At 50.5% G+C, this 72089-nt stretch overlaps 2 long non-coding RNA genes across 2 annotated transcripts; one reads left to right on the top strand and one right to left on the bottom strand.

Moving 5' to 3' along the window:
- Window positions 1–22571: 22571 nt before the first annotated feature.
- LOC147117594 (uncharacterized) lies at window positions 22572–25883 on the bottom strand. The gene is made up of 2 exons (XR_015078486.1): window positions 25673–25883; window positions 22572–22934 (listed from the first exon to the last, which is right to left on the bottom strand). It is a non-coding gene; the product is annotated as an uncharacterized LOC147117594 (long non-coding RNA).
- Window positions 25884–27439: 1556 nt separating this feature from the next.
- LOC147117593 (uncharacterized) lies at window positions 27440–48449 on the top strand. The gene is made up of 3 exons (XR_015078487.1): window positions 27440–27610; window positions 46759–46884; window positions 47083–48449. It is a non-coding gene; the product is annotated as an uncharacterized LOC147117593 (long non-coding RNA).
- The last annotated feature ends 23640 nt before the right edge of the window (window positions 48450–72089 follow it).

The following is a 72089-nucleotide window of genomic DNA, read 5'->3' as shown; positions in this document are numbered from 1 at the left end:
TGGGAGTGGGCTCAGCCATTATATGCAGGGGCTGGGAGTGGTCTCACGCCATTACATACAGAGGCTGGGAGTGGGCTCAGCCATTATATACAGGGGCTGGGAGTGGTCTCACGCCATTACATACAGGGGCTGGGAGTGGTCTCACGCCATTACATACAAGGGCTGGGAGTGGGCTCGTGCCATTACACACAGGGGCTGGGAGTGGGCTCAGCCATTACATACAAGGGCTGGGAGTGGGCTCAGCCATTACATACAAGGGCTCGGAGTGGGCTCGTGCCATTACATACAAGGGCTGGGAGTGGGCTCGTGCCATTACATACAGCGGCTGGGAGTGGGCTCGTTCCATTACATACAAGGGCTGGGAGTGGGCTCAGCCATTACATACAGGGGCTGGGAGTGGGCTCGTTCCATTACATACAGGGGCTGGGAGTGGGCTCAGCCATTACATACAGGGGCTGGGAGTGGGCTCAGCCATTACATACAAGGGCTGGGAGTGGGCTCAGCCATTACATACAAGTGCTGGGAGTGGGCTCATGCCATTACATACAAGGCCTGGGAGTGAGCACAGCCATTACATACAAGGGCTGGGAGTGGGCTCGTGCCATTACATACAGGGGCTGGGAGTGGGCTCAGCCATTACATACAGGGGCTGGGAGTGGGCACGTGCCATTACATACAAGGCCTGGGAGTGGGCACAGCCATTACATACAGGGGCTGGGAGTGGGCACATGCCATTACATACAGGGGCTGGGAGTGGGCTCGTGCCATTACATACAGGGGCTGGGAGTGGGATCGTGCCATTACATACAAGGGCTGGGAGTGGGCTCGTGTCATTACATGCAAGTGCTGGGTGTGGGCTCGTGCCATTACTTACAAGGGCTGGGAGTGGGCTCGTGCCATTACATACAAGGGCTGGGTGTGGGCTCACGCCATTACATACAAAGGCTGGGAGTGGGCTCGTGCCATTACATACAAGGGCTGGGAGTGGGATCGTGCCATTACATACATGGGCTGGGAGTGGGCTCGTGCCATTACATACAAGGGCTGGGAGTGGGCTCGTGCCATTACATACAAGGGCTGGGAGTGGGCTCGTGCCATTACATACAAGGGCTTGGAGTGAACTCGTGCCATTACATACAAGGGCTGGGAGTGGGCTCGTGCCATTACATACATGGGCTGGGAGTGGGCTCGTGTCATTACATACAAGGGCTGGGAGTGGACTCGTGTCGTTACATACAAGGGATGGGAGTGGGCTCGTGCCATTACATACATGGGCTGGGAGTGGGCTCGTGCCATTACATACAAGGGCTGGGAGTGGACTTATGTCACTACGTACAAGTGCTGGGTGTGGGCTCGTGCCATTACATACAGGGGCAGGGAGTGGACTCGTGCCATTACATACAAGGGCTGGGAGTGGGCTCAGCCATTACATACAAGGCCTGGGAGTGGGCACAGCCATTATATACAGGGGCTGGGAGTGGGCTCGTGCCATTACATACAAGGGCTGGGAGTGGGCTCGTGCCATTACATACAAGGCCTGGGAGTGGGCACAGCCATTACATACAGGGGCTGGGCGTGGGCACAGCCATTACATACAAGGCCTGGGAGTGGGCACAGCCATTACATACAGGGGCTGGGAGTGGGCTCGTGCCATTACATACAAGCGCTGGGAGTGGGCTCGTACCATTTCATACAAGGGCTGGGAGTGGGCTCACACCATTACATACAGGGGCTGGGCGTGGGCACAGCCATTACATACAAGGCCTGGGAGTGGGCACAGCCATTACATACAGGGGCTGGGAGTGGGCTCGTGCCATTACATACAAGAGCTGGGAGTGGGCTCAGCCATTACATACAAGGGCTGGGAGTGGGCTCGTGCCATTACATACAAGGGCTGGGAGTGGGCTCAGCCATTACATACAGGGGCTGGGAGTGGGCTCAGCCATTACATACAGGGGCTGGGAGTGGGCTCGTACCATTACATACAAGGGCTGGGAGTGGGCTCGTGCCATTACATACAAGGGCTGGGAGTGGGCTCGTGCCATTACATACAAGGGCTGGGACTGGGCTCGTGCCATTACATACTGGGAGTGGGCTCAGCCATTACATACAAGGGGCTGGGAGTGGGCTCGTGCCATTACATACAAGGGGCTGGGAGTGGGCTCGTGACATTACATACAAGGGCTGGGAGTGGGCTCAGCCATTACATAAAAAGGGCTGGGAGTGGGCTCAGTAATTACATACAAGGGCTGGGAGTGGGCTCGTGCCATTACATACAAGCGCTGGGAGTGGGCTCTTGCCATTACATACAAGAGCTGGGAGTGGGCTCAGCCATTGCATACAAGGGCTGGGAGTGGGCTCGTGCCATTACATACAAGGGCTGGGAGTGGGATCACGCCATTACATACAAGGGCTGGGAGTGGGCTCAGCCATTACATACAAGGGCTGGGAGTGGGCTCGTGCCATTACATACAAGGGCTGGGAGTGGGCTCGTGCCATTGCATACAAGGGCTGGGAGTGGGCTCGTGCCATTACATACAAGGGCTGGGAGTGGGATCACGCCATTACATACAAGGCCTGGGAGTGGGATCACGCCATTACATACAAGGGCTTGGAGTGGGATCACGCCATTACATACAGGGGCTGGGAGTGGGCTCGTGCCATTACATACAAGGGCTGGGAGTGGGATCACGCCATTACATACAAGGGCTGGGAGTGGGCTCGTGCCATTACATACAAGGGCTGGGAGTGGGATCACGCCATTACATACAAGGGCTGGGAGTGGGCTCGTGCCATTACATACAAGGGCTGGGAGTGAGATCACGCCATTACATACAAGGGCTGGGAGTGGGATCACGCCATTACATACAAGGGCTGGGAGTGGGATCACGCCATTACATACAAGGGCTGGGAGTGGGCTCTCACCATTACATACAGGGGCTGGGAGTGGGCTCGTGCCATTACATACAGGGGCTGGGAGTGGGCTCTCACCATTACATACAGGGGCTGGGAGTGGGCTCGTGCCATTACATACAGGGGCTGGGAGTGGGCTCGTGCCATTACATACAGGGGCTGGGAGTGGTCTCAGTAATTACATACAAGGGCTGGGAGTGGGCTCGTGCCATTACATACAGGGGCTGGGAGTGGGCTCGTACCATTACATACAGGGGCTGGGAGTGGTCTCAGTAATTACATACAAGGGCTGGGAGTGGGCTCGTGCCATTACATACAAGAGCTGGGAGTGGGCTCGTGCCATTACATACAAAGGCTGGGAGTGGGCTCAGCCATTACATACAGGGGCTGGGATTGGGCTCGTGCCATTACATACAAGGGCTGGGAGTGGGCTCACACCATTACATACAAGGGCTGGGAGTGGGCTCGTGCCATTACATACAGGGGCTGGGAGTGGGCTCGTGCCATTACATACAGGGGCTGGGAGTGGCCTCGTGCCATTACATACAGGGGCTGGGTGTGGGCTCAGCCATTACATACAAGGGCTGGGAGTGGCCTCGTGCCATTACATACAGGGGCTGGGAGTGGCCTCGTGCCATTACATACAAGGGCTGGGAGTGGGCTCGTGCCATTACATACAGGGGCTGGGAGTGGGCTCACACCATTACATACAAGGGCTGGGAGTGGCCTCGTGCCATTACATACAGGGGCTGGGAGTGGCCTCGTGCCATTACATACAAGGGCTGTGAGTGGGCTCACACCATTACATACATGGGCTGGGAGTGGGCTCGTGCCATTACATACAGGGGCTGGGAGTGGGCTCACACCATTACATACATGGGCTGGGAGTGGGCTCGTGCCATTACATACAAGGGCTGGGAGTGGGCTCGTGCCATTACATACAAGGGCTGGGAGTGGGCTCGTGCCATTACATACAAGGGCTGGGAGTGGGCTCGTGCCATTACATACAAGGGCTGGGAGTGGGCTCGTGCCATTACATACAGGGGCTGGGAGTGGGCTCAGCCATTACATACAAGGGCTGGGAGTGGGCTCATGCCATTATATACAAGGGCTGGGAGTGGGCTCAGCCATTACATACAAGGGCTGGGAGTGGGCTCAACCATTACATACAAGGGCTGGGAGTGGGCTCATGCCATTACATACAAGGGCTGGGAGTGGGCTCACACCTTTACATACAAGGGCTGGGAGTGGGCTCGTGCCATTACATACAAGGGCTGGGAGTGGGCTCGTGCCATTACATACAAGGGCTGGGAGTGGGCTCGTGCCATTACATACAGGGGCTGGGAGTGGGCTCAGTAATTACATACAAGGGCTGGGAGTGGGCTCGTGCCATTCCATACAAGGGCTGGAAGTGGGCTCGTGCCATTACATACAAGGGCTGGGAGTGGGCTCACACCATTACATACAGGGGCTGGGAGTGGACTCGTGCCATTACATACAGGGGCTGGGAGTGGGCTCATGCCATTACATACAGGGGCTGGGAGTGGGCTCGTGCCATTACATACAAGGGCTGGGAGTGGGCTCGTGCCATTACATACAAGGGCTGGGAGTGGACTCACCCCATTACATACAGGGGCTGGGAGTGGGCTCGTACCATTACATACAAGGGCTGGGAGTGGCCTCGTGCCATTACATACAGGGGCTGGGAGAGGGCTCAGCCATTACATACAAGGCCTGCGAGTGGGCTCGTGCCATTACACACAGGGGCTGGGAGTGGGCTAGTTCCATTACTTACAAGGGCTGGGAGTGGGCTCGTGCCATTACACACAGGGGCTGGGAGTGGGCTAGTTCCATTACATACAGGGGCTGGGAGTGGGCTCAGCCATTATATGCAGGGGCTGGGAGTGGTCTCACGCCATTACATACAGAGGCTGGGAGTGGGCTCAGCCATTATATACAGGGGCTGGGAGTGGTCTCACGCCATTACATACAGGGGCTGGGAGTGGTCTCACGCCATTACATACAAGGGCTGGGAGTGGGCTCGTGCCATTACACACAGGGGCTGGGAGTGGGCTCAGCCATTACATACAAGGGCTGGGAGTGGGCTCAGCCATTACATACAAGGGCTCGGAGTGGGCTCGTGCCATTACATACAAGGGCTGGGAGTGGGCTCGTGCCATTACATACAGCGGCTGGGAGTGGGCTCGTTCCATTACATACAAGGGCTGGGAGTGGGCTCAGCCATTACATACAGGGGCTGGGAGTGGGCTCGTTCCATTACATACAGGGGCTGGGAGTGGGCTCAGCCATTACATACAGGGGCTGGGAGTGGGCTCAGCCATTACATACAAGGGCTGGGAGTGGGCTCAGCCATTACATACAAGTGCTGGGAGTGGGCTCGTGCCATTACATACAAGGCCTGGGAGTGGGCTCGTGCCATTACATACAAGGGCTGGGAGTGGGCTCACACCATTACATACAAGGGCTGTGAGTGGGCTCGTGCCATTACATACAAGGGCTGGGAGTGGGCTCATGCCATTACATACAGGGGCTGGGAGTGGGCTCGTGCCATTAAATACAGGGGCTGGGAGTGGGCTCAGCCATTACTTACAGGGGCTGGGAGTGGGCTCAGCCATTACATACAGGGGCTGGGAGTGGGCACGTGCCATTACATACAGGGGCTGGGAGTGGGCTCATGCCATTACATACAGGGACTGGGAGTGGGCTCGTGCCATGACATACAGGGGTTGGGAGTGGGCTCAGCCATTACATACAGGGGCTGGGAGTGGGCTCGTGCCATTACATACAGGGGCTGGGAGTGGGCTCAGCCATTACATACAGGGGCTGGGAGTGGGATCGTGCCATTACATACAAGGGCTGGGAGTGGGCTCGTGCCATTACATACAAGGGCTGGGAGAGGGCTCGTGCCATTACATACAAGGGCTGGGTGTGGGCTCACGCCATTACATACAAGGGCTGGGAGTGGACTCGTGCCATTACATACAAGGGCTGGGAGTGGGCACGTGCCATTAAATACAAGGCCTGGGAGTGGGCTCAGCCATTACATACAGGGGCTGGGAGTGGACTCGTGCCATTACATACAAGGGCTGGGAGTGGGCTCGTGCCATTACATACAAGGCCTGGGACTGGGTTCAGCCATCACATACAAGGCCTGGGAGTGGGCACAGCCATTACATACAGGGGCTGGGAGTGGGCTCACACCATTAAATACAAGGGCTGGGAGTGGGCTCGTGCCATTACATACAAGGGCTGGGAGTGGGCTCGTAACATTACATACAGGGGCTGGGAGTGGGATCGTGCCATTACATACAAGGGCTGGGAGTGGGCTCACACCATTAAATACAAGGGCTGGGAGTGGGCTCGTGCCATTACATACAAGGGCTGGGAGTGGGCTCGTAACATTACATACAGGGGCTGGGAGTGGGCTCACACCATTACATACAAGGGCTGGGAGTGGGCTCACACCATTACATACAAGGGCTGGGAGTGGGCTCGTGCCATTACATACAAGGGCTGGGAGTGGGCTCGTACCATTACATACAGGGGCTGGGAGTGGGCTCGTGCCATTAAATTTAGGGGCTGGGAGTGGGCTCGTACCATTACATACAGGGGCTGGGAGTGGGCTCGTGCCATTACATACAAGGGCTGGGAGTGGGCTCGTACCTTTACATACAAGGGCTGGGAGTGGGCTCGTGCCATTACATACAAGGGCTGGGAGTGGGCTCGTACCATTACATACAGGGGCTGGGAGTGGGCTCGTACCATTACATACAGGGGCTGGGAGTGGGCTCACACCATTACATACAAGGGCTGGGAGTGGGCTCGTGCCATTACATACAAGGGCTGGGAGTGGGCTCGTACCATTACATACAAGGGCTGGGAGTGGGCTCAGCCATTACATACAAGGGCTGGGAGTGGGCACGTGCCATTACATACAAGGCCTGGGAGTGGGCACAGCCATTACATACAGGGGCTGGGAGTGGGCACGTGCCATTACATACAGGGGCTGGGAGTGGGCTCAGCCATTACATACACGGGTTGGGAGTGGGATCGTGCCATTACATACAAGGGCTGGGAGTGGGCTCGTGCCATTACATACAAGGGCTGGGAGAGGGCTCGTGCCATTACATACAAGGGCTGGGTGTGGGCTCACGCCATTACATACAAGGGCTGGGAGTGGACTCGTGCCATTACATAGAAGGGCTGGGAGTGGGCACGTGCCATTACATACAAGGCCTGGGAGTGGGCTCAGCCATTACATACAGGGGCTGGGAGTGGACTCGTGCCATTACATACAAGGGCTGGGAGTGGGCTCGTGCCATTACATACAAGGCCTGGGACTGGGTTCAGCCATCACATACAAGGCCTGGGAGTGGGCACAGCCATTACATACAGGGGCTGGGAGTGGGCTCACACCATTAAATACAAGGGCTGGGAGTGGGCTCATGCCATTACATACAAGGGCTGGGAGTGGGCTCGTACCATTACATACAGGGGCTGGGAGTGGGATCGTGCCATTACATACAGGGGCTGGGAGTGGGCTCACACCATTACATACAAGGGCTGGGAGTGGGCTCACACCATTACATACAAGGGCTGGGAGTGGGCTCGTGCCATTACATACAAGGGCTGGGAGTGGGCTCGTACCATTACATACAGGGGCTGGGAGTGGGCTCGTGCCATTAAATTTAGGGGCTGGGAGTGGGCTCGTACCATTACATACAGGGGCTGGGAGTGGGCTCGTGCCATTACATACAAGGGCTGGGAGTGGGCTCGTACCATTACATACAAGGGCTGGGAGTGGGCTCGTGCCATTACATACAAGGGCTGGGAGTGGGCTCGTACCATTACATACAGGGGCTGGGAGTGGGCTCGTACCATTACATACAGGGGCTGGGAGTGGGCTCACACCATTACATACAAGGGCTGGGAGTGGGCTCACACCATTACATACAAGGGCTGGGAGTGGGCTCGTGCCATTACATACAAGGGCTGGGAGTGGGCTCGTAACATTACATACAGGGGCTGGGAGTGGGCTCACACCATTACATACAAGGGCTGGGAGTGGGCTCACACCATTACATACAAGGGCTGGGAGTGGGCTCGTGCCATTACATACAAGGGCTGGGAGTGGGCTCGTACCATTACATACAGGGGCTGGGAGTGGGCTCGTGCCATTAAATTTAGGGGCTGGGAGTGGGCTCGTACCATTACATACAGGGGCTGGGAGTGGGCTCGTGCCATTACATACAAGGGCTGGGATTGGGCTCGTACCTTTACATACAAGGGCTGGGAGTGGGCTCGTGCCATTACATACAAGGGCTGGGAGTGGGCTCGTACCATTACATACAGGGGCTGGGAGTGGGCTCGTACCATTACATACAGGGGCTGGGAGTGGGCTCACACCATTACATACAAGGGCTGGGAGTGGGCTCGTGCCATTACATACAAGGGCTGGGAGTGGGCTCGTACCATTACATACAAGGGCTGGGAGTGGGCTCAGCCATTACATACAAGGGCTGGGAGTGGGCACGTGCCATTACATACAAGGCCTGGGAGTGGGCACAGCCATTACATACAGGGGCTGGGAGTGGGCACGTGCCATTACATACAGGGGCTGGGAGTGGGCTCAGCCATTACATACACGGGCTGGGAGTGGGATCGTGCCATTACATACAAGGGCTGGGAGTGGGCTCGTGCCATTACATACAAGGGCTGGGAGAGGGCTCGTGCCATTACATACAAGGGCTGGGTGTGGGCTCACGCCATTACATACAAGGGCTGGGAGTGGACTCGTGCCATTACATAGAAGGGCTGGGAGTGGGCACGTGCCATTACATACAAGGCCTGGGAGTGGGCTCAGCCATTACATACAGGGGCTGGGAGTGGACTCGTGCCATTACATACAAGGGCTGGGAGTGGGCTCGTCCCATTACATACAAGGCCTGGGACTGGGTTCAGCCATCACATACAAGGCCTGGGAGTGGGCACAGCCATTACATACAGGGGCTGGGAGTGGGCTCACACCATTAAATACAAGGGCTGGGAGTGGACTCATGCCATTACATACAAGGGCTGGGAGTGGGCTCGTACCATTACATACAGGGGCTGGGAGTGGGATCGTGCCATTACATACAGGGGCTGGGAGTGGGCTCACACCATTACATACAAGGGCTGGGAGTGGGCTCACACCATTACATACAAGGGCTGGGAGTGGTCTCGTGCCATTACATACAAGGGCTGGGAGTGGGCTCGTACCATTACATACAGGGGCTGGGAGTGGGCTCGTGCCATTAAATTTAGGGGCTGGGAGTGGGCTCGTACCATTACATACAGGGGCTGGGAGTGGGCTCGTGCCATTACATACAAGGGCTGGGAGTGGGCTCGTACCATTACATACAAGGGCTGGGAGTGGGCTCGTGCCATTACATACAAGGGCTGGGAGTGGGCTCGTACCATTACATACAGGGGCTGGGAGTGGGCTCGTACCATTACATACAGGGGCTGGGAGTGGGCTCACACCATTACATACAAGGGCTGGGAGTGGGCTCACACCATTACATACAAGGGCTGGGAGTGGGCTCGTGCCATTACATACAAGGGCTGGGAGTGGACTCGTACCATTACATACAAGGGCTGGGAGTGGGCTCAGCCATTACATACAAGGGCTGGGAGTGGGCACGTGCCATTACATACAAGGCCTGGGAGTGGGCACAGCCATTACATACAGGGGCTGGGAGTGGGCACGTGCCATTACATACAGGGGCTGGGAGTGGGCTCAGCCATTACATACAGGGGCTGGGAGTGGGCACGTGCCATTACATACAAGGCCTGGGAGTGAGCACAGCCATTACATACAAGGGCTGGGAGTGGGCTCGTGCCATTACATACAAGGGCTGGGAGTGGGCTCGTAACATTACATACAGGGGCTGGGAGTGGGATCGTGCCATTACATACAAGGGCTGGGAGTGGGCTCACACCATTAAATACAAGGGCTGGGAGTGGGCTCGTGCCATTACATACAAGGGCTGGGAGTGGGCTCGTAACATTACATACAGGGGCTGGGAGTGGACTCACACCATTACATACAAGGGCTGGGAGTGGGCTCACACCATTACATACAAGGGCTGGGAGTGGGCTCGTGCCATTACATACAAGGGCTGGGAGTGGGCTCGTACCATTACATACAGGGGCTGGGAGTGGGCTCGTGCCATTAAATTTAGGGGCTGGGAGTGGGCTCGTACCATTACATACAGGGGCTGGGAGTGGGCTCGTGCCATTACATACAAGGGCTGGGAGTGGGCTCGTACCTTTACATACAAGGGCTGGGAGTGGGCTCGTGCCATTACATACAAGGGCTGGGAGTGGGCTCGTACCATTACATACAGGGGCTGGGAGTGGGCTCGTACCATTACATACAGGGGCTGGGAGTGGGCTCACACCATTACATACAAGGGCTGGGAGTGGGCTCGTGCCATTACATACAAGGGCTGGGAGTGGGCTCGTACCATTACATACAAGGGCTGGGAGTGGGCTCAGCCATTACATACAAGGGCTGGGAGTGGGCACGTGCCATTACATACAAGGCCTGGGAGTGGGCACAGCCATTACATACAGGGGCTGGGAGTGGGCACGTGCCATTACATACAGGGGCTGGGAGTGGGCTCAGCCATTACATACACGGGCTGGGAGTGGGATCGTGCCATTACATACAAGGGCTGGGAGTGGGCTCGTGCCATTACATACAAGGGCTGGGAGAGGGCTCGTGCCATTACATACAAGGGCTGGGTGTGGGCTCACGCCATTACATACAAGGGCTGGGAGTGGACTCGTGCCATTACATAGAAGGGCTGGGAGTGGGCACGTGCCATTACATACAAGGCCTGGGAGTGGGCTCAGCCATTACATACAGGGGCTGGGAGTGGACTCGTGCCATTACATACAAGGGCTGGGAGTGGGCTCGTGCCATTACATACAAGGCCTGGGACTGGGTTCAGCCATCACATACAAGGCCTGGGAGTGGGCACAGCCATTACATACAGGGGCTGGGAGTGGGCTCACACCATTAAATACAAGGGCTGGGAGTGGGCTCATGCCATTACATACAAGGGCTGGGAGTGGGCTCGTACCATTACATACAGGGGCTGGGAGTGGGATCGTGCCATTACATACAGGGGCTGGGAGTGGGCTCACACCATTACATACAAGGGCTGGGAGTGGGCTCACACCATTACATACAAGGGCTGGGAGTGGGCTCGTGCCATTACATACAAGGGCTGGGAGTGGGCTCGTACCATTACATACAGGGGCTGGGAGTGGGCTCGTGCCATTAAATTTAGGGGCTGGGAGTGGGCTCGTACCATTACATACAGGGGCTGGGAGTGGGCTCGTGCCATTACATACAAGGGCTGGGAGTGGGCTCGTACCATTACATACAAGGGCTGGGAGTGGGCTCGTGCCATTACATACAAGGGCTGGGAGTGGGCTCGTACCATTACATACAGGGGCTGGGAGTGGGCTCGTACCATTACATACAGGGGCTGGGAGTGGGCTCACACCATTACATACAAGGGCTGGGAGTGGGCTCACACCATTACATACAAGGGCTGGGAGTGGGCTCGTGCCATTACATACAAGGGCTGGGAGTGGGCTCGTAACATTACATACAGGGGCTGGGAGTGGGCTCACACCATTACATACAAGGGCTGGGAGTGGGCTCACACCATTACATACAAGGGCTGGGAGTGGGCTCGTGCCATTACATACAAGGGCTGGGAGTGGGCTCGTACCATTACATACAGGGGCTGGGAGTGGGCTCGTGCCATTAAATTTAGGGGCTGGGAGTGGGCTCGTACCATTACATACAGGGGCTGGGAGTGGGCTCGTGCCATTACATACAAGGGCTGGGAGTGGGCTCGTACCTTTACATACAAGGGCTGGGAGTGGGCTCGAGCCATTACATACAAGGGCTGGGAGTGGGCTCGTACCATTACATACAGGGGCTGGGAGTGGGCTCGTACCATTACATACAGGGGCTGGGAGTGGGCTCACACCATTACATACAAGGGCTGGGAGTGGGCTCGTGCCATTACATACAAGGGCTGGGAGTGGGCTCGTACCATTACATACAAGGGCTGGGAGTGGGCTCAGCCATTACATACAAGGGCTGGGAGTGGGCACGTGCCATTACATACAAGGCCTGGGAGTGGGCACAGCCATTACATACAGGGGCTGGGAGTGGGCACGTGCCATTACATACAGGGGCTGGGAGTGGGCTCAGCCATTACATACACGGGCTGGGAGTGGGATCGTGCCATTACATACAAGGGCTGGGAGTGGGCTCGTGCCATTACATACAAGGGCTGGGAGAGGGCTCGTGCCATTACATACAAGGGCTGGGTGTGGGCTCACGCCATTACATACAAGGGCTGGGAGTGGACTCGTGCCATTACATAGAAGGGCTGGGAGTGGGCACGTGCCATTACATACAAGGCCTGGGAGTGGGCTCAGCCATTACATACAGGGGCTGGGAGTGGACTCGTGCCATTACATACAAGGGCTGGGAGTGGGCTCGTCCCATTACATACAAGGCCTGGGACTGGGTTCAGCCATCACATACAAGGCCTGGGAGTGGGCACAGCCATTACATACAGGGGCTGGGAGTGGGCTCACACCATTAAATACAAGGGCTGGGAGTGGGCTCATGCCATTACATACAAGGGCTGGGAGTGGGCTCGTACCATTACATACAGGGGCTGGGAGTGGGATCGTGCCATTACATACAGGGGCTGGGAGTGGGCTCACACCATTACATACAAGGGCTGGGAGTGGGCTCACACCATTACATACAAGGGCTGGGAGTGGGCTCGTGCCATTACATACAAGGGCTGGGAGTGGGCTCGTACCATTACATACAGGGGCTCGGAGTGGGCTCGTGCCATTAAATTTAGGGGCTGGGAGTGGGCTCGTACCATTACATACAGGGGCTGGGAGTGGGCTCGTGCCATTACATACAAGGGCTGGGAGTGGGCTCGTACCATTACATACAAGGGCTGGGAGTGGGCTCGTGCCATTACATACAAGGGCTGGGAGTGGGCTCGTACCATTACATACAGGGGCTGGGAGTGGGCTCGTACCATTACATACAGGGGCTGGGAGTGGGCTCACACCATTACATACAAGGGCTGGGAGTGGGCTCACACCATTACATACAAGGGCTGGGAGTGGGCTCGTGCCATTACATACAAGGGCTGGGAGTGGACTCGTACCATTACATACAAGGGCTGGGAGTGGGCTCAGCCATTACATACAAGGGCTGGGAGTGGGCACGTGCCATTACATACAAGGCCTGGGAGTGGGCACAGCCATTACATACAGGGGCTGGGAGTGGGCACGTGCCATTACATACAGGGGCTGGGAGTGGGCTCAGCCATTACATACAGGGGCTGGGAGTGGGCACGTGCCATTACATACAAGGCCTGGGAGTGAGCACAGCCATTACATACAAGGGCTGGGAGTGGGCTCGTGCCATTACATACAGGGGCTGGGAGTGGGCTCAGCCATTACATACAGGGGCTGGGAGTGGGCACGTGCCATTACATACAAGGCCTGGGAGTGGGCACAGCCATTACATACAGGGGCTGGGAGTGGGCACATGCCATTACATACAGGGGCTGGGAGTGGGCTCGTGCCATTACATATAGGGGCTGGGAGTGGGATCGTGCCATTACATACAAGGGCTGGGAGTGGGCTCGTGTCATTACATGCAAGTGCTGGGTGTGGGCTCGTGCCATTACATACAAGGGCTGGGAGTGGGCTCGTGCCATTACATACAAGGGCTGGGTGTGGGCTCACGCCATTACATACAAAGGCTGGGAGTGGGCTCGTGCCATTACATACAAGGGCTGGGAGTGGGATCGTGCCATTACATACATGGGCTGGGAGTGGGCTCGTGCCATTACATACAAGGGCTGGGAGTGGGCTCGTGCCATTACATACAAGGGCTGGGAGTGGGCTCGTGCCATTACATACAAGGGCTGGGAGTGAACTCGTGCCATTACATACAAGGGCTGGGAGTGGGCTCGTGCCATTACATACATGGGCTGGGAGTGGGCTCGTGTCATTACATACAAGGGCTGGGAGTGGACTCGTGTCGTTACATACAAGGGATGGGAGTGGGCTCGTGCCATTACATACATGGGCTGGGAGTGGGCTCGTGCCATTACATACAAGGGCTGGGAGTGGACTTATGTCACTACGTACAAGTGCTGGGTGTGGGCTCGTGCCATTACATACAGGGGCAGGGAGTGGACTCGTGCCATTACATACAAGGGCTGGGAGTGGGCTCAGCCATTACATACAAGGCCTGGGAGTGGGCACAGCCATTATATACAGGGGCTGGGAGTGGGCTCGTGCCATTACATACAAGGGCTGGGAGTGGGCTCGTGCCATTACATACAAGGCCTGGGAGTGGGCACAGCCATTACATACAGGGGCTGGGCGTGGGCACAGCCATTACATACAAGGCCTGGGAGTGGGCACAGCCATTACATACAGGGGCTGGGAGTGGGCTCGTGCCATTACATACAAGGGCTGGGAGTGGGCTCGTACCATTTCATACAAGGGCTGGGAGTGGGCTCACACCATTACATACAGGGGCTGGGCGTGGGCACAGCCATTACATACAAGGCCTGGGAGTGGGCACAGCCATTACATACAGGGGCTGGGAGTGGGCTCGTGCCATTACATACAAGAGCTGGGAGTGGGCTCAGCCATTACATACAAGGGCTGGGAGTGGGCTCGTGCCATTACATACAAGGGCTGGAAGTGGGCTCAGCCATTACATACAGGGGCTGGGAGTGGGCTCAGCCATTACATACAGGGGCTGGGAGTGGGCTCGTACCATTACATACAAGGGCTGGGAGTGGGCTCGTGCCATTACATACAAGGGCTGGGAGTGGGCTCGTGCCATTACATACAAGGGCTGGGACTGGGCTCGTGCCATTACATACAGGGGCTGGGAGTGGGCTCAGCCATTACATACAAGGGGCTGGGAGTGGGCTCGTGCCATTACATACAAGGGGCTGGGAGTGGGCTCGTGACATTACATACAAGGGCTGGGAGTGGGCTCAGCCATTACATAAAAAGGGCTGGGAGTGGGCTCAGTAATTACATACAAGGGCTGGGAGTGGGCGCGTGCCATTACATACAAGCGCTGGGAGTGGGCTCTTGCCATTACATACAAGAGCTGGGAGTGGGCTCAGCCATTGCATACAAGGGCTGGGAGTGGGCTCGTGCCATTACATACAAGGGCTGGGAGTGGGATCACGCCATTACATACAAGGGCTGGGAGTGGGCTCAGCCATTACATACAAGGGCTGGGAGTGGGCTCGTGCCATTACATACAAGGGCTGGGAGTGGGCTCGTGCCATTGCATACAAGGGCTGGGAGTGGGCTCGTGCCATTACATACAAGGGCTGGGAGTGGGATCACGCCATTACATACAAGGGCTGGGAGTGGGATCACGCCATTACATACAAGGGCTTGGAGTGGGATCACGCCATTACATACAGGGGCTGGGAGTGGGCTCGTGCCATTACATACAAGGGCTGGGAGTGGGATCACGCCATTACATACAAGGGCTGGGAGTGGGCTCGTGCCATTACATACAAGGGCTGGGAGTGGGATCACGCCATTACATACAAGGGCTGGGAGTGGGCTCGTGCCATTACATACAAGGGCTGGGAGTGAGATCACGCCATTACATACAAGGGCTGGGAGTGGGATCACGCCATTACATACAAGGGCTGGGAGTGGGATCACGCCATTACATACAAGGGCTGGGAGTGGGCTCTCACCATTACATACAGGGGCTGGGAGTGGGCTCGTGCCATTACATACAGGGGCTGGGAGTGGGCTCTCACCATTACATACAGGGGCTGGGAGTGGGCTCGTGCCATTACATACAGGGGCTGGGAGTGGGCTCGTGCCATTACATACAGGGGCTGGGAGTGGTCTCAGTAATTACATACAAGGGCTGGGAGTGGGCTCGTGCCATTACATACAGGGGCTGGGAGTGGGCTCGTACCATTACATACAGGGGCTGGGAGTGGTCTCAGTAATTACATACAAGGGCTGGGAGTGGGCTCGTGCCATTACATACAAGAGCTGGGAGTGGGCTCGTGCCATTACATACAAAGGCTGGGAGTGGGCTCAGCCATTACATACAGGGGCTGGGATTGGGCTCGTGCCATTACATACAAAGGCTGGGAGTGGGCTTATGCCATTACATACAGGGGCTGGGAGTGGGCTCGTGCCATTACATACAGGGGCTGGGAGTGGCCTCGTGCCATTACATACAGGGGCTGGGTGTGGGCTCAGCCATTACATACAAGGGCTGGGAGTGGCCTCGTGCCATTACATACAGGGGCTGGGAGTGGCCTCGTGCCATTACATACAAGGGCTGGGAGTGGGCTCGTGCCATTACATACAAGGGCTGGGACTGGGCTCGTGCCATTACATACAGGGGCTGGGAGTGGGCTCACACCATTACATACAAGGGCTGGGAGTGGGCTCACACCTTTACATACAAGGGCTGTGAGTGGGCTCACACCATTACATACATGGGCTGGGAGTGGGCTCGTGCCATTACATACAGGGGCTGGGAGTGGGCTCACACCATTACATACATGGGCTGGGAGTGGGCTCGTGCCATTACATACAGGGGCTGGGAGTGGGCTCGTGCCATTACATACAAGGGCTGGGACTGGGCTCGTGCCATTACATACAAGGGCTGGGACTGGGCTCGTGCCATTACATACAGGGGCTGGGAGTGGGCTCAGCCATTACATACAGGGGCTGGGAGTGGGCTCACGCCATTACATACAAGGGCTGGGAGTGGGCCCATGCCATTACATACAAGGCCTGGGAGTGAGCTCGTGCCATTACATACAGGGGCTGGGAGTGGGCTCGTGCCATTACATACAGGGGCTGGGAGTGGGCTCGTGCCATTACATACAAGGGCTGGGAGTGGGCTCGTGCCATTACATAGAAGGGCTGGGAGTGGGCTCGTGCCATTACATACAAGGGCTGGGACTGGTCTCGTGCCATTACATACAGGGGCTGGGAGTGGGCTCACACCATTACATACAAGGGCTGGGAGTGGGCCCATGCCATTACATACAAGGGCTGGGAGTGGGCTCAGCCATTACATACAAGGGCTGGGAGTGGGCTCGTGCCATTACATACAGGGGCTGGGAGTGGGCTCGTGCCATTACATACAAGAGCTGGGAGTGGGCTCGTGCCATTACATACAAGGGCTGGGAGTGGGCTCGTGCCACTACATACAGGGGCTGGGAATGGGCTCACACCATTACATACAAGGGCTGGGAGTGGGCTCGTGCCATTACATACAGGGGCTGGGAGTGGGCTCAGACATTACATACAGGGGCTGGGAGTGGGCTCACGCCATTACATACAAGGGCTGGGTGTGGGCTCGTGGCATTACATACAGGGACTGGGTGTGGGCTCGTGCCATTACATACAGGGGCTGGGAGTGGGCTCGTACCATTACATACAGGGGCTGGGAGTGGGCTCAGTAATTACATACAAGGGCTGGGAGTGGGCTCGTGCCATTACATACAAGGGCTGGGAGTGGGCTCAGCCATTACATACAGGGGCTGGGAGTGGGCTCGTGCCATTACATACAAAGGCTGGGAGTGGGCTCATGCCATTACATACAGGGGCTGGGAGTGGGCTCATGCCATTACATACAGGGGCTGGGAGTGGGCTCAGCCATTACATACAAGGGCTGGGAGTGGGCTCACACCATTACATAGAAGGGCTGGGAGTGGGCTCGTGCCATTACATACAAGGGCTGGGAGTGAGCTCTGCCATTACATACAAGGGCTGGGAGTGGGCTCGTCCCATTACATACAGGGGCTGGGAGTGGGCTCGTGCCATTACACACAGGGGCTGGGAGTGGGCTCAAGCCATTACATACAAGGGCTGGGAGTGGGCTCGTGCCATTACATACAGGGGCTGGGAGTGGGCTCGTGCCATTACATACAGGGGCTGGGAGTGGGCTCGTACCATTACATACAGGGGCTGGGAGTGGGCTCAGTAATTACATTCAAGGGCTGGGAGTGGGCTCAGTAATTACATACAAGGGCTGGGAGTGGGCTCGTGCCATTACATACAGGGGCTGGGAGTGGACTCAGTAATTACATTCAAGGGCTGGGAGTGGGCTCACTCCATTACATACAAGAGCTGGGAGTGGGCTCAGCCATTACATACAGGGCTGGGAGTGGGCTCGTGCCATTACATACAGGGGCTGGGTGTGGGCTCAGCCATTACATACAAGGGCTGGGAGTGGCCTTGTGCCATTACATACAGGGGCTGGGAGTGGGCTCATCCATTACATACAAGGGCTGGGAGTGGGCTCAGCCATTACATACAAGGGCTGGGAGTGGGCTCGTGCCATTACATACAGGGGCTGGGAGTGGGCTCGTGCCATTACACACAAGGGCTGGGAGTGGCCTCGTTCCATTATATACAAGGGCTGGGATTGGGCTCGTGCCATTGCATACAAGCGCTGGGAGTGGGCTCGTGCCATTACATACAAGGGCTGGGATTGGGCTCGTGCCATTACATACAAGGGCTGGGAGTGGGCTCGTGCCATTACATACAAGGGCTGGGAGTGGGCTCGTGCCATTACATACAAGGGCTGGGAGTGGGCTCGTGCCATTACATACAGGGGCTGGGAGTGGGCTCGTGCCATTACATACAAGGGCTGGGAGTGGTCTCATGGCATTACATACAAGGGCTGGGAGTGGGCTCGTGCCATTACATACAAGGGCTGGGAGTGGGCTCGTGCCATTACATACAAGGGCTGGGAGTGGGCTCGTGCCATTACATACAAGGGCTGGGAGTGGGCTCGTGCCATTACATACAAGGGCTGGGAGTGGGCTCGTGCCATTACATACAGGGGCTGGGAGTGGGCTCGTGCCATTACATACAAGGGCTGGGAGTGGTCTCATGCCATTACATACAAGGGCTGGGAGTGGGCTCGTGCCATTACATACAAGGGCTGGGAGTGGGCTCACGCCATTACATACAAGGGCTGGGAGTGGGCTTGTACCATTACATACAAGGGCTGGGAGTGAGTTCATGCCATTACATACAAGGGCTGGGAGTGGGCTCGTGCCATTACATACAGGGGCTGGGAGTGGGCTCGTGCCATTACATACGGGGGCTGGGAGTGGGCTCAGCCATTACATACAAGGGCTGGGAGTGGGCTCAGCCATTACATACAAGGGCTGGGAGTGGGCTCAGCCATTACATACAAGGGCTGGGAGTGGGCTCAGCCATTACATACAAGGGCTGGGAGTGGGGGATCTTTGACTTTTGAGTCAATGGAAATGAAAAATTAGAGAGATCTATAACAGGGAACTGAATCCATAATGCCCATTTTACACTATCACCCAAAGTCAAAATACCCACAGGAAGTCACGATCAAGTGCAGTCTTCAGGTGAAGCAAAATACAAGGCCGGGGGATAATGATCTGGAGTGCTCTGACGTAATTCAGCCCCCTTTTCATTGGCATACCTCTTGCTGTTTTAACCCAATATTTGATTTAATGTTATTATGTGTAGTTAGAAATATTTATCCCAGTTTGGGAGAAAGAGTAGAGTTGGCAGGAGTGCAGATGTTTGTCTGCAATGCAAGAACTGCGAGAAAAGAAACTGAGCTGCTACAGCAACACCAGTGACAGAACGGTGCCAGTACAGTGCAGCAAATTTACATAAGCAGTTTGTATTAGAATGACATAGAATATGCAGCACAGAAACAGCTCATTCGGCCCAACTAATCTCTGCTGGTGTTTATACTCCACACAAGTCTCCTCCTATTCCACCTACCTCATCTCAGCCGTTCAGGGAAAAACCTACTTGACCTCGTCCTCACTGATCTACCTGTTGCAGATGCATCTGTCCATGACAGTATTGGTACCTTCAATGTCCATCACCAAGAGTGGCTCGGTAGCACCATGAATAACCGAGCTGGCCGAGCCCTGAAGGACATAGCTGCCAGATTGGGCCTGCAACAGGTGGTGAGAGAACCAACATGAGGGGAAAAACTACTTGACCTCGTCCTCACCAATCTACCTGGTGCAGATGCATCTGTCCATGACAGCATTGGTAGCAGTGACCACCGTACAGTCATTGCAGAGATGAAGTCGTGTCTTCACACTGAGGACAGCGTCCATCGTGTTATGTGGCACTACCATTGTGCTAAATGGGATAGATTCAGAACAGATCTAGCAGCTCAAAACTGGGCATCCATGAGGTGCTGTGGGCCATCAGCAGCAGCAGAATTGTATTCCATCACAATCTGTAACCTCATGGCCCGGCATATCCCTCATTCTACCAATACCAACAAGCCAGGAGACCAACCTGGTTCAATGAGGAGTGCAGAAGAGCAAGTCAGGAGCAGCACCAGGCATAACTAAAAATGAGGTGCCAACCTGGGGAAGCTACAACACAGGACTATATGCATGCTAAACAGCAGAAGCAGCATGCTATAGACAGAGCTAAGTGATCCCACAATCTACAGATGTGATCAAAGCTCCGCAGTCCTGCCACATCCAGTCATGAATGGTGGTGAACAATTAAACAACTAACGGGAGAGGAGGCTCCTTGAATATCCCCATCCTCAACGAAGGCAGAGCCCAGCATGCGTGTGCAAAAGGCTGAAGCGTTTGCAACCATCTTCAGCCAGAAGTGCTGAGTGGATGATCCATATCAGCCTCCTCCTGAGGTCCCCACCATCACAGAAGCCAAACTTCAGCCAATCCAATTCACCCACAAGATATCAAGAAATGGCTGAGCGTACTAGATACAGCAAAGGCTTTGGGCCTCAGAACTAGATGCACCTCTAGCCAAGCTGTTCTAGTACAGCTACAAAACTGGCATCTACCCGACAATGTGAAAAACTGCCCAGGTGTGTCCTATCCACAGAAAGCAGGACAAATCCAATCCAGCAAATTACTGCCCCATCAGGCTACTCTCAATCATCACAAAGTTATGGAAGGTGTCGTCCACAGTGCTATCAAGCGGTACTTACTCACCAATAACCTGCTCACCGATGCTCATTTTGGGTTCCGCCAGGACCACTCGGCTCCAGATCTCATTACAGCCTTGGTCCAAATATGGACAAAAGAGCTGAATTCTAGAGGTGAGGCGAGAGTAACTACCTTTGACATCAAGGCAGCATTTGATCAAATGCATGATCAAGGAGCCCTAGTAAAATGGAAGTCAATGGGAATCGGGGGGAAAGGCTCCACTGGTTGCAATCATACCTAGCACAAAGGAAGATGATTGTGGTTGTTGGAGGTCAATCATCTCAGCCCCAGGACATCGCTGCAGGAGTTCCTCAGTGCAGTGCCCTAGGCCCAACCATCTTCAGCTGCTTCATCAATGATCTTCCTTCCAACATAAGGTCAGAATGGAGATGTTCGCTGATGATTGCACAGTGTTCAGTTCCATTTGCAACTCCTCAGATAATGAAGCAGTCCATGCCCGCATGCAGCAAGACCTGGACGACATTCAAGCTTGGGCTGATAAGTGGCAAGTAACATTCACACCACACAAGTGCCAGGCAATGACTATCTCCAACGAGAGTCTAACCATCTCCATTTGACATTCAAAGGCATTACCATCGCCAAATCCCCCACCATCAACATCCTGGGGATCACCATTGACCAGAAACTTAACTGGACCAGCCACATAAATACTGTGGCAATAAGAACAGGTCAAAGGCTGGGTATTCTGCAGCGAGTGTTTCACCTCCTGACTCCCCAAAGCCTTTCCACCATCCACAAGTCAGGAGTGTGATGGAATACTCTCCACTTGCCTGGATGAGTGCAGCTCCAACAACACTCAAGAAGCTCGACACCATCCAAAACAAAGCAGCCCGCTTGATTGGCACCCCATCCACCACCTTAAACATTCACTCTCTTCACCACCGGCACACCATGGCTGCAGTGTGTACCATCTACAAGATGCACTACAGCAACTCACCAAGGCTTCTTCAGCAGCACCTCCCAAACCCACGACCTCTACTACCTATTCCCTTTTTTCTCAGGTACTCACCTAGTTTCCTATTTGTCTCAACCATTTCCTGTGGTAGTGAGTTCCACATTCCAATCACTCTCTGAGAAAAGAAATTTCTCCTTATTTCCTATTGGATTTATTAGTAACTATCTTGTATGTATGGCCCCTAGTTTTGAATTCTCCCACGAGTGGAAACATTCTCTCCTGTCCAACCCATTCATAATTTAAAGACCTCTAACAGTAGGTCTCCTCTAAGTCTTCTCTCTTCTAAAGAAAAAAGCCCCAACCAGTTCAATCTTTCCCGATAGCTGTAATTTCTTAGTTCTGGTACCATCCGTGTAAATCTTTTTTGCACTATTTCCAATGTTTCTATGTCATTTTTATTGTATGGACACAGAACTGTGCACAGTACTTACTCTAAATGCAACCTGACCAGGGCCTTATACAATGTCGACAAAGGAATTTATTCAGGGTAAAGTTGACACAAAAAACATGACAACAGGAAATAAGATTTTGTAGACCAGACGTGCATGCAGACACAAGATTTTTAATATATTATAGATACATTGGTGTAGATTTTCATCTTCACCAGCTGGGCAGTAATCTGGTAGAGCAGATCATCCATCCTTTATAGAACCCGCTGGATTTTCATTCCATTGAAACTGACAAAGTTACAGCAGTGGGAGCAGCTCCGAGAAAATTCTGGGTCAGTGCGATTTAAAAATTTTGCTGATCTTGACCAATTTGTTACATTGCAACATTAAAAATAACACGCTTTATAGAAGCATACAGTGACTATAAGGATTCATTCTGTGCTCCTGCGCTTTCAAATGGGGAGTGGCATATACGGGAAGATAAAAATAAACTTGTACAGGATACTGAGTGTATATCTGCAAAACATAAATAGATCATTTGGATTAGGTGATTTCCAATGTAGAAGAATGGACAGAAGAAGCAGAAGAATCACCCTAATATTGACAATACTCTGTTTATAACACTATGGTTGTGCATTGCTTTTGTTTCAGATTTAAATGCAGGTCACTGCATCTTGACGCTGATTAGGAGTGACATTTCCATTTGTAATAGAATTGCTATCTCTGCAGCAATAAGTGATCAGACTATCCAATGATTCCTGCTTGAAAGTGTATAAAGTGTAAAGCACATTAGTGATTTTCATTATATTTGCTTTCACTTAGGTTTGTACTCTAATCTATATAAAAACTTATTTAAAGGATAATGTGAACATCTATGCAACCGGCATCATGTTGCACATTATTGCTTTTATTTTTGAATTAATTTATTCTTCCATTTTATTTTGAATTTATTCTTCTAACAATGAGGGTAAAAAAGAAACAATGCCTACAAATAGGAACATACGAACACAGGAACAGGAGTAGGCCATTCAGCCCCTTGAGCCTGTTCTTTCATTCAATGAGATCATGGCTGATCTGTGACCTAACTCCATATACCCGCCTTTGGTCCATATTCCTTAATACCTTTAGTTAACAAAAAGCTATCAATCTCAGATTTAAAATGAACAATTGATCTAGTATCAATTGCCGTTTGCGGAAGAGAGTTCCAAACTTCTACCACTCTTTGTGTGTAGAACTGTTTTCAATTTCACTCCTGAAAGGTCTGGCTCTAATTTTTAGACTATGCCCCCTAGTCCTAGACTCCCCAACCAGCAGAAATAGTTTCTCTCTATCTACCTTATCTGTTCCCCTAAATATCTTAAAAACTCCGATCAGACCACCCCTCAACCTTCTAAATTCTAGGGAATACAACCCTAGTTTGTGTAATCTCTCCTCGTAACTTAACCCTTGAAGTCCGGGTATCATTCTGGTAAACCTACACTGCACTCCCTCCAAGGCAATATATCCTTCCTAAGGTGTGGTGCCCAGAACTGCTCACAGTACTCCAGGTGTGGTCTAACCAGAGATTTGAATAGCTGCAGCATAACTTCCACCCTGTATTCTAATCCTCTAGATATAAAGGCCAGCATTCCATTAGCTTTTTTGATTATTTTCTGTACCTGTTCATGAGATTTTAATGATCTATGTACCTGGACCCCCAAGTCTCTTTGGACATTCACTGGTTTTAGCTTTTCACCATTTAGAAAGTACCCTGCTCTATCCTTTTTAGGTCCAAAGTGGATGACCTCACATTTGCCTACATTGAAATCCATTTGCCACAGTTTTGCCCATTCACGTAATCTATCGATATCCCTTTGTAATTTTATGCTTTCATCTACACTGCCTACAATGCTGCCTACCTTTGTGTCATTGGCAAATTTGGATATATGACATTCTACGCCATCATCTAAGTCATTAATAAATATTGTGAATAGTTGAGGCAGACCAGGATTCTGGCATCGGCCCTGAACATTGACATGTGACAGATCACCAATGTCAATACTTGATAGTAATATGGCTGCTTTTTTGGCACTATTTCGGATAGCTAAACTTTATTGTACTAATTACAGCAATGAATTTAAAAAACATGAAAGTGGAAATCAATATGATTCTGCTCATTTTGAATTATCCAGGGTCTATTTATAGTTTTTAGACTATTTTCTTTCTGCATCGCACCAGCTGTTTAATTTCCATTATGCCTCAAAGTGGAAATAAAGTGCACTTTTAGCTGATTAAACAACTCAATATATACTCAACATGTACTTAATTAAACATACTGGGGTAGAGGTTCAACTTTGGGCGCAAAATTGTGTCCGTTTTGAAGTGTTTTTTTCCCTCCAAGTTTACGCTCAAACTGATTTGCATATCGGTGAACGCAAAAGCAGCCATGAGCCAATGCAATCAGGCAACGTTTTAAAACATAATTTTTTAAAAGAAAAAAATTTTGCTATAAAAAATATTCCTCGATATATTTAAGAGTGGCATCTTGGTCCAGTTTGATTAGTATAGCCAAAAATGGGTTTATCACAAAAAAATAAGCATTTTAAATCACAGTATCAATCCACCACCTGTGAGTAACCTGATTTTAAATCACTGAAAATGACTTTTAAAAAATATACAAAATTATTTTCAGTTAGATTGGGGTACAGTAGTTAGTTTTTCAAAAAAAAAAATTCATTCAAAACCTTTCAAAACGTATATACATTTTAGTGTCCTTGAGCCTAAAGGTCCAGCTTAATTTTTGGAGCTTCCTCAAAGGCCTGCAAATGAGCACAATTAGCGGAAACTCCCACTGGTGATTAATTCAACCTGGGGCGTGGCAAGTTTTGCGAGAGGGACCTGCTTCTAGCGCGATGTTTTTAAAATTAGCGCAAAAGATCTTTTGCGCCAGTTATGCTGACATCGGTGAGCTGAAAAAACAGTGCGATCGAGTGGAAACTCTACCCCACTATATATTGTAACATTTTCTTAGAAATAAACTCATTTCAGAGAATCATCCAAACTATGAATGTTTGAAAAGTAGAAACAGTGGGGACAAAAATGAGTTTAGGTTCAAATCCTACTTTAAAGTCGTAACCCCAATAGCTGTGTCGCAATTTGACATGGGCGCAAATGCTCGATAATAAAATGTTTGATCAATGAGCTTAGCTACAGCAGTCACCATTCTTCATTTCAAGGTACAGTCTATACATATCGGGGGAAAAATTCGTGTTTACCAGCAAAGTTGCGGGTGTCACCGGAAATGGCCGCAATGCTAACCGAATCAAGTTGGTCTGGGGGGTATGGAGATAGGTGGCGAAGCGCTCACCTTCCGTGCAACACCATCCTGGTGGCGTTGCTAAAGGGATCTGGAACAAAGTTTCCGTCCAGGTCCGGTGTTGCAGCTTCCCAAAACCTCTGTGAGCAAAGCTGTGGAGCTCGCAAGGAATTGTGGATAATGAAGACATTTGAGATTTAAAGGGTGCTGCACACTGAAGCAATACAAAATAAAATGCAGTGAATCGATACATTTTTCAGCCCTTTCTGCCTTTTAAGAAATATTCAATATTTAAAAGAAGTTCCAATTGTGAATATTCAGCTGTTAAAGCTGAATTACCTTCCTAACCTCAACAAATAGGAAAACTGCCTCAGCACTAACACAAATGGCTCAGCAAGCCAAGGAAGGGGCAGCAAGGGTCTCAGATGCAGCACTCCAGCATTGTGCAGGGGGGCAACACTGCAAGAATGGCCCTCTACACACAGGGGCCAGGTGGCCCTCCAGAAAGAACAATGTGGGAGTACATCACTAAGGCCGTCACTGGCAGCAGTGTCGCCCCCACCACTTGGCTCCAGTGCCCAAAGAACATAAGAACATAAGAAATGGGAGCAGGAGTAGGCCATTTGGATCTTCGAGCCTGCTCCACCATTCAATAAGATCATGGCTGATCTTCTACCTCATCTCCACTTTCCTGAAATATCCCCATATCCCTTGATTCCATTAATATTCTAAAACCTATCGATCTCTGTCTTGAATATACTCAATGACTGACCCTCCTGTCAAGGTCAGTGAATGCATCTTCAAAAGCCGTCTCCTACCAACTGCACCACTAGCCTCACACACTGCTCAATGCAGAACCCTCAATCACTCACCTACCAACAATTTGCGCCAATGCCGAGGCACATCTTCCATTCCTAGCCTCACCTCACCCCCTTGAAGGAGACAGTGCTGGCCATTCTTGGCAGGAGCATGGTTGAGCCCTTGGCCAGCAATGGGGCTGAAAGGATACAAGATGCAGGTATCCTCATACGTTATCCTCCTTCTGGCATGCACCTCTTGCTTTCCCGACCTCCCCTCACCACAACTCCACCCTTGTGCCTTCCTCATTTCACACACCCAAGAAATTCAGCCTGCCCAGCCAGTGGGTGACCAAGAAGAGGCAGCCTGCCCAGCCAGTAGGACCGCAGATGGATGATTCCATCCCAGATATCCCAGTCACAAAGCGGCTGTCTGGGATGCATCCTTCTGTCTGATTCCTCCTCTTTGGCTTCCTCCTCTTCTGCGTCTTCCTCTTCCCTCTGCAACTGGATGCTGTAAATGTGAAATGACAGCATAAAATGCTGGAAACATTAAGTTGGTCAGGCAGCATGTCAACCTGAGATGTAAACTCTGTTTTTCTCTCCACAGATGTTGCGTGACCTGCTGAGTATTCGCAGCATGTTCTGTCTTCTCAAAGGCCTTCATTTACCAGCCGAGCCCTTGCAAGCATCCAGCAGCACTCCCTGCACACTTAAAAAACATTTCACATCTATTGCAGCAAGCCACCACTTCAATAACATAAAAAAATCAGTCCAAACCCTTAAATTCAAACCTTCCTGAATGATGTGTGTGTCCCTTTAAGAGCTGCAGGCATTGCCACTGTCAGTCCGCTTGCATGCCAGGTTAACCTGGCATGCTTAGGACCCAGTGCTAGGGTTGAAGTTCACTTTGGTGATGGCAAGTCGGCGTTGCACACCGATTTACGTCACCACGCCGCCATTTTTTTCCCAGGGCACTGCCAGTTACCGGCGGCACAAAGTGGGAGAGGAATATGGCGGCCTTTGTGGGAACCACCACCAGCTGATGAAAGAGCGGTGGCCGCCATTTTATTGCTATTTAATGGCGCTATGGAGTGGCGGTAAGTATATGAATTTCCAGCCATAAAGCTGCGAGTTTAATTACCGAGGCGGCTTGGAGTCGGATTGCGTGGTGGGCGGGTTCTGGAGCCGCTTCCGGCGGGATCAGCTGTGCATTTCTGATTTTAATTAAATTTCCTAATTGACTTCATTGGGGCGCGCTGGCCAGTCCAATGAGTGTGATCGGGTCGGCTAGCCGCCTCGGATGACGTCATCAATTCAGCTGCTTTTAATGCCCCCATTCAGCCTAAACCTTTCTCTTGTGGATTCTGATGGTCTGTGAATTTGTGACAACTACAATGAGTATTTCCAGAGGCAAGGCAGCTCCACACTTTAATGATGAGTCCCTCCATGTTCTTGTTGATGCTGTAAGAGGGCGCAGGGAGATTCTCTTCCCTCCGGATGGCCGGAGAAAGCCTCCTCAGCAGACCAAGGCAACCTGGCTGTGCATTGCTGAGGAGGTCAGCGCAAGGTCCGTGTGTTCACGCACATGGATCCAGTGCAGGAAACGGTTTAATGATCTTGTGCGATCATCAAAAGTGAGTATCCCATCACACTTACCTACAATCTGCTTCCCTTTTCTTCTCATCACCAGCACTCTGCGTTGTAAGCCTGCTCCTCCACATCCCACCTTACCCTTACTTCCCTTGCACCCTTACCTATCCATCTCTGTCTCTGTACTGAATCACTTCACCATCCTACCTATGCACCTCTTAGACTCGTGCTCACTGTTATACATTGACAACAACTAACAATGCACAGGGAGCTAGCTTCCTCTTGGCACCTCACTCCATCTTGGTCTCCCTCAAAGCTTGTATGGTAGGGATTCTTCACACTCACTCCATCACTGTGGTTGAAACTCCGCTTGTGTCCCTCCTAGCAATAAAAGATAGCCCACAATAAGAGGGAGAGAGCACTGACTGGAGGAGGTACACCAACCCTAGCAACCTTGACAAGTGCTGAGGCGGCTGCACACGAAATTGTCGGAGGTGGCGAGGATCTGGAAGTGGGCGATGGAGAGAGGGGCACACTAGACGAAGCTGGTGACAGAATAGAGTTTCATCCCTCATTGACATTTAATGATTGACTGCAATGGCACATGATGTTCATAGAGAATTGCTTTGTATCATCTGCACAAAAGGATGTGTCGGCTACATCAGTATCAGATGTCTAACTCATGCCTTTACTCTCCCACAGGACCATCGAGCGCCCCCCTCCCCACTGTCCAGGACGAAGAGCCAGACAACTCTTCAGAGGAACCTGAAGCCTCTGAGGGAGCAGCGTCACCAGGACTCAGCACACCCAGCACCAGCGCAGAAACGCTCACCTCGGGGGGCCCTCGCGAGTTAGAGTAGTGTTGTCACCTAGTCTATCACAGCTCACAAGTGAGCATCAGCAGACGGTGGAGACAGCGACAGCAGTGGAGAGTCCTCGGCGGAGGTCACAGCAATCTCCTAGCTCTGCTGAGCTGCATGCAGACACTGTGCCTCTGGGGCCATCCAGAAAAAGTGCAGTTCGGGAAATACAGGAACAAGTGCAGGGGTCTCTGGAAGGGTTTGCCTCCAGGGTAAGTGCGAGTGTGGAGAGAATGGAGGAGTCCATCTCTAACATCAGCACTGCCTTGGTGGAGGCAATGGCGCATGAACGCACCTCCATGGATAGGATGGCAACCTCCATGGAAAGGCTGGCTACCGCCATGGAGGAAATAAGTCGCCAGCGTCAGGAAAACATGGTGAGTGTTCAAAATAGATTGTCATCTCTGGAGGAGAGATGAGCAACTATTGAGCAGAGAGACCACAGCTTCATGGACGTCCTTGTGATGAGGACTGTCAATACAGATACTGTAAGAATTCGCAATAATTTACAGTTCTGAAGATCAATTATTTTTGATTAAAGAATCCCTGGGCGTTGTGCTTTTAAATTTCCAGGGATAAAAAAATGGCTGTCACCACATGGCCGAAGACAAAGGACAATGCTTTGTTTACAAAGCAATTTAATGCTATAAGCATTTGTTTGTATATCGAGTGGATACATCTAAACTGCAGAAGAGACTTTTGTACCTTGAATGGGAAACATTTAAGAACTGAATGGGTTTTTAAATCACCCAGCACTGGACAATAGGGCTGTTGCATTCTCTTTTGTTTCAGCCCAGGGAGCTCCGGAAGACACATTAACCCAGTCTAACCACTTTGAGTTAGCCAATCACAGCTTTCTCTTGTGTATTGGACCCTTTGGGCGGGGAATTTTGCACACAGCCCTTGCAGGGCAGAACGGCAGGACCTGACCAGGTATAAAGATAGCTGCTGAGAAGCTATCTCTCTCTCTTACTTCGCTGGACCACAGGTGAGCAGGGTGTTCTGACTCCTCAACAAGGCAACCTAGCAGGAGTTTGGGGTGGTGATTTGAGGGTAATTGCTAAGATTGTTTAAATAACATTGTAGTCATTTTATCCCTCGTTTTTCGCCGTCTGCAACCCCCCTCTTATATAATTTTAATGTAATTACTGTGTTCGTGTGGTATAGTTTATTCTTTGGATTGTAGTTTATTTAGGTAATAAAACTTGATTTTTCTCTCATCCAAACCACTTGTCCCATTTTAATATCATTAATTATAAGTTCCTCCACTCAGAACTGAAGGAGGGGTAGCGATTCAAAACCGCTGTTTTAAAATTGGTTTTATTGGAATTGGTCTGAGTGCAGGCAAAGGCTGCAAGACCAGGAAAATTACTTTAAACCAGTTTAAAGAAGCCCCCAACCCTTACAATACGGGTCCTCATGGCCCCCCTGGTGTGCAGCAAGGTGCTCTCCAGCCACTTGCCAGCACTGAGGGGCGGCTGACCCATGAGAGGGGTGTTGGTGGCAGGCGACAAGGAAGTGGGGGCTCTTCTCCAAGTGCTCACATGACCATGCCACTGCGGAGCCCTCGCTCAGAGACCCACTTTGCAGAGCCAACTGAGATGGCCGTTTCAGCCCCTGCCCAGCCATAGGAAGAGCACCTGCACAGACTGTTGAAGTGCCCTCCCAGGCTCCCAAACCCAGAGGACGCCCGCCAAAGGCATCTAAGCAGGCGCAGCATCCTAATCAGCAAGGTGCCTCTACATCTGCTGAAGCTACAGGGGTAGCACCACGCAGAAGCATACATAAGAGAAAGATTAAGCACATATAGTCACAAGGGGACTCATGTGGGTGTTTTGTCATTATTTTTCTGCCTGCACTTGCTTTGTGATCATTTTGTCATGTCATAAAGAAAAATGATGGCAAACATTTGATTGTGTGGCCTATGTGTTTGGGAAATGGCAAATGTACATTGAGGGCTCAGGGGGACTTGCATTTGTAATGCTGATGTTGAAAGTGGGTATACCAGAGAAGATGTATGATGTTGGAGGAATGTCACCTACAATTAGAGAGCCATATGGTAGCCACCTATGGTTGAGGAGTAAGCTTTTGCAAATGTGGCATGGCAGTGTGCATACCCTGCTTGACGGGCAGCAGTGAACTGGAGGGATGCTACATTGGTCACAACAAGGCAAGCAAGGCACACCTCCTCGTCCTCCTCCTCCTCTTGTTCTTCCTCTTCTCCTCGTCCTCCTCTTCCGAGGAAGATCTGCACTGCTGCTCCTCCGATTATGAGGGCCAGGATGAGAGGAATAAATGGTTCCCATCCCATTCCAATCGTGGACTTCAGGAAGTCCAAAGGCGGAAGTCACACCCTCATCCACATCAATGGGGCGGAGGTGGAAAGGGTGGCCAGCTTTAAGTTCCTCGGAGTCCACATCACGGAAGACCTCTCCTGGTCCCTCAACACCTCCTCTCTGGTGAAGAAGGCCCAGCAGCGCCTATATTTCTTGAGGAGGCTGAAGGGATGTAATCTGTCACCCCCGATCCTCTCTAACTTCTACCGCTGCACTATAGAGAGCATCCTGACAAACTGTATCACGGTATGGTACGGCAGCTGTAGCTCCCATGACCGGAAAGCCCTGCAGCGGGTAGTCAAAACTGCCCAACGGCACCTGGCTACCGACCATAGAACATATATATCAGAAACGCTGCCTACGGAGGGCACGGTCCATCATCAAAGACCCTACCCACCCCAGCCACAGTCTGTTCGCCCTCCTACCATCTGGAAGACGCTACAGATGCATTCGCACCCGTACGACCAGATTTAGGAACAGCTTCTTTCCCAGGGCTGTCATCCTACTGAACTCCACAAATAAACACTAAAGCCTGCACATCTGCCGATGCACTTTATTATGGTCATATTTATGCTAATATATATGTACAAATGTATGTTGAAATGTTTAAGTGTCCTAATCCAAATTGTACACTCTCGGGAGCCGCAAGCCTACATTTCGTTGTACTGCACTTGTGCACTAACAATGACAATAAAAGTTGATTTGATTTGATTTGATTTGCTATAGACTTCATTTGAAGCAAGAAGCTTGCAAGCGCACAGTCGAAGTGGCCTGAAATTATTCCATTCAGGTAACACTGTAGATGGGTGTCAGCTTGAACAGTCACAAGGTCAGTAGATGTGCAAAATCTTATCCCAAACCTCCAACAGCAAAGTTGTTGCATTTGAATGGCAGCCATGTTTCAGGAGCGCTTTTAAAGTGCTCCACCAATGACTACAAATCATGTCCTCCAGCAACTCATCTCCTTGAAGCTGGCCTGTTTCTGACAGGACAGGAAACAGGAGCCAGAAACACGAAAATGGGAAACCACTATAAAAATAGGATTAGCAAGGCAGTTAACAGGCTGTTAACTGCCTTAACTATCTGTCCCTCCGGTTCCAGTCAGGTAAGCTTGGGAGTGGCTGACCCAACACTCACGTGGGGGCAGGATGGAGGTGGGTTGGCAGTCTGAAGCCATTTTTCTGATTTTCGCTGCCAACCCGCCTCCAAACCCGCCGCTTCAGGGTGATTAAAATTGAGCTGTTTGGGGGAGATTTTCCCAGCCCTGGGGAGGCTGGACTGCCGGAAAAATGGCAGAATCTGGGAGCGGGTACCGATCCTGCCCCCAACCCGCCTCTGTGCCATCTTCCCAGGAGGCGGGTATCCAACCCGCGCTGAGTCCCGTCTCCTCGAGGCAGGAAGGGGATTAGTGCCAATTAACAGGTAGTTAACAGGCAGTTTTTTGGTTAATCCCTATTTTGAGCCCTAAAGTGTGGGCTTCCCGACGGCTCCAAAGCTCGCCAGGATCAGCGAGGCAAGCCGTGGGTCTGCGGAAGTCGGAGGGGCCTAAAGTGAGTGAGTGCAAGTGAGTGATGAGTACAAGTGTGGAGAGGTATGTGTGTGAGGTGAGTGAAAAGTGTTTTAATAAGATTACTTACCTTTGCTTCTTCCTCCAGGCTTCATCCCTTTAGGCTGCGGAGCTGCCTCATCTCCACGGCAGTGATGACAGAATGGCTGCTGCATTCTCCGATGCAACAGCCATCTGATTTCTGCTCAGGAAAGAGGTTTGGTGAATCTGGAGTACAAGGACTCACCAAAGAACAGAGATTGTCAGTGTTTGACAGCTTCTCAAAGGTGTCAAATGATGACAATTCATCTGTCAAACATTTTTGATAGATGAAACATCATACGCTGATGTTCTCTGTCACCGGCTTTCCCTTAATTGGCCTGCTAAGCCCGCTGGGTGGGCTCAACAAGGTCAATCAAGGGAAAATAGCGTGTGTTGGCCGGACGTCGATGGAGGGGGGACTAATACCCGACAAGCAGCAGTCCCGCCTCCATCACGTCCCCATTGGCAAAATCACCCCCTATGTGTCTGTCTTTCGTGTGCCTTCACCTACTCTAGCGCACCCCCAGTGGCTGCAGCATGGCTGGTGGAAGGCTGCTGACTTTCAGTGAGGGAGACTACAGATGGCCTTGCATGATGACCTCGAGCAGCTGTGGATGTAGATGGCCTGGCTGTAGACTGTACTATCTTGGCATTGACGGCAGCTGATAGGCAACGGCAAGGGCAATGACAGAATGGCAGTGGTGGGAGTAGGAATGCTGTCATCCTGAGAGAGGACAGCAGTTTCCTGCTCCACAGATGCACTGCCACTCCCCGGGGTGGCACCTCAGCATCCTGCTGCGACACCCTGCAAGCCCCTTTTGAGACTAGTAAACCCAGCGACGATGGCAGCAGTCTGAGCTTCCACTGCAGCAGGGAGACATTGGGTCGCTTCCGCCTGTGCTGCAATGGAAGCCGCGACATCGCCCATCCTGTGCAGCAGAACTCATGTGCGAACTTGCCCTCCAGGGAGCCGGCACCGAGTTACCCTTTCTCCCTGGCCTGGTTAGAGCCCACTCGTGCCTGGTGACTCATCATGTGTAGCTCCCACTAAACTCCGCGCAGTGCCATTTTCTGAGCTGGTGTCTGCGAATGTCAAATGCAGTGCCGGTGACTCTTCTTCTTCAGTTTGCTCAGCATGAGGGACAGGCTGGCCTGATGGCAGTTCTTGCGTCAAGTAGAAAGGCACAAGGGTCAGGTTGTGGTGAGGGGAGGGGCAAAAGCAAGATATCCATGCATACGCCATCAGCAGCTTGTGAGAAGAGATTGTGGGATGAGGGGGAAGTGGGATGTGAGAAGAAGGATTAGGTATGACCATACTGTCATCATCAGCAATGCCTTCAACTTCTCTGCTGGCCATGGGCTCCGTCACTGCCCCTCCAATAACATTGATTCCTCGAGGTCGGTCAAGTTTTCTACTGCGGCTTGGCGGCCTCCCATCTGCCGTTGCTCTCTCCTGTTATGAGCCACATTTGCCTGCAAGAGGAAGGGAAGTGTGTCAGTGAGTGTGGTGCAGTGTGTTTGGGTGATGTGCCTGCCATGGTTGAATAGCTGTCAGTGTGTGCAAGGTGTGAGATGTGGGTGTGGGTGTTGCAGCAGTGGTGAGGTTGTGAGGGTGAAGTGAAGCCATAATTGTGAGGTCTGAGTGATGATAGCTAGAGATTGTTGGTAGGTGAATGATGGGGATGTAGTGCGTTGGGCAGTGTGTGAGGCTTGTGGTGCAGATGATGAGATATGGTATTTGCTGAAGCCTTCACTCACCTTGATCTTCCGTGTGAGGTCATTAAACTTTTTTCGGCTCTGAATCCAGGTCCTTCGGGCCACACTGGTAGCCGCGATGGAGTCAGCAATCTCCTCCCACAACCTTCTGAAATGGACTTGAAAGACCTCTTGCCTCCTTGCTGGTACAGGATAGCCTGCCTTCGTTGCACCACCAAGACCAAGGCCTCCAGTGCAGTATCTGAAAACCTTCTTGCTTGCTCCCTTGATTGCTGGGCCATGGCTTGCTCCACAATGACAATGAGGTGCTTCTGCAACAAAGCACCTCCCCTTTAAGTAGTGCAGAGAGCCTAAGCCAAACTTTATGGGCTATTGGGCCCCTTCCCCCCTCCCCCCCATCCCGTTCAGCACTAAGCCAAACAGCAGCGCGTTTAGCACCAAGATCAGCGCTGCAATCATTATAATGAGCAGGTTGCACCAATTCTGCGTGCTGCCTGCACCACTTAGAACGGACGCAGGCAAATAGTGCTGGCCCGTGACACCAGCCATTTTCGAGCCATATCCAATTTCTAGGCCACAGAGATTGTACAGTATGGATTCACCAGGATGATACCAAAGATGCAATCTAAAGTTATGAGGAGAGACTTGACTCACTGGGGTCATTTCCACTGTAGCAGATAAGGCTGAGGTTTTAAAAATTATAAAGCGTTTTAATAGGACGAATAGGGAGAGGCTATTTCCTCTGATTGAGGAATCTATGATGAGAGATTATCAATTTTAAATTGTTACCAAGAGAGTGAGGAGAGTAAAGGAGAAATTTATTTATGCAGAAAGTTGTTAGAGCATGTTAAGCTTTAAACAGGAAATGGTTGAGGCAGAGACCATTGCCACTTTTAAGGAAGAGTAGTTAAACTTTTGAAGCACCGGAAGATACAGGGCCATGGGGAGAGCATGGACAGTGGGATTAGTTTTAGATTGCTCCAGCAAAGAGCTGGTACAGAAATTATGGGCAGAATGGCCTCCTGTGCTTTAAGTTTTTGTGGCTCTATTTGCTGCATGTGCCATCTTGCTTTCTCTATCGCAATTTTCGAACCTGTTTTTTGCATAGACCTCTCCCAAGTTTTTCACCTGGCTAATATTTGCACGTCGGTTGGTCCTTTTTATGTCTTGTCATCACCTCGCTGATGATCTTTTATATTGTTTGATATCTCTGTGGCACCTTGCAGGTCATTCAACCCATTAACTCCCTAGGGGCCTAGGGGCCCAATGCAAACATAGACCACCCCCGCCCCCAGTAAAACTCCAATTGGCAGTATGTAACTAGTGGGGGGAGAAATTCACCAGCGCCCCATTTGGGGCGCTAACAATTTCAAACTTTTGAAAAATTCACCGTTTGCACTTCAAGAAGGAAGTGGAGTGCTAAATCAAGTGCTCCACTTCCTCCTTGGAGCGCAAGCGGCAGCAGGCGGGGCGGAGACTTCAGCAGCGGGCTTAAAGGGAAGGGCCATCGCTGCAGGCTCTGTAATACAAAAAGTACCTACTTGGACCACCAAGGCAGCCGCGATCCCGTGTGATCAGCCCGGCACTCAAGCAGAGTGCAAGGCTGATCGATTGCGGGCAGAAACACGAGAAAAAAGCTGAAACAAGAAAGGTGAGCGCCTAGAAATTTGGTATAGCCGCGTTTGGGGCGCGACAGCCGGGCGGTCGCAAAACTTTGCGCCCGGCGCAACTTAGCGCCACCTTCGCTGATATTCAGTTGCATCACCCCAAGAGGTTGCTGCAGCGCTAATGCAGGCGATGCACGAGTATCATAAGGCGCTAAGCCGGCGATCCGGGGCGCTACCACCGAGGGCGGGTGCAGCGCAGGTGCGGCGAGTTATTGATTGAAGGCAGACAGTCAGGCGCCGGTCAGCACTTAAAGGGGGAGGGTGGAATTGTTTGGCTGCCACGCCCTGCACACTACAGCCCTGAGGGAAGGCCTGAACAGTGCTAATTCAACTGCTCCATGTCCAGAATGGAAAAGCCAAGGGAGAGAGCGCAGCGTTTCGGCGAGGGTGACCTGAGGGTGCTGGTTGGCGCAGTTGAGCGCAGGCACCATGTTCTCTTCCCTGAAGGTGGCAGAAGGCCGCTGCCCTCCGAATATCGGAAAGCCTGGAGGGAGGTGGCAAGCAGGGTCACCTCCAACAGCGTGGTTGCCAGGTCTCCCCTCCAATGCCGTAAAAAATTCAACGACCTCACTCGGGTTGTCAGGGTGAGTACCCTTTCCAGTATCCTCCTCATCCCCGCATGTGCTCCTCAGTTGATGGCCAAAGGGACATGAAAGTCCTACTGCCCAGCCCTCATCCAGCAGCTATGGGACTGTCATGAAAAGCACTTGCATATTCAGGAGTTTATACACTGTCAGGGCTATTCCACCATGGGAGGCTGTGCAGGCAAGATGAGGGCTTCACACTGTCAGGGCTATTCCACCATGGGAGGCTGTGCAGGCAAGATCAGGGCTTCACACTGTCAGGGCTATTCCACCATGGGAGGCTGTGCAGGCAAGATCAGGGCTTCACACTATACTTAGAGGCCGTCCTCTCTCTTGCAGGGCAAGCTGGCACACAACCGGAGACAGCAGCGCCAGACCGGGGGAGGCCGTCCTGACATTAAGCAGCTCAGCGACCTCGAGCTGCGAGTGGAGCAGATCATGGCAGGCTGGCTGATTGGCCCCGTCGCGACTGAAGATGCCGACCCTGTTCTGGGCACCAATGGTAAGGTCCTCACCTTTTTGACCTCTCTCTTTCCACCTGCGCCTCATGCCAGCATCCTTTGCCACTATCGAACCAATGCAGTGCATAGCAGCACTCATGCCTCCCTTGCTGCCGTCCTGTCCTCACTCTAAAGCAACTCTTGTGCCTCCCTGCTTTCAGATGGTGACTCGCCAGGTGAGGAGGCGGCCCCTTAAGCTGGCACTGTGTCAGACTCAGACCTAGAGGAGGAGCAAGAGGAAGCTGCCCCATCAGGGACACCCTCGGCTGAGGCAGCCCATGGCCATGCTGGGGACACGTCTTCCCTGGAGGGGAGCAGGGGGGAAGTGTCGGAGGAGAGTGATGCTCCGGGGACCAGCGGGCTGCAGCAACGCGGGAGGGGTGGGGAAGCTCGGCGGCCTTCTCCCCGGAGGGAGAGTGTGGCCTCCAGTCCTGCTACAGTGAGCGCAGAGGAGGTGCTGCTCCTTGTGGAAATGGGCGCCCAGGCTGAGCGCAGGCACACTGAGCTCATGGCTGCAGTGGCAAGGATGCCGGACTCCATAGATTCTCTGGCAAGGAGTGTTCAGGAATTCGGGGCAGCACAGGCCAGGAGTCTGCAAGAATTCAGTGCAGCACAGGCCAGGAGTCTGCAGGACTTCGTGGCAGTACAGGCGGCCTCCAGCCAAGTGCTCAGTCGTGCCATGCATTCACTGGCTGATGTCATCCAGACACAGACCAGGGCCACATGGGCACTAACTGCTGCCACCCTCGCTGGCTCGGCCAGGCATCGCCGGGGCACTCGCCGCGCCGCAGCAGCCCAGCAGTCTGTGCTTCAGCAGATTGCTGTGCATGCTGCAGTGCTGGCTCATGCGAGTGCCAGTGAATCAGCCGACCAGGGAGTGCCTGTGCTCTGTCAGGTTGGCACTCCTCCACTGCAGCTGCCACTACCCGTAGGACAGACTGCTGCCGCCCAAGCTGAGTTGAAGCAGTCCGCAGCCGGGCCCTCCAGGCCCAGAGCTGGCCCAGGCCGACCCCCAAGGGCATCTGCTGTCTCACCAACTAACCCTCAGCAGCCTTCCCCCAGCCTTGCTGCAGCCACTGGGGTCCCATTGAGGAGGAGCTGCAGGGCGGGTAGGGGCCATGCCCGGAAGCGAGACGGATCACGCTTGTTTTTTATAAACAGGCCGAGACTGTTATATTTCTTTTTTATAAGCAGGCCGAGACTGGCGTTTTTGTTTTTTATATGAAGGCCGAGACTGGCGTTTTTGTTTTTTATATGAAGGCCGAGACTGGTGTATTTGTTTTTTATATAAAGGCTGAGACTGGTGTGTTTTTGTTTGGGGGGTTTCTCTGAATTAGTTTGTCATGCAGGAAGGGCACAGAGTTATAAGAGTAAACATTTTTCTTTAATCGCACTGTCCATGTTTGCTTTTGGAAGTATTGGTTGCCTTGATCGGCTGAGGACTTGCGGAGCGGCTACATTAATCTTCCTTCATTGGCACAAGCCATTCCCTGAGAGGGGGCCTGGAACCGAGTTGCAATAAGCCGCAGACGGACGGCCCTTGCACTTTCTGCCTCCCTCCCATCCGGGTCCTCCTCCTCCTCCTCCTCCTCCTCCTCTGGTGGTCCTCCAATGTCTGCTGGCAGTGGCTGAGTCCTGCGGATAGCCAGGTTGTGCAGCATGCAGCACACGACAACAAAATGGGAGACTCGCTCAGGCGAGTACTGTAGGGCTCCCCTGGAACGATCCAGACAGCGGAACCGTTGCTTGAGCACGCCGATTGTGTGCTCAATGATGTTCCTGGTTGTTTGAAGGCTGTCATTGTATCGCTGTTCTGCAGGAGTGCTGGGCGCACGGAGCGGGGTCATCAGCCAGGTGCACAAAGGATAGCCTTTGTCCCCGAGAAGCCATCCTCGTGGGTGAGGCTGGGCCTGGAAAAGGTCTGCCACAGAAGTCTGGTGCAGGATGAAGGCATCGTGGCTGCTGCCTGGAAAGCGGGCATTGACAGCTAGTATGAGCTGCCTGTGGTCACACACCAACTGCACGTTGAGCGAATGGTAGCCCTTCTGGTTGCGGTAATCCTCGGCATTCTCCAGAGGTGCCCGCAAAGCCACATGCGTACAGTCAATGGCACCCTGCACCATGGGGAAGTCTGCTAATGCTGCAAATCCCATTGCACGCTCTTGCTGCTTGTCGAGGGTCATGGGGAAGGAGATGAACTGACGTCTCCTTCTGAAAAGGGCATTGGTCACCTGGCGGATGCAGCAATGTACCGCGAACTGGGAGATGTTGGAAATGTCCCCAGTAGCAGATTGGAAGGAGCCGGTGGCATAGAAGTTGAGAGCCACCGTCACCTTCACTGCCACCGACAGAGATGTCCTGCTCCTCAGCTGTGGCTGCAGATCTCTCTGAAGCAGGTGGCAGATCTCTGTGACCACCTCCCTTCTGAATCGCAGCCTCCGAACACACTGCTCCTCAGACATGTTCAGATATGAGAACTGCTGGCGGTATACCCTGGGTGGGTAAGGCCTCCTGTGCCGATGCCTGTTGGCCCTTCTCCGTCTGGCCATGACTGGCAGTCTCTCACGGCGTCTCTGAGCCCTCTGAATGCAATGCAGTAAGCCAACGTTTGCACCCATTGCAGCCCCCATTAGATGTATCGAATTAATGCTATGGCACTGAAAGTTAATTACAAGTGCAAAGCTCTGGCCTGAAGCCAGAAGTACCTGAGCGAGTGTTGATTCAAACCAGAAAGCTCTCTCCCTTTGTCTCTCTCCAAATATCAGTGTCTCACAAAGAAGGAGTGGAGCAAAATGGCTGACATTTATACTGCAGGAGGAGTCCCCTTTAATTAGCGCCCCCCGCGCCCCGCAGCGACTGGGAACCGTTCCCCTTTACCAGTCGCTGGGGGCGCCAGACGCACAATAGGCCGGCGCCACTGAATTTCCGGTTCGGGGCGCACAAAGGGCGTTGCAACATGAAATGACGTCAGGATCTGCGTGCGCAGCTGAGCGCGCGCAAAGGTTTTGCGCCGCCGCTAAATCGTTACTGAATTTCGCGAGAGGCGCAGATCGCGCCGCGCCCGGTCGCTAGCCGCTTAGCGCCCCACTTCTCGCCCTCTTAAGGCGCTAGCGGCTGGCACAACCAACTGAATTTCTAGGCCGAGGTTTTTTTTTACTTACCTCGGCCACCTCGCCTTTAATCATCCCCCCCGAAGCGGCCAGCCGCCCAATGCACATCTCCTGCAGCTGTCGTTATTTTTGACCGGCACTGCTGCAGGGGGTGGAAGTCAATTTCGGGTCCGGGGTGCTACCGGGGCGATGCGCATGCCGATGACATCAGAATCTCCGGGCAAAGGAGATCGGGGCGCAAAGCAGTAGCACTGCCGCAAAACTCCCGCCGAGTATGGCGGGAGTCGATGTCAGCGCTGCACCTGGTCGCAAAGCCATTTGCGCTAATGGGAGGGGCAAAAGCACCCAATTTCATCTCCGAGGTGTCTCCCAGGGACCTATACTGCAGCCTCTGTTTTACACTATATTTATAAATGACTTAGATGAAGGAAGAGAGAGCCGTATATCCAAGTTTGCTGACAACACCAAGTTAGTTGGCACAGTAAATAGTGTAGATGGGAGCAGAAAGTTGCAAAGAGACATTGATGAATTCAGTGAGTGAGCAAAATTGTGGCAGATGGAGTTCAACATGAGGTCATCCACTAAGAAAGATAGATCAGAGTATTTTCTAAATGGCGAGAAGCTAGGAATTGTGGAGGAGCAGAGATTTAGGGGTCCAAGCACAGAAATCACTAAAAGCTAGTGAACATGTACAAAAAATGATTTAAAAGGCTCATGGAATGATAACCCTTATCTCAAGGGGGCTGGAAGACAAAGGGGTGGAAGTTACGTTATATAGAGCTCTTGTTAGACTCCATTTAGAGCATTAGGTTCAGTTCCAGGCCACATATCTCAGGAAGGACATATTGGTCTTGGAAGGGGTGCAGTGCAGATTCACCAGAATGATACCAGGGCTAAAAGAGTTATGAGGACAGATTGCATAGACTAGGCTTGTATCCCCTGGAGTATCCAAGATTAAGGAGTGATCTAATTGAGGTGTTTAAGATGATTAAAGGAGTTGATAGGGTAGATACAGAGAAACTATTTCGTCTTGGATCCAGAACAAGGGGGTGTCAGCTTAAAATTAGAATTAGGCCATTCAGGAGTGATGCCTTTCACGACCATCAGACATCTCAAAGCACTTTACAGCCAATGAAGTACAACAACAACTTGCATTTATATAGTGCCTTTAACGTAGTAAAACGTCCCAAGGCGCTGCACAGGAATATTTTAAGACAAAATATTTGACACCGAGCCACATAAGGATAAATTAGGGAAGGTGACCAAAAGCTTGGTCAAACAGGTAGGCTTTAAGGAGTGCCTTAAAGGAGGAAAGAGAGGTAGCGAGGAGGAGATGTTTAGGCGGGAATTCCAGAGCTTAGGGCCTAGGCAACAGAAGGCACGGCCACCAATGGTTGAGCAATTATAATCAGGGATGCTCAAGAGGGCAGAATTAGAGTAACGCAGATATCTCAGGGGGGGTTGTGGGGCCGAAGGACATTACAGAGACAGGAAGGGGCGAGGCCATGGAGGGATTTGAAAACAAGTACTTTTGAAGTGTAGTCACTGTTGTAATGTAGGAAAAGCAGCAGCCAGTTTGTGCACAGCAAGCTCCCACAAACAGCAATGTGATAATGACTAGATAATCTGTTTTAGTGATATTGATTGAGGGATAAATATTGGCCAGAACACCAGTGATAACTCCCCTGCTCGTCTTCGAAATAGTGCCATGGGATCTTTTACGTCCACCTGAGAGAGCAGATGGGGCCTCCGTTTAATGTCTCATCCAAAAGACAGCACCTCTGACAGTACAGCACTCCCTCAGTACTGCGCTAGAGTGTCAGCCTAGGTTCTTTTGTGCTCAAGTCTCTGAAGTGGGACTTGAACCCACAACCTTCTGACTCAGAGGCAAAGCTGTTACCAACTGAGCCATTGGCTGACACTCCTAAAGCACTTCTTCACACAAAGGATACGAGAAATCTGGAACTCTCCAGATTGCTGTGCAGTTCCAGGATTTGGTATTTTTCTTCCCGATTTCTAGCATTTGTAGTTTTTTCTTTTTCTTTGTACTATTGAAATGTAAGTTGTCGAGAGCCCCTAGAAACCTCCAGTGCCACATAAGAAAGTGAAGTATAATACACACAGTATTGAACAAAGGACATTTAGCCTTATTACCGCTACTGGCTATTGTTATACTATTTAATATCCATCCAAACAAAATAAGCTGTATGAATGAAATATAAGAGGTACATACTATACCATGGGCAAGCGAAGTACTTCACCCCCAGCCCAGAAAAATATCTTTAGTTTCTGATGTAACAGAATTCAGGTTCAAGTTCACTGCAAGACTTGAGCACACAATCTAGGTCTGACACTTCAGTGCAGTACTGAGGTGAGCGGCGCTGTCGGATTTTAGGTCAGATGAGATGAGAGGGCCCATCTGCATGTTTAGGTGGATGTAAATGATCCAATGGCAATATTTAAAGATAACCATGGAGTTCTCCCTATGTCTTGGCCAAGATTCATCCCTCAACCAATAACAATAAAACAGATTAATGGGCATTTATCTCATTTGCTGTTTGTGGGACCTTGCTGTGTACAAATTGGCCGCCACATTTGTCTACATTTCAACAATACTGCACCTCAAAAAAACAATTCATTGGCTGTGAGCTACTTTAGAATGCCCTGAGGATGTGAAAGACACTGAATAAATGCTAATTCTTTCTTTCCTTTCTAAAGTGGTCCAAAGAAACAAGATATGTAAAATTATAAGTTCATTTGAGTAATAAATATGCATATGGTATATTTTTTCCTTACATTCAAATCACCATGAGAAAATGATACTGCAGTAATGCCACTTACGAGACATTACTGGACCAGCCTGCCTAGGTTTAAGTCCAGAAACAAAAGCAATACAGCCAAAACTGTATTTTTCTGACAAATCCATTTCTATTAAGTTATGTCCATAAAATATACATTTCACCTGAAGAAGACAATGGTCCAGATCTCCAGGACCTATGTTGCCCATCTTATGGCTTGGAAAGACATTGAAGGTCACTCATTCACTGTACTTAAGTCTGAGTCTGAGGCTGAACTAACCTCTCAGGCTGGGCCATCTTCCACTGCTCCCAGATTCAGGATGATTGTGGAGGTGATACACAGGCAAACGGTAGTCAGTTAGTCAGGTCCTATTGGTGTGACAGGGATTTCCACTAACTGCTCAGGAAGTAATTAATTTAATTTTCTGGTAATCCCTGTTTCAGCTTTACATTATGGATTTCAAAATGATTCTTTGTATGGCTGAGACCCAATATTGGGGGAGATTTCCTATGTGCACTATGCGTACCAACATTGGCATCCCTTTTTTAATGAACAGGTTTACAATTTTGTTACAGAAAACAAACAGAGGAAAGCTTTCCCCCATAGTTGGAATTTTGGGTATGTACAAAAGATATGCAGGTCAACAATTCCCTCATAAACCCTCCAGAATATAACAGGGTTTATATAGTCAGTATGGATGAAAGATCCAAATTAGTTAGTGGTGAACCTGAGGAATTCTCTACCACAGAAGGCTGTGGAGGCCAAGTCACTGAATATATTTAAGGAGCTAGATAGATTTCTAGACACAAAAGGCATCAAGGGGTATGGGGAGAGAGCGGGAATATGGTATTGAGATAGAGGATCAGCCATGATCATATTGAATGGTGGAGCAGGCTCGAAGGGCCTGCTCCTGCTCCTAGTTTTCTATGTTTCTATGTTTCTAAGTTCTTGTAGTAAATGATGCACACTCAGCTCAATTCCTGTTTCATGGACCATACATGTTAGAAAGCTTCTTCCAGTTTTTCAACGGACACATAACAGAACATGCATTCTCTCACAGAGCCACTGGAAAATGAAAATCAGGAGAGATGTATAACAGAGGGCTGATTCGATATCGCCCTCTTTACACTATCACCCAAAGTCAAAATTACACCCATTGAGTGTTAAGTTAGAAAAAAGTGAAAAAATACCACATTTTTGTCTAAGATTTAGCTTGATATTAATTTCTTTAATCTTGTTATGGTTTTTAAGGTCTTTTAAGGAATTGAAATGCTCATAACAGGCTAAATTTTACACAAAACTTGGAAGGTAGGACAACCCACAGTAAGAACTGGTTGAAAGCCTTAGATTACCTTACATAGCTGGTCTACTCTATTCTCTTGCGACAGGAGGTATATGAATTTCACTGGCTTGTGGCTAAGATCAAAATGCGGAGTTGGTTTTTGGAACAACTGCTTTAGATCTATAATAGGCAGGGTAGGGAATGCTAATGCACACAATCTGCTGTAGTTTCTCCTGTTGACAAGATAAAATTGGCTTAATAAATCTAATACTTGATAACTCATGCCTGCATTACACCCTTAAGGTAAATCTGATGCACTACTCAATTCAGATTCTTGGACTCCTTGTCAGGAGGAGGGTGGAGAATTGTATTGCTTGTACTTTCAAATACATTTTCCAATAGAGGACTGCAGCTTCTATGTGAAAATAGTTGGACTCAGGTAATGGCACTTGAATCAATATTCAGGAACTTTATACAGTTTATTAAAGAGAACATTTGTTTCACTGAATTGTCATACAATCCTAAATGTGACAGACGTGATAACTATATATTTGTCAGTAACTGTCACTCGTTGCTATTCTGTTTTAGAACTGCTTGTCAGAGGTGCCAGGAGCAGATGCTTTGTGGACAGCGTGAGCTGAAATTCATTTTTCTACACAAAATATCTGTTTGCCTCCAGTCAGCAACTCTAAATCTTAAACAGAGCAATAAGTGACGATTAAGAGACTCCAGTGACTCTCCTGATATCTTTCTTTAAAAGATTTTGGATTCTGGTGAATTCATTAGGCTACTGTTTACCTTTAGATTATGAAGTTAACTAGAGATGAAGTCAGTCATAAATGTGTAAAGCCTTCCTTCAGGGAATGAAACAAAAGGCTAAATAAGATATCTTCCTATTTTATCTGAGATGTTAATATTTAATATAGTTCTCACCAGGACATTGAGTACTGAAAGATGCCAGTGGGTTTGATGTTATAACCTTAGGAGAATAATGTAAGAAGGAAACTCAGGGAATTGATGTCTGGCTTATCAAAGATTCTTGGGAAAATATGTCAGTGAGAAATCGTATTTATGTTACTGAAGAAGATGGAGTTCTGGGCTCGACTGTTGTAACTTCCACCTCTAAAATTAAGGCTGAGTGAATGGGTCTTTTTAGGTAGGCTTTTTAATTTGACTATTAAGGGTCTACTCAGCTTGAGAAGGGTTTCAAGTCATTGTACTGTGTATGGCACTAAAACAGAGTGCTGAGCCTGAGGACCAAAGTCCATAGTGCTATTAAAGTCCCAATCATAATATTAAGATTCTGATTAGATGTAGGAGGGAGACAACAGGGCAGTAGAAGATGCATTCGATTGAGAAGTTGCCCCATTGCAGGCATACATATGCCAATATGGACTCCTGGGAGGGGTGAAATTCGATTAGGCCTGAAAATGGGCACGGGGAGCGCGAAGCGCGATCTGCCCGCGCCTGTTCGAAGTGGTGCAGGCAACATGCAAAGTTCATGCTGCCTGCTCATTTACATGATTGGAGCGCTGAGCTCAGCACAAAACGCACTGCTAGTTGGCTTAGCGCTCAATAGGGGGGCCAATATCAGGTGCAGTCTACTGGCCAATAACATTTTCCCTACGCTCTTTGCACTACTTAAAGGGGAGGTGCTTTGTTGCAGAAGCAACTCATTGTCATTCTGGATACAGCCATGGCTCAACAAAGAAGAAAGAGGGCAAGGGGGTTCTCAGATGCAGCACTGGAGGCCTTAGTCCTGGGGGTGGACAGAATAAGACAGGTCCTCTACCCAAAGGGAGGCAGGAGGCCTTCCAGGCAGCGCACCAGAAGGCAGTGGCAGGAAAAGCTGTCAGTGCCATGTGTGTTGTCCCCAGGACCTGGATCCAGTGCCGCAAGAAGTATAATGACTTCACACGAAAGGTTAAGGTGAGTGAATGCATCTTCAAATGCCATATCACACCAACTGCACCACGAGCATCACACACTGCTCAATGCACCACACCCCCATCACTCACCTACCAACAATCTCTAGCAATCACCACCCCGACCTCACAATCATAGCTTCACTTCACGCTCATTCACTTACCACTGCTGCAAGCCTCATACTCAATCTCACACCTTGCACATACTGCCAGCTGTTCAACCATGACAGGCACATCACCCAAACACATTGCACCATACTCACTGACACACTTCCCTTTCTCTTGCAGGCATTGGTGGCTCATAGCCGCCGGGAGCAGCAGCAGACAGGCGGAGGGGAAGCCCATCTGCAGAATCTTACTGCTTTGGAGGAGACTGTGCTGGTGTTAATTGGCGGGGCCATCACTGATACCAAGGTGAGCAGTGAGGTTTAAAGCATTGATGATGACGGTATGCTCATAACTAATCCTTCTTCTCACATCCCACTTCCCCTTCATCCCACAATCTCTTCTAACTTACAAGCTGTTGATGGTGTAATCATGCACACCTTGCTTCCCCCCCTCCCCCCCCCCCCCCCCCATCACAACCTGACCCTTGTGCCTTTCACTTTTCAGATACCCAAGAACTGCCAGCAGCCCAGCCTGTCCCTAATGTTGTAGATGAGGAGAGCGAAGGAGAAGAAGAGGCGCCATCACTTGATCTGAAATTCCCAGGCACCAGTTCAGAAAATGGCACTGCGTCAACTTTAGAGGGTTGCATAGAGGCGGGATCTGCACGTGGTGAGTCCCCGGGCACGAGTGGGCTGCAGCCAGGCCAGGGGGAAAGGGTAGCTCGGGGCCCAGATCCCCGAAGGTCCAGTTCGCACAAGAGTTCTGCTGCACAGAGCGCAGATGAAGAAGGGTGATGGGTATGCACACAGAAATACTTGATGTTATAAATCTCATCATTCATCAAGAAACTACTCATGAAATAACGCTGGATGGCCAGCTGGTGGTGCCGCCCAAGGAGTATAAATACTCAGGCGTTGGCCCCAGCTTTCCAGGGACATTTTGTAAGACGAGGAACTAGTGAACTGCAACTAGACCTCCATGTTCTGAAACAAGTTGATTAAAGCCTTGCTTTATACTCAAACCAAGTGCGTAGTGAGTTTTATTACATCAATTTAATCAACTTGATATCGACTCCACGCTTTGGGTGATTTGGGAACAGCCAGCTACGACTCTAACCGTAGAATGGAACTCAGACAAGTAATCGATCCATCATGGAGAAACTACTCAGAGCCACCCGTCTCGACCTGGACCCGAATTCACTTATAGCTGCTAAGGTATGGAAACACTGGTATCGTACCTTTAGCAACTTCCTTGAGGAGTGTGGTGAGAATGTGCCTAACAAGTTACGAATGCTTGCTAATTATGTATCCCCTCATGTGTTTGATTATATCGAAGACTGTGTAGACTATGACGCCGCTATCCAAATACTAGAGCAGCTATATGTCAAGTCCCCAAATGAAATTTTTGCTCGGCATCTACTGGCCACAACTTGACAACAACTCGGGGAATCACTTGACAAATTCCTTCAGAAACTTCGCAGGCTCAGCAAGGATTGTAATCTTAAAGCTGTTACAGCTGAGCAGTACCAGGAGGAGTTAATTTGTGATTCCTTTATTATTGGGATTGCATCTCCCTTCATACGTCAGCATCTGTTGGAGAATAAAACCCTCAAGTTACAGGCTGCCTATGACCAGGCATGTTCTCTGGAGGTTAGTATGCAGGTGCAGCAAGTGATTAAGAAGGCCAATGGAATGTTGGCTTTCATTGCTAGGGGGATAGAATATAAAAATAGGGAGGTATTGCTTCAGTTGTACAAGGTATTGGTGAGACCGCACCTGGAATACTGCATACAGTTTTGGTGTCCATACTTAAGAAAGGACATACTTGCTCTCGAGTCAGTACAAAGAAGGTTCACTCGGTTAATCCCGGGGATGAGGGGATGGACATATGAGGAGAGGTTGAGTAGATTGGGACTCTACTCATTGGAGTTCAGAAGAATGAGAGGCGATCTTATTGAAACATATAAGATTGTGAAGGGGTTGGATCGGGTGGATGCGGGGAGGATGTTCCCGATGATGGGTGAAACTAGAACTAGGGGGCATAGTCTTAGAATAAGGGGCTGCTCTTTCAAAACTGAGATGAGGAGGAACTACTTCACTCAGAGGGTGGTAGGTCCATGGAATATGCTGCCCCAAAAAGCTGTAGAAGCTACATCATTACATAAATTTAAAACAGAAATAGACAGTTTCCTAGAAGTAAAGGGAATAAAGGGTTACGGGGAGCGGGCAGGAATTTGGACATGAGACTAGGTTCGGATCGGTCATGGCCCTGTGGGTAGCGGAGCGGGCCTAGGGGCCGTGTAGCCTGATCCTGCTCCTATTTTGTGTGTCTAATTCTGTTAGATTCAGGAGATGGTTCTGTGATAGTAGATTGGCGGTTAAGATCAGATCAGCCATCATCTTATTGAATGGCGGAGCAGGCTCGAGGGGCCGATTGGCCTACTCCTGCTCCTATTTCTTATGTTCTTATGTTCTTAGCAAAGAGGATTGCAGGCACCTATCTTTCACCATGTGCACGGGCGGCTGCTATCACTTTTAGTGACTCTTTCGATAGGCCTCGGGCGGAAGCCCTCACGGATGATGACACCAACTCGGCTGATGACAACCCTACCCTAGAAACCTACACTGATGACGACCCCGCCCTAGCGGCATCTTGGCAACCTGGAAGGAAGTGTTTCTTCTGTGGAGGTGCGTTCCATTATAGGAAATTTTGTCCTGCTCGTAACGCAACCTGCAATCATTGCAGCAAGAAAGGTCACTTTTCTAAGGTATGCCAGTCAAGAGCCGCTGTTAGTAAGAAAGGCCACGTTTCTAAGGTATACCAGTCGAGAGCTCCTGTTAGTTTTGCAGCTACTATCTATAAAACTGCTCCTCCCCCAAGAGCCACTACTAAGGTTACAGCTGTCAAGGGTAAAACTGCCCCTCCTCCCATCACAGCTGCTTTGCCCCAAAGTCTGTCCCATGCAGCCACAAAGGTTTCGGTAAATGGACACATTTTGTGTGCACTAATCGACTCAGGCAGCTCTGACAGCTTCATTAGTGAGCGGGCTGTCAGTAAGTTAAAACTGCGTATTTACCCCTCGGACAGGGAAATTGCAATGGCTCTGATGATGCTGACCACCAATTCTTCCGGCTTTTGTGTCTTGTCGACCTTATTCTCAATGGCCGCACTTATTTCTCCACCTGGCTCGGGGTGCTCAAGAACCTATGCAGTGATGTGCTCCTGGGACAGGATTTCCAGAAACAACACAAGACTCACTTTTGAGTTTGGAGAGTCAAAGCCGGAGCTTACTATTTCCAAAGTACTGTTTTGTGCGCTTTCGGCCGCTTCGCTCGACGAGCCCTCCTTGTTTGCCAATCTTTCCCTGCCGATGTAAGCCCATAGTCACTAAATCACAACGTTTCAGCCAAGATGATTGATCCTTTATCGAGACAGAAATCTCTCACCTTCTAGCTGACGGTATCATTGAGCCATGTTCATCTTCCTGGCGGGCTCAAGTCATCATTGTTAAAAATCCTCTGAAGCAACACAAGAAATGTCTTTGCATCAATTACTTGCAAACTATTAACCAGTATACCGACCTGGATGCCTACCCACTAACACGCATCAATGACATGGTCAATAACCTTGCCAACTACAAGGTATTTTCAACTTTTGATTTAAAGAGCGCATATCATCAAGTGCCGTTAAAGGACTCTGACAAGAAGTATACGGCCTTTGAGGCCAATGGTCGGCTTTACCAGTTTTGTCGCCTTCCATTTGGGGTCACCAATGGGGTGGCCATCTTTCAATGGGCAATGGATAGCCAAGTCAAACAGGAGAACTTAACGGACACTTTTCCATATCTGGATAATATCACTATTGCTGGTCATAACCAGAGGGAGCATGATGCCAACCTCCAGAAAGTTTTTGACGTTCTCCGTCGTCGCAACTTAACCTTAAATGAGTCCAAATCTGTGAAATCAGTACCATCAGTCAACATACTTGGCAACTGGGTGGGCAACGGTGTCATCAAACCGGATCCGGAGCGACTTCGTCCGCTTCAGGAGCTCCCTCCCCCTACGAATCTCGGCTCTCTTCGTCGGGCACTCGGCATGTTCACCTATTATGTGAAATGGATACCCCACTTCTCCGACAAGATCCAGCCCCTGCTTCACGCAAAGTCATTTCCATTAGAGGCAACGGCTATTTCAGCTTTCATCCACCTCAAGCGACAACTGGAAAAAGCCACGCTTCATTCCATTGATGAAAATCTTCCTTTCGTGGTCGAGTGCGATGCATCGGATGTGGCGATCTCTGCTACCTTGAATCAAGGTGGTCGACCCGTTGCATTTCTGTCCAGAACTTTGCAGGGTAGCGAGTTCCATTATCCTCCTGTCGAGAAGGAGGCTACGGCCATCATCGAAGCGGTACGTAAATGGAGTCATTTTCTCGCTCGTCGCCATTTCACACTTATATCTGATTAGCGCTCCATGGCCTTTATGCTGGATAACCGGAAACACACTAAGATCAAGAATAACAAAATACAACTCTGGAGGATGGAATTGGCCGCCTTTGGATACACCATACATTATTGACCTGGCAAAGAGAATGTGGCCCCGGATACCCTCACGCAGGCATTCTGCTCTTCTATGTCCACTTTGACTCTGGCGGATCTTCATACTAACTTATGCCATCCTGGCGTTACCCGTATGTTGCACTTTGTGCGATCTAAAAATCTCCCATTTTCTACGGAAGATGTGAAAAGAACGTGCTCCTCCTGTAGAATTTGACGGAATTAAAACCGCAATTCTTCCGTCCATCGGATGGCTCGCTCATACACGCTATGCAGCCTATGCAGCGACTCAGCATTGACTTTAAAGGGCCATTGCCTTCCTCAACGCGAAACACCTACTTAGTGACTATGGTGGACGAATATTCACGCTTTCCCTTTGCTTTCCCCTGTCCCAATATGCTTACTTCCACAGTGATCAAATGCCTTGATCAAGTCTTTTCCCTTTGCGGTACGGCCAATTTCATCCACTCTGATCTGGGTCCCTCCTTCATGTCAAGCGAACTCAAAAGTTATCTCTCCCAACGGGGAATCGCCACAAGTAAAACGACACCGTACCATCCCAACGGTAACGGACAGGTTGAAAGATACAACGCTATCATTTGGAACGCTGTTCGTCTTACGCTGAGGTCACGCAACCTACCAGACCAGCAGTGGGAAACTATGCTCCCTGATGTGTTGCATTCCATCAGGTCTCTCCTTTCTACGTCTACCAATGTCACACCTCACGAGCAATTCTTCAGCTTCCAGCGTCGCTCCACCCATGGGACGTCTCTACCATCATGGTTGGCAGCTCCCGGCCCCGTGCTGCTCCGAAGATTCGTCCGATCATCGAAAAACGATCCTCTCATCGACGAGGTAGAACTCACGGACGCCAACCCCACGTACGCGCACATGCGGTACCCTGATGACCGGGAGTCCACCGTTTCGCTCCGGGACATGGCTCCCTGTCCAGCTGGTTCCACGGACCCAACCGATAGAGGGACCCACGGGGATGATGCCGACACTCTGCGCTCCCCCGAAGATGACGCCCTACCTGGGGCATCGAGAGATCTGCCAGCTGCCCCACTGGATCCACTCAGGGAGCCGAGCGCTCCCCGTGGGATGGCCACCCAAGGCCAGGACACCGGTCAATCCCCGGCTATCCAACAGGATGAATCCAGTTCTGCGCCTGTGGGGACCCGCACCCGGAGTCACGATCTCCCCAGCCTTCCTCGGGTCGATCAGAGCAACACGGGCCCTGTCGATCCACCGGCATGGATCAAGCGGCCCAGGGAACAAGACACAGTCCGGGGAGACGTGCCTTCTGGCCATAAACAAAAATCTAAAAGACTGCAGCTATTCATGGTCCGCCTAATCCACTAAGAGGAAGTCATCGGACTTCCAAATCTTTTAGGCAGGAAGAATGTTAGAAATCTCATCGTTCATCAAGAAACTACTCGTGAAATAATGCTGGATGGCCAGCTGGTGGCGCTGTCCAAGGAGTATAAATACTCGGGCGTCGGCCCCAGCTTTACAGGGACATTTTGTAAGACAAGGAACTAGTGAAGTGCAACTAGACCTCCATGTTCTGAAACAAGTTGATTAAAGCCTTGCTTTATGCACAAACCAAGTGCGTAGTGAGTTTTATTATGTCACTTGGTGCAATGGCAAGCCTGCCAGAGAGTTTCTTGTCAGTGTCAAGGAGCACGGAGGAGTCCCGTTCCAACATTGCATGGGGCTTTGCGCGGAGCTTGGAGCCCATGATTTCCAGGAGAGAACTGATGGGCAACTCCATTAGAGCACTTGTGTGATGCTGGGTGCGATGGGTGATGTTGCAGTTTCCATTGCAGCACAAGTGGAAGCGACCCAACATGAGTGCTGCAGTGGAAGCTCAGATTGCTCTCCTGCAGGCTCAGTTTGCTGCCACAAAAGCTCAGACTGATGCCATCATGGCTGGGTTTACAGGTGTGGAAAGGGGCTTGGAGGGTCTTACAGCAGTCCAGCAATTTATGGTGCAACAGATGGCTAGGAATGCTGTGCCATTGCCTGAGGGGAGTGGCAGTGGCTCTATGGAGCAAAAACCTGCAGTTCTCCCTCAGGATGACATTATTCCTACTCCCAGAACTGCCAACTCCACCAGTGCCCTTGCTATTGCCTGTCAGCCAGCCAGCCCAGACTGCTGTCGCCCATGCCAAGGTGGTGCAGTCTACAGCTGGGCCTTCTAGGGCCAGAGCTGCTTGAGGTTGTCCTGCAAGGCCATCTGCAGTCTCCCCCATGGAAATTCAGCAGCCTTCCACCAGCCACGCTGCAGCCACTGGGGGACCACTGCGTAGGAGCACTGGAGTAGGTAAAGGAACACGAAAGACAGACACTAAGGGAAAGCACAATGGTGATTAGTTGATGTTGTTGTGTAGTTTGGCATTGATTCATTTATAAATGATGTTTGGAATGTTTGTTTCGTGGTGGCTCTCGTTTCAGCTTTGTGCCCAAGAGGACGCGGTGATGTTCCGTGATAGAGGGATGGTAAGGTGGCGAAGCGGTGAGCAACGGGGATCTGGGGTTTCATTCAGGGGAACCAGATTCTGATAAGGCAATCACGGACAACCCATCCGGAACTGAGATCTGCTGCCTGCCTCCTTCCTTCCTCCTTCTCCTCCCTTCCTCCTCTTCTTCCTCCTCCTCCTCCTCCTCCTTCTCCCTTCCTCCTCCTCCTCCTCCCTTCCTCCTCCTCCTCCTCCCTTCCTCCTCCTCCTCCTCCCTTCCTCCTCCTCCTCCTCCTCCTCCTCCTGAGGTGGTCGCGGAACCCATGGTGGCGAGGGCTGCACCCTCATGATGGCCTAGTTATGGAGGATGCAGCAGACCACCACAAAATGAGACACCCGCTCTGGCGTATACTGGAGGGCTCCTCCCGAGCAGTCAAGGCTGCCGCACCAATACAATAGCAAAATACTGCAGATGTTGGACATCTGAAACAACACAAAATGCTGGAAACGCTCAGTAGGTCAGGCAGTATCGTGGAGAGAGAAACAGAGTTAACGTTTCAGGTCGATGACCTTTCGTCAGAACTGGAGAAATCTCCAAACAGTTGCACAAACGTACACAGAGCCAGCAGAAATCAAAAAGCAAGTCACCTGCAAGTTGTTGCTGATCCCTTTAAATAGCGCTGTTGGGGGCTCCCTCGTGCAACTGAACACGTTCAGCTGTTAGAGTTTTGGAGAGGGCGTTGAATGGAGCGGCAATATCCAAAATGGCAGGTCATGCATCAAATCAGCGTTGCACACTGATTGACGTCACGACCTGCCTCATTACCATTTTTCTAGCGAGCGCAGGCAACGGCTGTATTGTCGACCTGCCCAAAATGGCAGCCGCCACGGGACAAACCAGAAGTTGGCTGAAGCGAGGTGACCACCATTTTCTGACAAAACTGGCCTTAACAGCAGGCGTTAAGGTGCAGAATTTCAAGGCCCTGATGTTTAAGTTGGAGCTTCTAAACGTTTTTTTGTAAGTACTGGGAAATAAACCTGAGCTGCTGGCATGGGAATGGAGGGTCCCCTCAAGTAACTGCATTTGATGTAATTCAATTAAGTTATTCAATGGGTAGAGATGTTGCAATTCTCCTATGTTGGTTTGCGTCTGTTTTACTTGCACCATCCAGGACAAAGTAGCCCGTTTGATTGGCACCAATTCCACCACCTTAAACATTCACTCCCTCCACCACAGGTGTACCATGGCTGCAGTGTGTACCATCTACAAGATGCACTGCAGCAATTCGCCAAGGCTTCTTCGGCAGCACCTCCCAAAACCACAACCACTTCCACCTAGAAGGACAAGGGCAGAGGGCGCATGGGAACACCACCACCTCCAAGTTCCCCTCCAAGTCACACACCATCCTGATTTAGAAGTATATCGCCGATCCTTCATCATCGCTGGGTCAAAATCCTGGAAATCCCTACCTAACAGCACTGTGGGAGTACATTCACCACACAGTCTGCAGCGGTTCAAGGTGGTGGCTTACCACCACCTTCTCAAGGGCAACTAGGAATGGGCAATAAATGCTGGCCTTGCCAGCGACGTCCAGATCCCATAGTTGAATTTTAAAAAAACCTGCAAATTGGATGACTCATGAGAATTTTTCTCCAAAGAAAGTGGCTTTACGACCCAACTATAAGCTGGTTCCTCACTCCTTTTGTTCATTATTAGATAAGTTATCGGAGCTGAGATGCAGCTTATTGAGGCTCCAACTTAATGTTTCATTGATTGGCAGAATGGAACTTTACAACCACAATTCCTTTAATGGAAATGCTGATCAGAAGTCAGGCTCTATCCTGCAGGAAGGAAGAAAAACAATTATAGGGGGTGTCAATCCAAGTTGTCTCTTCTGCACTTTTAGATGATTAACAGTAGACCAGCTTTGACAAAGGTCTGAGATCAGGAGGCTAATTTTAACTATTTCCACCGGCAGTACTTTCCTATTTCTGCTTCTGATGCACCGCCATATAGAAACATAGATAAATAGGAGCAGGAGTAGGTAATTCAGCCCTTCGAGCCTGCTCCGCCATTCAATATGATCATGGCTGATCCTCCATCTTAATACCATATTCCCGCACTCTCCCCATACTCCTTGATGCCTTTTGTGTCTAGAAATCTATCTATCGCCTTCTTAAATATATTCAGTGACTTGGCCTCCACAGCCTTCTGTGGTAGAGAATTCCATCGGTTCACCACCCTTTGGGTGAAGAAATTTCTCCTCATCTCAGTCCTACCCCGTATCCTGAGACTGTGACCCCTCGTTCTTGACCCCCCAGCCAGGGGAAACACCCTCCCTGCATCCAGTCTATTTAGCCTTGTCAGAATTGTATACATTTCAATGAGATCCCCTCTCATTCTTCTAAACTCTAGTGAACACAGGCCTAGTTGACCCAATCTTTCCTCATATGACAGTCCTGCCATCCCAGGAGTCAGTCTGGTGAACCTTCGCTGCACTCCCTCTATGGCAAGTATATCCTTTCTTAGGTCAGGAGACCAAAACTGCACACAGTACTCCAGGTGTGGTCTCACCAAGGCCCTGTATAACTGTAGTTTGTTTGGGCCCTTCACAAGGACAGCTCAGCCATCCGCTATTTCGGGCAGGAGCCTCATTACAATATTCAACTCAGGATTGTATGATAAGCATTGGACCCTGAAGCAATTTTAAAGTACCATTGGGCAAAGTATGTGCTGTAGACCAGCTTAACCAGTGGGACTGCTGCAGGCCGCTCAGAAAAATGGCCAAGGTAAATTTTTTTAAAGATTAAAAGGGTTGACGGTGGATAGGCAATGGCAAACATTCAAAGACCGCATGGATGAACTACAGAATTTGTTCATCCCAGTTTGGCATAAAAATAAAACAAAAAAGGTGACTCAACCGTGGCTAACAAGGGAAATTAGGAATAGCATAAGATCCAAGGAGAGGACATATAAATTGGCCAGAAAAAGCAGTAAACCTGAGGATTGGGAGCAGTTTAGGATTCAGCAAAGGAACACAAAGGGATTAATTAAGAAGGGAAAAATAGAATATATGAGAGTAAACTTGTAGGGAACATAAAAACTGACTAAAAGATTTTATAGATATGTGAAGAGAAAAAGATTGGTGAAGTCAAGCGTAGGTCCCTTGCAGTCAGAATCAGGGGAATTTATAATGGGGAACAAAGAAATGGCAGACCAATTAAATACATATTTTGGTTGTGTCTTCACAAAGGAGGACACAAATAACCTCCCAGAGATGTCGGGGAACATAGGGTCTGATGAAAGGGAGGAACTGAAAGATATCAGTATTTGTAGGGAAATGGTGTTAGGGAAATTGATGGGATTGAAGGTCGATAAATCCCCAGGGCCTGATAATCTACATCCTAGGGTACTTAAGGAAGTGGCCCTAGAAATAGTAGATGCATTGCTGATCATCTTCCAACATTCGATGGAATCTGGAACAGTACCCATGGATTGGCGGGTAGCTGTTACTCCACTATTCAAAAAAGGTGGTAGAGAGAAAATGGGGAATTACAGACCGGTAAGCCTGACATTGGTAGTGGGGAAAATGCTAGAGTCCATTATAAAAGATGTAATAGCAGAGCACTTGGAAAACAGTGACAGGATCGGACAAAGTCAACATGGATTTACAAAAGGTAAATCGTGCTTGACTAATCTACTGGAATTTTTTGAGGATGTTACTGGTAAAATAGATAAGGGAGAACCAATGGATGTGGTGTATTTGGACTTTCAGAAGGCTTTCGATAAGGTCCCACATAAGAGATTAGCGTGTAAAGTTAGGCACATGGGATTGGGGGCAAGGTATTGACTTGGATAGAGAACTGGTTGACAGACAGAAAGCAGAGTTGGAATAAACGGGTCTTTTTCCGAGTGGCAGGCAGTGACTAGTGGGGTACCGCAGGGATCGGTCCTTGGACCCCAGCTATTCACAATATATATTAATGATCTAGACAAGGGAACTAGATGTAATATCTCCAAGTTTGCAGACGACACAAAGCTGGGTGGGCGTGTGTGCTGTGAGGAGGATGCCGAGAAACTCCAGGATGATTTGGACAGGTTGGGTGATTATGCAGAAGCATGGCAGATGCAATATAACATGGATAAATGTGAGGTTATCCACTTTGGTGGCAAAAACAGGAAGGAAGATTATTATCTGAATGGCAATAGATTGGTAGAAGGGGAAGTGCAACGAGACTTGGGTGTCCTTGTGCACCAGTCGCTGAAGGTAAGCATGCAGGTGCAGCAGGCGGTTAAGAAGGCAAATGGTATGTTGGCCTCCGTAGTGAGAGGGTTTGAGTACAGGAACAAAGATGTCTTGCTGCAGTTGTACAGGGCCTTGGTGAGACCACATCTTGAGTATTGTGTGCAGTTTTGGTCGCCTTACCTGAGGAAGGACATTCTTGCCATGGAAGGAGTTCAGCGAAGATTCACCAGGCTGATACCTGGGATGGCAGGAATGACGTATGAGGAAAGATTGGGTCGATTGGGCTTGTACTCGCTGGAGTTTAGAAGAATGAGAGGGGATCTCATTGAAACTTATAAAATTCTGGCAGGACTGGACAGACTAGATGCAGGAAGGATGTTCCCGATGGTCGGGGAGTCCAGAACCAGGGGTAACAGTCTAAAGATAAGGGGTAAGCCATTTAGGACTGAGATGAGGAGGAATTTCTTCACCCAGAGAGTGGTAAACCTGTGGAATTCTCTACCACAGAAGGCAGTAGAGGCCAATTCATTAAATATATTCAAGAAGGAGTTGGATATATTTCTTAAGGCTAAAGGGATCAAGGGGTATGGGGAGAACGCAGGGACAGGGTACTGAATTTGGATGATCAGCCATGATCGCATTGAATGGCGGAGCAGGCTCGAGGAGCCGAATGGCCTACTCCTGCTCCTATCTTCTATGTTTCTATTTTTGTTAGTCCAGGAGGTGCATAAATGCACCACCTAGCCAACAAAAATCCTCTAATTCACTGCCAGTCTCTCCGAAGCATCCTCCCCCCACCGCCGGACCCCCGCCCCCGCACCCCCACAATTGTCTCCCCACTTTTAATCTTTAACTTCTGGCTCAGCTCTGCATAGGGGCAGGTGGATTTCCCATCCCCGATAAGTGAGCTGGCTGTGAGCCCTCATGAGGCTAATGAGGCCCAACTAAAATGGCTTATGCCCCTCGTTGAGGACGTCAGCCAATCGTTCCACCCACTGCCCTGATGTCTGCCGATCCGAATAATCTGCCCCCAGATATCTAGCTGGTCCTTCCGGTGTACAAATGTGCATCAGGAGACTCAATGGGGGTGAAATTCCACAGAGATTCTCCCAATCGTGCACCGTAACTGTTTACACCGTTTATCCGTGGTTTCCACAGCTCTCACCGAAGTTATGGCCAATGAACAGTAGAACCCTGAGGAAATTCACCATTGGAAGGAAAACATCCGAGGAGAAAAGAAGAGCCATGGGATTGCAAACAATCGGTCATCATCTGACTGATGCTTTCTTTGTTATAAGGTTTTCAATGGCTCCTAATTTGTGGTCACCAGTAACATAGAAACATAGAAGATAGGAGCAGGAGTAGGCCATTCAGCCCTTCGAGCCTGCTCCGCCATTCAACGAGATCATGGCTGATCATCCAAACCCTAGCACCCGGTCCCTACACCGACAGCCATCCCACCCAAGCCCTATCCCCGTAACCCCGCGTATTTAATCCCCCCTAACACTAAGGGCCAATTTTTATCATGGCCAATCAACCTATCCCGCACATCTTTGGACTGTGGGAGGAAACCGGAGCACCCGGAGGAAACCCACGCAAACACGGGGAGAATGTGCAAACTCCACACAGTCAGTCACCCGAGGCCGGATTTGAACCCGGGTCCCTGGCGCTGTGAGGCAACAGTGCTAACCACTATGCCACCGTGCTGCAGTAAAGCAAAGGCGCTTGCCGCTGGCCCCGAAGAAAGCTGGCCAGAGAGATCTTGCGACCTCTTTGGCAAGAAGTTTGTCTTTTTCAATTGATTTCAGCGCCCTGTAAAGGGAATTCCTAGTGCGATGCCTCAATGACGTCAACAAGCTGTCGAAGCAGCCAATCACATTGCAGAATTCTCACAGACAGCAAACCAGGAAATGAGGAGCTGCTTTCACCCGGACTTTTTAAAAATGTTACAGAAAGCGAAATAAAGACTGGGGATAAGGTAGAAGCTGAAATATCATGAACATGTAGGAACGGAGGTTCCTGTCAAAAAGACTGAGTTCGACTCAGGTAATGAACGTTAATGAAACCAAACGAGTTTAAACTGGAAACTGCTAGAACACATCAATAACAGGTCTACTCTCCTTGAGGGCTCCACGAGGACTGATCCTCTGGTCAGAAGACTGACGTCATCACGTCATTCCCGCCATTGGGGCATCACGTGACTAACGGCATGACGTCATCACGTTGAAACCGTGCTGTAAAGGTAACTAGACATTGTACAGTCAAACAGTGTAATTAAAGGTACAGGCACAGACAGTAACTACATTGCTGTTAAAGGAATTATGTACAACCGCTCTGAGTCCTTTGGTGGCTCTGTCACATGCGCCCCCCCAGAATTGTCTTTAACAGAAAAGGTGAGGCAAGGAGGAGGCCTGATGAGCCTGTCCAATCGACTTCGATACCCTGGTAGAGGAAGTTGATGACCAGTGGTCGAGTTGGCAGTTGGTGGCGGCTGAGCAGGCACGGCGAGCGCGGTTGAGTTGTCAGGCGGCTTTGGTTGATCTGGTGCGCCGGCAACGGGCGGTCGGCCACGTTTGGGTGGCTGAGCGACTACAACAGGGTGGTCAAGGTCCAGGTGAGCCGGCTTCAAGTGGTCCACCGAGATGTGATCCGGTTTCCCTCCGACGTCGACCAAAAAAGATTCGTCTCCCGGTTCGATGACGCGGAAAGGACCAGTGTAAGGGGGCTTGAGCGGATCCCGGTGAACGTCGTGGCGGATGAAGACATACTCCACATTCTTCAGTCCCGGTGGCACGTAGGAGATCTGCAAACCGTGATTGGACATAGTTATCGGAGCAAAGCATCTGGCTGCTTCTTGGTGGTGAACGAGTTGCCGGGAGGCGGACCATAGCTCTGTGGGAGAAGGGAGGAAATCTCCTGGTACACGGAGCGGATGGCCATAGACGAGTTCAGCCGAAGATGATTGTAGATCGTCTTTGGGCGCCGTACGGAGACCCAACAGGACCCATGGGAGTCTGTCCACCCATCCTGCGCCTTGAAGGCTGACCCAAAGAGAGGCTTTAAGCGGCCTGTGGAATCGCTCGCAAAGGCCATTTGCCTGTGGATGATAGGCGGTGGTGCGATGAAGTTTGGTACCGAGTCCCTGAGCCACAGCGCTCCAAAGCTCCGAGGAAAATTGTGGCCCGCGGTCAGAGGAGATGTCCGCCGGGACCCCGAAACGTGCAACCCAACCAGAGATGAAAGCTCTAGCGACGTCTGCCGATGTGGAGGAAACCAAAGGAATTGCCTCTGGCCACCTAGTGGTGCAGTCCACTATGGTGAGGAGATGAGTATAACCCTGAGAAGGCGGAAGCGGCCCGAGGTCCACATGCACGTGATCGAAACGACGCCCCGGGACAGTGAATGCAGCCACTGGAGCCTTGACATGACGCTGGACTTTGGCCTTCTGGCATATGATGCAGGTATTAGCCCAGTCACGGACATCAATGTGCATACCTTTCCAGACGAACTTGGCTGACATAAGCCGTTGCGAAGCCTTCATCCCTGGGTACGACAACCCGTGTATGGCATCAAAAACCCTCCGGCGCCATGCGACTGGCACGATGGGATGAGGAACTCCCATGGAAACGTCGCAAAGGAGCGTGGCACCTGCGGCCTGGAAGACGACGTCGGTTGCTTGGAAGCTAGAGGGAACGGTTCTATATGATTGGACCTCCGAATCCGAAACCTGATCTTTCGCCATGAGGGCGTAGTCGATTCCCAGGTGCACCGCGTGGACCATCGCACGGGAGAGGCAATCTGCCACCAGGTTGTCCTTACCAGACACGTTGAATGTCCGTGGTAAATTCAGAAATGAACGTCAAGTGACGTTGTTGACGAGCGGACCACGGTTCGGCGGTCTTGGCCATGGCAAACGTAAGGGGTTTGTGGTCGACAAAAGCCGTGAAGGGGCGCCCCTCCAATAAAAACCGGAAATGGCGAATGGCAAGGAAAAGGGCCAGGAGTTCCCTATCGAAGGTGCTGTACTTTTTTTCATTTTTTCGCAATTGCCAGCTGAAAAACCCCAGCGGTTGCCATGTGCCGTTGACCCACTGTTCTTGCACTGCACCGATGGCGTAGTCTGACGCGTCGATGGTAAGGGCGATAATAGCACCTGGAAGTGGGTGTGCCAGCATGGTTGCGTTGGCCAAAGCGTTCTTGGTGTCGCCGAATGCCTGGATCATTTCAGCTGTCCAGCTGATTGGGTCTTTACCGGACTTGCCCTTGAGGGCCCCGAACAAGGGTTGCATGAGTTGAGCCACCTTGGGGATGAAACGGTGGTAGAAGTTGACCATCCCCAGGAACTCCTGCAAGGCCTTGACTGTTGACAGCTGCGGGAAAGAAGTCACCGCCTCGACCTTCGTCGCCAAAGGGACGGCGCCGTCCGATGTTATGCGATGTCCCAGGAAGTCGATTTGTTGCAGGCCAAACTGGCACTTGGCCGGGTTGATGATTAAACCGTGTTGGCTAAGGCGCGTAAAGAGGGAAGGCAAATGGGAGATGTGCTCCTCCTTGCTGGCACTGGTGATGAGTATGTCGTCAAGGTAGACAAAAAGGAAATGCAGGTCTCGAAGAACGGAGTTCATTAAACGCTGGAACGCCTGTGTTGCGTTCTTTAAGCCAAACGGCATCCGCAGGAACTCAAAGAGGCCAAAAGGGGTGATGACTGCGGTTTTCGGGACGTCTTGTGGGTGCACTGGAACCTGGTGATATCCACGGACGAGGTCGACTTTAGAGAAGATAGAATTTCCCGCCAAGTGGGCCAAGAAGTCCTGGATATGCGGGATCGGGTACCGATCCGGAGCGGTGGCGTCATTGAGGCATCAGTAGTCACCACATGGTCGCCAGCCACCGCCTGGTTTCGACATGATGTGGAGAGGCAAGGACCAGGGACTCTTCAATTGCCTAATGATCCCGAGCCGCTCCATTGTGGCGAACTCCGCCTTCGCAGCTGCAAGCTTGCCGGGATTGAGTCTTCTAGCCTGCGCATAAACCGGGGAGCCAGTAGTGGTGATGTGATGTTCAACACCATGTTTCGTCACCGAAGAGGAGAAGGTGGGCCTTGTCAGCTCCGGAAACTCCCCGAGGAGCTGCGTGAAGTAATCTGGAGGAGGAAAAACACAGGCAATGGAGCGCGCCACGGAGGTACCGTGGTACCACAGAATCGAGTAGAAGGTGGCCGCGTTGATCAGCCGGCGGTGCCGGACATTGACTAGTAGGCTGTTGGCACACAGAAAATCTGCCCCTAGGATAGGCTGTGAGACTGTAGCCATGACAAAATCCCAAAAGAAGCGCTGACCGCCGAAACAGACTTCGACCCGCCGCTTTCGGAACGTTTGAATAGCTGCGCCATTAGCCGCTACGAGGGAAAAACCGAGGTTCCCAGTCTGCATGTCGAGCTTCGACGCAGGTAGCAAGTCTATTATCCCATTTGAGAGTTCAATATTTTTACCCTTTTCCAGTGGTATTTCCTTTAAGGTTTTCTGCTGATGTAAGCTAATTATCTCTAGTCATTTTTCTGCTAACCCCTACAGTTCTTACAGTCACCTCAGCTGGTATCACTACAGAACTATGTCTCTTCTCTAGGTGTTCTAAGTTTATCATAAAAAAACAGCGTAACAGCAGGTGCGCTTCACTTGGTATCATTTTTATGAAGGCAGATGTTTGTTACTTTTATGTGCTCCTTTACGAGGTGTAAATTAGAACACCTTGTACCGGGTAATTATTGTCTTGTTCCCAAAGGTTCAGACTTCCAGGAGCCTTTAACCTTCTGTTTCAATAAGGTTATTGATTCAGTGTCAACAACTTATCTTATCTCAATAGCCAGAATGCTATCACAGCTTTTTCATAGTTAGGTTTCTAGATTTCCAGACCAAGTTTGTCATGTTTTAATAAGGCCAGAATTCTTTCATAGAATGGTGCATTTTTCTGAATAGATTATATTGCTTATTCCTTCACAAGCCCTCCAGTACTCGGCGGAGCGGGTGTCCCATTTTGCGGTGGTCTACTGCATGCCTCACAAGTTGGCCATCATGAGGGTGCAGCCCTTGCTACCAGGGATTGCGGGACCTCCTCAGGAGAATGACGAGGGAGATGAAAAGGAAGAGAAGGAGGATGAGGATGAGGACGAGGACGAGGAGGAAGAGGCAGCAAAGCTCCCTTCAGCACAGGCTGTCCATGAGCACCTCATCAGATTCTGATTCCAGTGAATGAAACCCCAGATCTCCGTTGCTCACCACATCCTCATCAACCACATCCCCATCATACCATCCCTCTGTCAGTGTGCTCCTGGGCTCATAGCTGAAATGAGAGCCACCACAAAACAAAGATTCCAAACAAAATTAATACATTTATCAATAATCAATTCACAGATACCATATCAATTAATCACCCTTGTGCAATCCCTAAGTGCCTGTCGTTTGGGTGTACGTTCCTGCTCTAGTGCTCCTACAAAATGCTTCCCCCGTGGCTGCAACATGGCTGGTAGAAGGTTGCTGAGTTTCCGTGGGGGAGGCTTCAGATCGCCTTGCAGTATGACGAGCAGCTTTGGACCTAGAAGGCCCGGATGTAGACTGCACCACCTCAGCATAGGCGGCAGCAGTCTGGGCTGGCTGGTTGACGGGCAGCGGCAAGGGCAATGGCGGAGTGGCAGTGGTAGGAAGAGGAATGCTGTCATCCTGAGAGAGGACAGTAGGTTTCTGCTCCACAGACCCATTGCCATTCCCCCAGGGTGATGCCTCAGCATTCCTAGCAATCTGTCAGGCCTGCGGCGACACCCTGCAAGCCCAGTTTGACATTGGTAAACCCAGCCACGATGGCAGCAGTCTGAGCTTGCATGGCAGAACTAAGACGTTGGGTCGCTTCCTCCTGTGTTGCAATGGCAGCCACGACATCGCCCATCACACGCAGTATCCTGTTTGGACCAACACAAGTCTCTCCTGGAGTTTTCCATCATTTCCAGCCTGGAAATCATGGGCTCCAAGCTCTGCGCAAAGCCCTGGCCAATATTTGAAATGGACTCCTGCACGCTCCTCGACATCGCCAAGAGGCTCTCTGGCAGGCTTGCCATTGCACTTCGCAATTCGGTGCATGCCCATCACCCTTCTTCTGAAGGCCTCCCCATCGACGTCCTCATCTGTGTTGTGTACAGCAGAACGTGCGCCCGAACTCACCCTCTGGGAAGCTGGCCCCCGAGCTACCCTTTCCCCCTGGCCTAGAGTCATCATAGATTTATACAGCACAGAAAAAGGCCCTTCAGCCCATCATGTCCACGCCGGCCATCAAGTCCTATCTATTCTCATCCCATTTTCCAGCACTTGGTCCGTAGCCTTGTATGCTATGGCGTTTCAAGTGCTCATCTAAATGCTACTTGAATGTTGTGAGGGTTCCTGCCTCTACCACCCTTTCAGGCAGTGAGTTCCAGTGCCTTGCTTCAGCCCACTCATGCCTGGTACCTCACCCTGTGCAGATCCCACTTCTACACTAGCCTCTAAATTACACGCAGTGCCAGTTTCTGAACTGGTGTCTGCGAGCGTCAGATACAGTGACTCTGTGTCTTCTTCTCCCCCTTGCTCACCTCCATGGCCTCAGGGACAGGCTCTGTGGCTGCTTGTTCTTGGTTATCTGAAAGCAGAAAGGCACAAGTGTTGGGTTGTGGTGAGGGGTGGGGAGCAGAGAGCAAGATATCCATGCATACAGCATCAGTAGCTTGTAAGTGAGAAGAGATTGTGGGATGAGGAGGAAGTGGGATGTGAGAAGTAGGATTGGGAATGACCATACCGTTATTGTCCCCAAGGGCTTCAACTTCGCCCGTTGCCACAGTCTCAGTGACTTCCCATCCAATGATGTCGCGCACCCTCTCCTCCAGTTGGCTCAAGGCCCATATCATGCCTGTCTGCCGCTGGTCCCAGCGATTGTGCGCGAACTTAGCCTGCAAGAGAAAGGGAAGTGTGTGAGTGAGTGTTCTGCAATGTGTTTGGGTGATGTGCCTGCCATAGTTGAATAGCTGACTGTGTGCAAGGTGTGGGATGTGGGTGTGAATGTTGCAGCAGTGGTAAGGTTGTGAGGGTGAAGTGAAGCCATGATTGTGAGGTCTGAGTGGTGAAAGGCAGAGATTGTTGGTAGGTGAGTGCTGGGGGTGTGGTGCATTGAGCAGTGTGTGAGGCTTGTGGTGCAGATGGTGGGATATGGCATTTGCTGAAGCCTTCACCCACCTTGACCTAGAACCAGAGTATCATAGGGCTGGATTTTACCAGCCCTGAGGAGGCGGGTTTAGAGGCAGGACTGCTGGGAAAATGGGAAAAATTGGGAGCGGGTCCCAACCCCGCTCCCAACCTGCCTCCGAACCATCTTTCCGGGAGGTGGGTCCCCGACTTGCGCAGGGACCCGTCTCCTCGAGGCGGGAAGGGGATTAGAGCCAATTAACTGCCTGTTAACAGATAGTTAACAGGCAGTTTTGAGGCATTTCCCCATTTTACACCTGCAATTGCGGGCTTCCCGACGGCTGTGAACCTTGCCAGGGTCAGCGAGGTGAGCAGTGGGTCTGCAGGGGTGAGAGGGGTCGAAATGTCAGCTGTAGAGGTGAGTGATGGTAAGTATGAGAGATGAGTGTAATGTGTTGGAAAAGGTTTCCTTACCTTTGCTTCTTCCTGCAGGCTTCAACCTTTGAGGATCCGGAGGTGCCTCATTTCAACGGCAGAGATGACAGAATGGCTACTGCATTCTCAGATGCAGCAGCCATCTGCTTTCTGCTGAGGAGAGAGGTCTTGGTGAGCTTGTGTGCAAGGGCTCACCTTAGAACAGAAATTGTCAGTGTTTGACAGCTTCTCAAAGCTGTCAAAGACTGACAATTCATCTGTCAAAAAATTAATCGACAGATGAAGCGTCATACGCTGACATCCTTTCTCACCGGTTTTTCCTTAATTGGCTGGTAAGCCCACATGGTGGGCTTAATAAGGCCAATCAAGGGAAAATAGCGTGGGTTCGTCAGACGTCGCTGGTGGCAGGACTGAAACCCGGAAACCAGAATTCCCGCCTCCAGAGGTAAGATCGCAGCCATTGAAATTTATGGCACAGAAGGAGGCCATTTGGCCCATTGTGTCCGCACCGGTTGGAAAAGAGCTACCCAGCCTAATCCCACTTCCCAGCTTTTGGTCCGTAGCCCTGCCATGTGGGGTCATCAAACGTTTGGCGGCATTGAATCGAGACCTGGGGATCACGCTGTTGGCTGTCACATAAGCAGATATCTCCTGCCACAGCCTTCTACACGTATGGGTCGATGCCTTCCACCAGTTTGTGGGAAGATGACAACCCACCTCCTCCCCACGGCCACCACTAGGGCCCCAAAAGCCACATCTGATAACTGTGTTGCTCTCTCCCTTTGCTGCTGCTCAGCCATTTCTTCCTTGTCAGTTCTGCTTCCAAGCGTACTCCAAATGGAATGACAATGAGGTGCTGTTGTATCAAAGAACCTCCCCTTATGTAGTGGAGAAAGCTAGGCCAAACATGACTGGGAATTAGACTGCACCCGATATTGGCCCACATGTTGGGTGGTAAGCCAATGAGCAACGGTTTCAGTGCTGAGATCAGCACTATAATCGTGTAAATGAGCACGAGTATGAATTTTGCCTGCTACCTAGACCACTTTGAACCACTGGGCCATGACACCGCCTGCTTTCGGGAGGTATCCAATTTCTAGACCTGTAATTTTTATCATAATGAAGAAATTGACACTCCACAGATATAAAAATTAGTTTTTCAGGGCCAGAACGTTTGTCATCAGTCAATACGCTGTTAAAAAACCCAGTTACATCTATTCCAACAAGGTTTAACATTTAATGGAGTATTTAATATCGATATTACGGTGGAAAAGACCAAGGCCTAGAAATTCGGTAGGCTTAGCGCCGCTTTTGAGGCGCTAGAGGGCCTAGCGCCGGAGTTATGGCCAGCTTGGAAATTGAGTGGGTCCCTAAATCGGCGTTAGGCCGTTAGCGCTGCGCCGGCACCGATGACGTCATCGGTGTGCGCAGCGTCCCGGTTGCCATGGTAACCCGCCCGAACTCCGAAATTGACTTGCGGCCGCCTCGCCCGTGGCAGCCGCAAGCAACGTTCTGGCAGAGGTGCCTTACTGGACTTTGCGCCGGCGCATTAAAGGCCCCGCGGCGGCCGGCCGCTTTCCCGCTGGCTGCCTGGCCGCAGCTCCCTCCCCGGACTTCTCCCCCCACCCCCCCCGGGACAGATGCAAGCCCGGCACTTGTCCAAGGTGCCGGGCTCATTTTTACAATGATTTTCGCGGGCCGCGGCCGGGTGCAGGCAGCTCCTCCTTAAGGGAAGGAGGAGGCCTGCACTTCCCGAACCTGCCGCACCGCAGCGGGTGCCGCAGCGCCGGAATAGCGCCGCAATTCAGCGCGTAGCGCCAGTTTTCAGGCGCAAACAGCTTTCAGCAGCGCCGGCAGCCGTTTGGGCGCAGAACTAGTGAATTTTTGGCCCGCCCAGCACGACTTAGCTCCAGCACTAACTTCCGGCGCTAAAGCCGTCGCTGCGCCAAAACCCAATTTCTAGGCCCAAGCTTTTGTCAGTTTCACTGATTGCTGGCCATGAGCGAGGAGTGGTTGGGGGTGGGGGGGGGGGTCCACAGCGTAGCCAGTGTCGGAGCAGTGAATGACTGACCACAGCTTCAGGATTTCCAGGTTTAGATGCGAAGGTACTAAATCCTGAAGTTGCTGTCAGTTTCAGAGGGCTAATGATGGCGAACGCAGGTAGTTCGCCCGTCATTGCCCACTGCAAATTCGGGGCCAATATTTTCTGACTGTGGGAGGAAAGGGACTGATGGTAGCTGCCCGAGGGTGCACTTAAACGTCATGCAGGAAGGAAAGGTCACACCGTGTATTCTTGCAGTTTCTGAAAGAACGTGCACTGGTCTGAATTTTCGGGTTGAACTGGCAATCAGCAAGGGGAAGCATAATATAGTGACTGGTGAGAGGCTTATGTTTTCACTCAACAGTGACATCTCTCAAAAGCCAAAAGGACCGAAAGAAGTAAAAAAATGCTGAAAGTGATAATTATTTGTAACCATTTGATGTTTTTAAAAGGGCACTGATCGTGACACTACCTCTTCAACCACATTATCTACACAAAACTCCAGTAGGTTTGAACAGGTAATCCTGCTTGTGCACTTTATTATCCTGCATAATCAAATATAATTAATTAAGCACACAATAGGAGATCTTGAGACAACCGGGCTACAATTTAAATATTGTAAAATTTATCAAACAATGTGCTGAAGCTAAGCAATAAAATTCAGTGAGTTCCGTTCAAGCTGCCGTTCTGATGGAGATTATTATATTCAGTTTAAATCAGAACGAGCTCAAACTGCCTGTGACCTCCTGAGGTTTATACTTACACCTGCCCACAGATTCAGCTCATGTTCAGACAGCATTAAATTACCAGTTAGATACATGTGCTGAGCTTTTGTTTTGTATCTACAGCAACAAGTCACAGCAGGCGATTTGGATCCAGCTGATGCAATTCTCCCGCTCTGCATGGTCAGGCTCACTGTGTTGCTGAGAGGCAACTGTTGAAAGGGTATCTGTAGTTAGTAGGGTATGAGTAACTGAATAAATTGGTTAGGAATATGTTAAGAGTATACAATATACTGGTAGAGTGTGTCCAATTGATTGTATATGTCTATTGATACATTAAGATTTACACACTTCTTATAACATTCTCGTTCACAGCTATAATAAAATGTATTGTAATTATCCCCAAATATATTCTAAGCTCAGTAAATTTATTTTATTTACCTTTGACTGACTCAATTTTCCCAATTTGACTCACTCCCAGGTCTGGTTCTCCTAGCCACAACTCCCAGACCTAACTGACATTTTATAAATGGCTGTGGCAAAATCAAATCAATCAAATCAAATCAACTTTTATTGTCATTGTTAGTGCACAAGTGCAGTACAACAAAATGTAGGCTTGCGGCTCCCGAGAGTGTACAATTTGGATTAGGACACTTAAACATTTCAACATACATTTGTACATATATATTAGCATAAATATGACCATAATAAAGTGCATCGGCAGATGTGCAGGCTTTAGTGTTTATTTGTGGAGTTCAGTAGGATGACAGCCCTGGGAAAGAAGCTGTTCCTGAATCTGGTTGTACGGGTGTGAATTCATCTGTAGCATCTTCCAGATGGTAGGAGGGCGAACAGACTGTGGCTGGGGTGGGTAGGGTCTTTGATGATGGACCGTGCCCTCCGCAGGCAGCGTTTCTGATATATATGTTCTATGGTCGGTAGCCGGGTGCCGGTAATGCGTTGGGCAGTTTTGACTACCCGCTGCAGGGCTTTCCGGTCATGGGAGCTACAGCTGCCGTACCATACCGTGATACAGTTTGTCAGGATGCTCTCTATAGTGCAGCGGTAGAAGTTAGAGAGGATCAGGGGTGACAGATTACATCCCTTCAGCCTCCTCAAGAAATATAGGTGCTGCTGGGCCTTCTTCACCAAAGAGGAGGTGTTGAGGGACCAGGAGAGGTCTTCCGTGATGTGGACTCCGAGGAACTTAAAGCTGGCCACCCTTTCCACCTCCGCCCCATTGATGTGGATGGGGGTGTGACTTCCGCCTTTGGACTTCCTGAAGTCCACGATTATTTCCTTTGTTTTCTTGGTGTTAAGGGCCAGGTTGTTGTCGGCGCACCACTTCACGAGATGCTGGACCTCCTCCCTGTAGGCTGACTCATCATTGTTGGTGATCTGGCCTACTACCGTGGTGTCATCTGCAAACTTGATGATGGTGTTGGAACCATTAACAGCCACACAGTCGTGGGTGAAGAGGGAGTAGAGGAGGGGGCTCAGCACACACCCTTGTGGGGCCCCCGTGTTCAGGGTCGGGGGGGGGGGGAGGTGTGGTTACCTAATTTGACAGACTGGGGTCTGTTTGTTAGGAAGTCCAGGGTCCAGTTGCAGAGGGAAGTGTTCAGGCCAAGAGTTTGGAGTTTGGTGGCCAGCTTGTTGGGGACGATAATGTTGAATGCTGAGCTGTAGTCTATAAACAACATTCTGATGTAGGTCTCCTTACCATCTAGGTGATTCAGTGCCGAGTGTAGAGCAGTTGTGATTGCATCCTCCGTTGATCTGTTTGCCCGATAGGCAAACTGGTGTTGGTCAAGGGAGGCAGGAACACTGGCTTTGATGTGGGCTAAGACCAGTCTCTCGAAACCCATCATTCTCCTAGCAGTAAGTTCCAAGCTTCAACATCAAAAATAAATCAATAACTCACTGTGTACTTGAATGAATTACACTGTTGTCAATTGTGGGTTTTTCTGTCTGGGCTGTGTAACCTGCTTATGCTACTCTCACTCCAAATGTATCTTCTCCCACTCTCTAAAGTCTCACAGCCATTCTTCTCCTGTTTGCTCTTCCCTTATCAGCTTTCCAATTGCTTCTCTCCCAGCTTTCTTACAGGCCTCACAACCACTCCTCTCCCAGTCCCCACCTCTCTTATATCTCACGGCTGCTCATTAAATGCATAAGCCTCGCTCACGCCTTGGTGTCACTCACTCACCAATTTAATTCGCTCCCATACTCTAACTTCCTTTCAAAATAAATAAAGACTTGCATTATAGAGCACGTTTCAGGACCTCAGCACACCTCAAACTGCTTTACAGCCTATGATGTACTGTTTTTGAAATGTAGTCACCGTTCTAATGTGAGAAGTGCAGCAGCCAATTTGTGCACAGCAAACAGTAATGAAGATTGAGGGATAAATATTGGCCAGGAGACTCTTACTGCACTTCAAGCCTCATAACCATTCCTTTCCCAGTCGTTGCCTCACTTTCAGCCCCTTCTCCAACACCCTGACTCCTTTATACCCTATTTTTCCTGCTTCACCCTAACACAAGAAATTAAAGCTAGTATTAAGTCAAAGGAGAAAGCTTATAAAGTTGCCAGAAAAAGCAGTTAGCCTGAGGATTGGGATCTTTTTAGAAATCAGCAAAGGGGTGTACGGGGTTTCTCTTGCTTGCTCTGGTCTCCTGCCAGGCTTCCTGCAATAATTACCCATGAGTGGTTCGACCCACTCGCCCCTACGGTTCTAGACCTTGGACTTAGGTGCAGGGAGCTGTAGTGCAGAAAAACTCAATAGACCAGGTCGAATAGCACGAAATGGATGCCTTTATTGAACAGTTTGCAGCATTATAAAATA

The sequence above is a fragment of the Somniosus microcephalus genome, chromosome 5, assembly GCF_052327205.1.
Source record: "Somniosus microcephalus isolate GS21.2 chromosome 5, FLI_Smic_1.0, whole genome shotgun sequence".
Classification (NCBI taxonomy): Eukaryota; Metazoa; Chordata; class Chondrichthyes; order Squaliformes; family Somniosidae; genus Somniosus; species Somniosus microcephalus.
The sequence above is the reverse complement of the archived record's forward strand: the minus strand, read 5'-3'. Positions and strand labels throughout refer to the sequence as shown.